The 67,987-nt window shown below is 58.3% G+C and overlaps 3 protein-coding genes across 3 annotated transcripts; all 3 read left to right on the forward strand.

Annotated features, from left to right (window-relative positions):
* The first annotated feature begins 6,628 nt into the window (after positions 1-6,628).
* On the forward strand, positions 6,629-13,105 carry LOC128134388 (coiled-coil domain-containing protein 81-like). Its single transcript, XM_052772063.1, has 9 exons — positions 6,629-6,692; positions 7,360-7,636; positions 7,879-8,165; positions 9,045-9,301; positions 9,716-9,801; positions 10,493-10,605; positions 11,349-11,466; positions 12,289-12,415; positions 12,895-13,105. Exons 1-9 carry the CDS (start codon positions 6,629-6,631, stop codon positions 13,102-13,104), a joined length of 1,539 nt encoding a protein of 512 aa, XP_052628023.1. The 3' UTR covers position 13,105.
* Positions 13,106-13,406: 301 nt separating this feature from the next.
* LOC128134407 (uncharacterized) lies at positions 13,407-16,112 on the forward strand. The gene is made up of 6 exons (XM_052772085.1): positions 13,407-13,580; positions 13,884-14,006; positions 14,217-14,337; positions 14,815-15,012; positions 15,127-15,251; positions 15,932-16,112. The coding sequence occupies exons 1-6, from the start codon at positions 13,507-13,509 to the stop codon at positions 16,089-16,091; spliced, it is 801 nt and encodes a 266-aa protein (XP_052628045.1). The 5' UTR covers positions 13,407-13,506; the 3' UTR covers positions 16,092-16,112.
* A 24,167-nt stretch (positions 16,113-40,279) lies between these two features.
* Positions 40,280-49,751, forward strand: LOC128134477 (axoneme-associated protein mst101(2)-like). Its single transcript, XM_052772190.1, has 15 exons — positions 40,280-40,343; positions 41,011-41,258; positions 41,555-41,804; positions 42,684-42,940; positions 43,355-43,440; positions 44,132-44,244; positions 44,988-45,105; positions 45,928-46,054; positions 46,534-46,734; positions 47,062-47,219; positions 47,523-47,645; positions 47,856-47,976; positions 48,454-48,651; positions 48,766-48,890; positions 49,571-49,751. The coding sequence occupies exons 1-15, from the start codon at positions 40,280-40,282 to the stop codon at positions 49,728-49,730; spliced, it is 2,349 nt and encodes a 782-aa protein (XP_052628150.1). The 3' UTR covers positions 49,731-49,751.
* The last annotated feature ends 18,236 nt before the right edge of the window (positions 49,752-67,987 follow it).

Below are 67,987 nucleotides of genomic sequence, written 5' to 3' on the forward strand. Positions count from 1 at the left end.
GACAAGGGGTGCCCCCTGTGCAGCTGTGCCTCGCCTGCCCTGCTCCAGCCCAGAGCCCGCAGCCTGGAGCTGCATCCTCCTCCCCTGCCCTCAGGCACAGAGCCCCCAGGGGCTCTTCTCCAGGCCCCTCTCCCCTCCCCGCCCTCAGGATGTTGAAGGAGACCCTAAGCCCATCTGGGCCCTGGCAGTGGGACGGACAGAGGGGTCTCAGGACCTCCAGACCCCCCCCCTGCCTGCAGCTGACTCTGAACCTCCACCCCACAGGGCTCCTGGCTGGGAGATGGGAATGGCCTGAGGTGGAAGGGGGACAGGGGATGCTGGGAGGAGGGACCGGTTCGGCCCACTGGGGAGGGTCTGTGTCAGCCCCATGCCCTCGTGCTCTCTCCAGCTGGTGCAGGACAGGAGCAGAGTTGAAGAATATCTGAGTCAGAGCCTGCCATACTTGAAGGATGCTCAGGTCACCTTGCGAGAAGCAGCCGTGAGGTTCATTGGTGAGCCACAGCAGCCCCTGGGGTCCCTGTTTTGGCAGCCTGGTCCCAGTCCCAGCCGCTGCACTGGCAGCAAGGGGCAGCCCTGTGGCTGCCAGAGCCCCGACGGCCCCATGCAGGGCCTGGGCAGCCAGGGTCTCTGCGCGTCCCTCTCCCACCCCTGCCCGCGCAGGTGGGCTTAGTGGCAGCCTTGCTCGGTCCCCACCCCCCCCCCCTCAGGTACTGTCCTTCCCTGGGGTCACCCTGCTGAGGGCGAGGAGGGTGTGCAGCCAAACCAGCAGAGCCACGAGCCGTGCTGCTGGGAGCATGCTGGGGAGCAGGAGGTCTGACAGAGCTCTGTACCTAGGGCTTGCCGCACAGCACCTGAGGGACAAAAGCGAGGAGAAGCTGTCTGAGATCTGCAACGGTGAGTAGGGGCAGTGCTGTGTGCGCCAGGACTGGCGGGGCAGGGGACAGAGCCTGGGCAGTGTGTTGCTATGCCTCGCCCTGCTCCAGGGAAACGCTTCAAGGGCAGAGGAACGCCTCAGGGGCATTTGGGGCATTCCTGAGCAGCAGCTTCCAGCTGATGCATTTGTCCCACCTGCTCCATCTGGCCAGGGAGAGGGATGGGTGGGGCTGGCATGGTCTGGAGGGGATGCCTGGGTGTCTCTGCAGATAGGTGGGTTTCAGCTCTGTTCTCTTTCCTTCTGCTGCAGCCCTCCAGCTTTTGGAGAAAGATGCCGAACTCTCAGTCTCATCCCTGGCAGCTCAGACCATGCTGACCCTGAGATCTCCGAGGGAGCAGCCAACTTCGGGATGGACCCTGTGGGCGCTGTGCTGCTGGCCCTGCAAAGCCGGGCAGAAATGAAGCTCTCTTCAGGAAAATGGCTCTTTTTGATTAAAGCTGGAACCACAAGCCCAAGGCCATGGTGTCCTTCACGCAGGAACCACCCTGAGCATTCTGAGCAGCTGGCGTTATTCGGGCCTCTACCGCTGTGTGCAGGACAGCTCACCCCTCGGCGCACCCTGGCCCCAATATTGTTTTAGAATGTCCTCCCTCTGTTAGGCTTGCCCCCAAAAGAAGTCATGTTTGTTCACCTCCTGTGGAAGTCTTTTCTCTGGGGAGGCAGAGGGCAAAAGGGACGAGGCAGACCCCAAAGGAACCAGGATTGCCCTGAGAGCTGCCTCACGCCCAGGCTTTCCAGCAGCCCGTGGCAGCACAGCACACACTGACCCAGGGTGTCCTTGCAACAGAGGCCCAGCTGCCCCGCTGGACTGCAAAACCTGGAGGTTTCATCCTGGTGTTCAGACGTGGCCACCTCTGGCATGCTCCGGTCTTGCACATCCTTGCCCGTGAGCCAGGGGAGAAGTTTCCCTGCGGAGCGGGAAGAGCTGTGCCCCCAGGGGCACCCTGCCCCTCCTCCTCTGGGCTGCTGGGGCCAGCCTCCCAGCCCTTTGGGCAGCTGGCCTGCTCTGGCCTTCTTCCACCACAGCAGCAGCACCTGTCCCCTGCCCCTGGCACGGCCCTCTCGCCAGTGCAGCAGCACCAGCCAGACCCCAAATCCCGCTGTTATCCCAGCAGCTGCCAGGGCTCAGCAGAGCACTGCGTCCCACAGGACAGGCCCAGGCCATGCCTGGTGCCATCAGCCAGGCAGTGGGGCCAGGGTGCGCCAGGCTCCCCACAGCCACCTCCCCAAGGGCTTGGAGGTGGGGGGACATCAAATGCCCAGCAGTAGAGAGCTCCTCACTCCCCCTGGCCAGCAGCTCTGCTCTATGGGGCCAAGCCCAGGCTGTCCCCGTGAGTCCCCAGGAGGCTGCAGCCGACGTGACACATGGGCTGGCCCGACGCCTCCTCGCTCCCCTGCCACCCAGCATGTCTGGGGCAGGAGCGCCCGGGGCCACGGGGCGAGTTGGTGGCACGCAGCAGCTACAGCTGTGGCAGGCAGAGGAAGAGATGACAGCTGTGAGCCCCAGGGTGGCAGGGACACCCTGGCATCCCGCTTGTCCCAGCGGCAGCAGCGTGGCAAACCTCGTCTCGTTGTCCCAAAGGGGTTCTTCTACCCGGTGTGCAGACGGCCAGTAACGCACTGAGTCGAGATACTTGGTTTTTATTTCTTTTCTGCACAGAAGAGGGTGCCAGGCATCTAACACAGCCAGCACATACTTGAAACATGTCAGGATCAAGGAAAAAGTGGTAAAAAAATACATGATTGGTTACAAACAATTTATATAACAGAAGTGCTTCTACACATGTCTACGTGACTACCTAACTCGGTATATTAAGGTGGTCTCTTACAATTACATACTCGTTATGCACAAGTGGGTGTCATTTTTAACATTAAAAATCAAGCTAGGTTAGCTAAGGACATGCTTTTCTTGACACTACTCCAGAACTGGGCACCTATGGTATAAATCAGCAGGAAGGAAATAGCACTGACAGAACCTCGTTGTTTCACATCCTTGCTTCAATGGATTCAATGTAGGGACTTTCCATTCCTATTCCTATGGTTTCCATAACTGATTGTTGGAGTCGACTGTTGTCCTTCCGACATCAGTCTGTGCTGGAGTCCAGCCCCTCCCGTCACCTCCTCAGAGAGAGATGTCACTTTGAAGGACAGCAGCACCTTTAACCCGGCAGCTTTTTCTCCAGTGCCACTCCTGAGTTCCCATCAGGCACCCGGAGGCTATCGCAGCAGAAGCCCCCGCTGTGCCTCGCAACGGAATATACAGCACCACTGGTGGCTTCAGAAAAATGTGTTCCCACAAGCTGGAAAACCAGGATAGAAGTTTATCAAGTTTTCAATCGTTTTCTTTTAAAGAGAGGAGCTGGAAGTAACTGGAAGATGTTCCGATGTAGCAATCCATCCAAACTCCCTATCAGATGTGGAGGAAGAGGCTGAGATGGCCAGCGCCCAAGAGAAGAGGCTTCCTTCTGCTGAGGCAGACCGAGAGGCGTAACGACTTTTATCTGTTCTCAACTGACATCAAGGCTTTTGCCTTGGACCTTGAAACTGAAGACTGAATATCTGTCCTGGTTTTGGCTGGGACAGAGTTAATTTTCTGTCTAGTAGCTGGTATAGTGTTATGTTTTGGGTTCAGTATGAGAAGGATGTTGGTAACACACTGATGCTTTCAGTTGTTGTTAAGCAGTGTTCATACTAAGTCAAGGATTTTTCAGCTGCTCATGCCCAGCCAGCAAGAAGGCTGGAGGGGCACAAGAAATTGGGAGGGACGCAGCCAGAACACCTGACCCAAACTGGCCAAAGGGGTATTCCATACCATGTGACGTCATGCCTAGTATATAAACTGGGGGGAGTTGGGCTGGGAGGGATCGCTGCTCAGGAACTCTCTGGGCGCTGGTCGACGGGTGGTGAGCAATGGCATTGTGCATCACTTGCTTTGTATGTTCCAATCCTATCAGTATTATTATTGTAATTTGATTATTGTTATTATTTTCATTATTAGATTCTTCCTTTCTGTTCTATTAAAATGTTCGTATCTCAACCCACGAATTACACTTTTTTTCCGATTCTCTCCCCCATCCCACTGGCAGGGGGGGAGTGAGTGAGCGGCCGCGTGGTGCTTAGTCGCTGGCTGGGATTAAAGCGTGACAGAGAACGAGCTGGACATTTTCAATTTTGGAAATAGGCTGTGCAGAGAATAAGAGTAACGAGACGTTTAGGTGCTGAGGCAAGCGCAGGTCCCCCGTGCTCTTTGGCCCAACAACACCCTGGCTCCTTGTTTGCGTCGCACCTAAAAATGTAGTCATTCTCTGTTATTCATTCTCTGTTATTCATTGTAGAGCCTGTTTCCAAATTAAAAAAGGCCAGCTAGTTCTCCCACAAGGAAGGTGCCGGGACTGAAAGCTGTTTGTGGAGACAACCTTCCCTTTGCAGCCCATCCACAGGCCCAATAGCACTGGGGATCAGGTCTCTCCTCATCACTTAAATATTTCGTTACTCTCATTCTCTGCACAGCCTACTTCCAAAATTAAAAGCGTCCAGCTAGTTCTCCCACAGGGAAGGTGCCAGGACTGAAAGTTGTTGCTGGCCATCACCTTCCTTTTCCAGCCCGTTCACAGGCCCGAGGACACTGGGGCTCTGTGCTTGCCTAGCGACCTAAACATCTCGTCACTCTCTCTCTCTCTGCACAGCCTATTTCCAAAATTGAAAAAGTCCAGCTACTTTGCCGGCATGGAAGGTGCCAGGAATGAAAGCTGTTGCTGGCCATCACCTTCCCTTTGCAGCCCATTCACAGGCCCAAGGACGCTGGTTGTCTGCGCTTGCCTCACGCGTAAACATGCCGTTCTGTGCAGTATATTGTTGACTATATCCTTGGCAATGGTGCAGTCTCACCAGGAGATTTGGAATGGATCTAAAAAAAAAGTCTTATCATTCCTTTTTAAGTAAATTGGGCACAGACAGGTTCTCCCTTAGCACCTAGGTTCATCACAGCTCTTGGCCATTCCTGGGTGCTGTAACACGCAGGTAACACCCTTCTGGTAATGCCTCATGAGGTGGTGGGATGCCCAGCCGGTCAAGGAGTGACCTAGGCTTGTTGTATTTGGAGGCAAATATGCTGGGAAACGGAGGTGAGATCAGCATCACGGATGACGCTGGCAGTGCAATAGTAGGGCCAACACTGGAAAAAGCGTCAAGGGAGCTGATGAGCCTTAGGTCTGTGATGACACTGAGCCCTGCAGCCGGGTTTGCAGGGGAGGATTTCAGCCAATATACGTGCCCCACTGTTAGGAGTAACCCCTGTGGTCTGCTCTGAGGGCAGAGGGGTGCAGTTCATTTCCACTGTGAGGATGCTGAAGGCAGCGTCTATGATGGATGCATGTCCCAAGGGTCCTTAAAACACGTGGTTTGCGGTGGCAAGGGTGCTCTGTGCTGGGCGTGGATGGCAAGGGGTGAGCAGTGGGAGCTGCAGCGGGACCCGCGTGGGGACGGTTCCAGCCAGCTCCGAAACAGGTGTGAGCAGCCACCGCCTGCCAAAGCTCCGCCAGTCAGGGGACCCCGCGGCTCCCCTGACGTGCGGAAAACAGGCTCCACAATCAGTGAGACTGTAAAGTAGGTATGTTCATTCAGCGCTGGGCAGCACGGGGGGTAGTCCCACCAAAGTCGTGCGTGCCCGACTCGGCAGTTTGTCTCAAGTTTATACAGTCAAGTGTTACATATTCACAATACGCCTATACATATGCATGACCTATCCCCGCTTCATATTAAAATTAACTCCGAGAGGTCATTTCCATAGTCTCCTCTCAACTGCGCTTGCGCAGTGCCTCTTTATGGTGGTCGTCTGGTGGTCGCAGAGATGAAGATAGACGACTCCTCTTCGTCACCGCTAGTAACCTTTTTTCTTGCGCAGGCTCAGTGATTTCTTGGTATTCACCCAAGCCGCAAGACCGGTCTTAGCTGGCTCTTGGGGCCTGCTCCTGCTTCTTATCAGGAGCTGTCTCTACCTCATTGGCTGGTCCTTGGGACTAGCTCTTGCTTATCAAAGACTGTCTCTGCCTCAGCTAATTTCAACAATGTAAGCGCTAAACATCATCCTTCATCCCCCCTTATTATGTCTACTGAGATTCTCTTGACTCCCCTTGTCTCACCCCGCTGCAGACATGTTGGCTAAGAGAGGCAGGAAGAAGCAGGGAAGGGTAGAAGGAAGCCCATAAGCACTTAGAGCCTGGTTGAGCCCCCGCGTGGGGAAGCCCCTCCTGGTCTGGAGACCGTGAGGTGGGGGCAGCCCCCTGAAGACCCTTCCCACTGCAGAGCCCCCCGGCAGGGCCTGGGCAGGTGGGGAGGGGGGTTGGGTGCGTGCAGCCCCTCTGTGACACAGTCTGGGGTCACAGTGGGACAGCCCCACATCACAGTGGTGACAGCCCCTCTTTCCCCATCGGGACCAGCATCCACCCCACACCCCCCGGCAAGGCCGAGGGGACGCCAGGCGCTGGGGGCTGTTCTTGCCACCGCTCTGCTCTAGAAGAGCTGCTCTGCAGTGAGGAGGAGAAGGCGGAGAGAGGCAGCACAACAGCACTGGGGGTGGTGAAGGGCGGCGGCGGAGGAGAGCAGAGAGGAGGAGTAGGCTTTTTGCAGGAAGCAAGAAAGCCATCGGCCAGCCACCTGCTGCAGTTCTTGACCTGGAGCAAGGGTGGAACTAAGATGGCAAAAGACCTCTTCTTGCGGCCTCACTTGTCTCCAACAACTGAGAAGCTCAAGAGTACTGGTAAGGCCCTCACAGCCAATTTCATGAGTGCTGCCAGGTCAAGGACATCTCTGAAAACAGGCATGGAAACCCTGAGGGCTGTGGGGGTGGCTGCTCAGGACTGGTGACTGCAAGGAGGGACCTGCTTGACCATCCCTGAGGGACGAGGGGCTGATTCGACAGCCAGGGCTCCTGGTTCTCTTCCTGACGTGGTCCCTGCTTTCCTGGGGCACCCCAGGCAGAAGTCCCTGGCCCCAAAGGGCTGCTCCTTGCCTGGTGGTGAGCATTGCCCACCCTGAGCTCATGTCCGAGTGGAGGAGCTGAAGGTGCTCGTGGGCTGTGCAGAGTCGGTGTGTTTGGAGATGCAACGCAGGGAAACTGGCTGGGGAGACACCGGGGCCTGCCCTGACCCTCTGAGACTTCCGCGGAACCCAGCACCGTGCCCTCGCTGGCGTGGCAATCCACTGCCGGTTTCCCATGGGAGCGAGTCACACCCTGGAGAACTGCACCTGAAAGGAAAGGAGCCCTCCTGGAGGCCAGCTGAGGGGTCCTTTGGTTCTTGCCGGGCTCTAGAGAGACCATCTGAAACACTTGTGTTAGAAATACATTGGTCCTTGGACAGGAGTGGGCTGAATGGTTTTGTGGTTGCTGCCTCAGAGCATGACATGTCTTTCCCTTGTTTTTCCAGAGTTCGTCAAGATTTGGGCCAGCACGTCATGCTACCTCAGCCAACGGCTGGCTCTCCACCAGGTGGGACTTACCTCCTTCTCCTCCCCTCACATCCTGACGAAGGTTGATGAAGTCCTGACAGACCTTTGCCATGGAGTGCAACTGGTTTGCCCCTCCTTTGAAAGACGGAACAATGCCCCAGCACGACCCTGCAACGCACAGATGTGCAACGGACCACCTCCTCTGTCCATTCGGATGTACAATAAGGTCCAGGCCTGGTGTCATAAAAAGGGTTGGTGCGTCTGGAGTCCCCATGGTCAGAGTTGCATGACAAAACTTGGGAGCCTGGGACACTTCAGGGTTTATTCCAAGTGTGGGAACCACACACACACACACACACACCACTCCCCCCCCCCCCCCCCATGTTGTATCTTATTGAGCCAAAGGATGTTTGTCAGCTTTTCCTGAACTACCTGGCTCTTTGTGAATGAAGGGGAGTGAGAGGGAAAAGCGTGGGCCCTCTTTGTCTTCTCCCAAGGTTTCCAAAGAGCCCACCTTGCTCCTTTGTACCTCAGGCATGGGCAGGGCACTCAGCGCCGTCACCATTCTCTGACAAGTCATCCATCTGTCCCTCCAAGACTTCTGATCCACCACCTCCTCTGTTTCAGGCTGTCCGCATTCCTGGACTTGGGACTTTTGTGGTTGTCAGAGAGCGAGTAGTCAGCAAGGAGAAGGATCCGGTGGTTGTGGAGAGACCCGTGTTTCATCTTGCGAACGCTATCGCGCGGGACCATGGCCTCCGATATGGTTGCATAGACGTTCCTGGTAAGCAGACAGACTGAAAGCGGCGCTTGCCTTTTTGAGCAGAGTGGGGAGGTGTGCTCTGTTGTCCAGAGGTGACTGAGCGGAGTACCAAACTCCCACCGCAATCCTGAGAACAGCTTCAGCTGGACAAAACCAGCCTGCTGTGAAAAGGACCCTGCCTACCTACTCGTTTTGAATAATCACCAGAGGACAATACAGCATAACAGCACACTCTCTCTGACCTGCCTCAACAACACGTTTCCTTCCAGTTTTATTGGTGCTGTGTCTTCTTGTTACATGGTATTTCAACTCTCGCTCCCTCTTTCTGCTGCGCTGGACCTAATACAGGCAAATGCCAGGCTCTTCCCGGCTCTCACAGCCTCTTTGCAAGGGGGAAACCCGGGGGAGGAAAGACGGTTCGTTCCAAAACCCAGTGACCGCAATGCCTGCGCTTCCTAGTCGCTGCTGCCATTGCAGCAGCTGTCGCGGGACCCTGGGGGGCACCAAGAGCTTGGGACTGTGTTTGGGGTGCATTTGTGTCTAACAACAAAGAGAGCACAGAGTGTGGGCACAGCTCCAGTGGCCTGGCACCCTCCAGCTTGCCGTGGGACCTGGCGCCTTTCTCCCCACCTTGTCCTGCAGTCATGGCTCTTCTTCCTGCCAAGCGCCTAAGCCTCTTTCCTTCCCTTTCTGTATCAGAGAAACCACAGCTGTTGGCTCCACACCTCACTTTCCACCTCTAGCAGGAAGGGATGACCGGAGCTTCTCCTCAGAGGCGCTGTACCAGCTAGACAACTCAGTAGCAACGTATTGCATGAGAGCCTGGCAGCTGCAGACTTTTGATTGTAGCCTGCTTAGCAGCTCTGCAAGTTCACGTGTTTCTCTTCTCTTGTTTTTCAGGTCATCAACATTTTGAGCAACTGCCATACGCTCAGATAGCCTCAGACAACGCTGTCTCTGAGGGCACGGTGCAGCTCTGCGTGGAAAGGACCATGCGTCTTTTCCGTGTCTGCCTCGAGAACAGGGATAACGTTGCCCTCGTTTGGAGGGACGTGGGCATGCTGATCATCCAGGGAAGAGACGTAAAAATGAGATTTTACACAGACTTTCTGAAAAGGCTGAATGGGACTGACCAGATGTTGCAAGCTGTTCTCGAGGTAGGATTTTTATTTTCCCAGTGCCACTCCTGGTTCTTCTGAAATGCATTCTGGGGGCTGGGGGGCTGCTTTCTCCTGGCCTGCCATGCCTTTTGTTCAGCCACTTGGGCTCCTTGCGGTCTACAGTACCGCAGGCGCTCTGTAGAGCGCTTCCCTTGCGTGCGATGGTCCGGCTTTGCAAGAGGTACCGCCAGAGGGGCCTCACTTTGTGACAAAAGGCCAGCGTTGATGGTGGGCAGCGCTCCTGGCCTCACTCTCGGGGTAGGGAGCAGAGGCACAGGCAGAGCAAGGCGGGCTGAGGCCAGAGCCCTTTGGCTGCTCTGGCTTTTTGCTTGCGTTGGTCTAAGGTGGCCTGAGCAGCCAGCCCTTCCCAGTGTCCCCATGTCCCATCATCTGTCTCCATCCTTGTTGCAGATGCCAGAGATGAGGGACTCGGTCATCTCACGCCATGACACTGCTGCTTCCCAGACCTCTTCTGGGCGTGTTGTCGTCCTACCGGGGTATGTTTGCTCCTGCAGCCCTTGGCTGAGCAAGCGAGCAGCTTCTCAGCTCATGCTTGGGAGGGCTGCCTTGCCAGGCACCGGGAACTACACTCGTGATGGCACTGAGGACTGAGTGTTTGAGAGGCCTGTCGGCAGGGAACTCCCTGCTTGCTCTTGTTCAGTTTGACTTCATTTGGAGGAACATGGGACAGCGACAATGCTTCATGTGCCTGTCCTACTGTGGACCTAGAGAGGCATTTAGGCAACATTTTCCATCAGGTTTCTCCCGCTCTTTTTCTTTCCTGTGTGTGAGACTGCCTTCTGCTTGGGGCCAAGTGGTAGAGGGGTGGGTTCTTGTCCAAACAGGACCTTGCAGCTGGTGGGGTTCTGCAGAGCTCTGTCTCGTGCCAACATTGCTGTGCAGTGCCATCGACGACTGAGGGGAGGGAGGTGACTCCTTATAGCTGCAAAGGCATTAATCTGCAAGGCTCTACAAGAAACTTGGAGGACTAGATCAGGATTCAAAATGGTATTGCATAATCAGAGCACTAGAGATTAGTCTGCCCTCCATGTGCACTATGAGTAAAGAGCGGAATCATTTTCCCCAGAAGCAGCAACGGGAGTTCCTGCTGTGGTCCTCCGGGATGGGCTGCCTTGGGAAACAAAGCGGTGTCCTTTTTTCAGCCTGGTGCCTACTTCCTCTTTCCAGGTACAAGCTTGAGACCGTGCCTAAAATGCCAACAGTGAAAGCAGACCTGACAGGACATGTGAAGGCCACCCCAGAGAAGGGCTGGGGAAAAGGTGATGGCAGTGGAAAGAAAGGTAAGGGACCAGCGGGTTGCTGGCAGGGGGCTGGAGGTTTTCCTTCCTCCGCTCCTGGAGGGGATTAGAGCTCAGGTTCCCCCAGCATGCCTGGAAGAGGCAGAGGCACCTCCTGTGACTCTCTGTAGCCATTATGGTGAAGCTCCAGTGACCCATTGTGGAACAAGGTCTCAGGACAGCCCTGCACCACAAATGGCCACTGGGACTGCTGAAGGACACCTTCCCAGCGGCCTCCACTCCCCAGCCTGTGCTGCAAACAGTGCCAGCCTCTAACCCTGCTTCTTTCCATCATATTCTCAGAAGCAATGCCTTTGGTGTGAACCTGCCCCAGCAGCAAATCTGTGTGCATGGGACCAATGCAGAAATCCAAGAGCTGGCTCCTCTTGTGCTAAATGATTCCCTTCCCCAGCATGGCTCTTGGAGACCACCAGCATCTCCCAGGGAGCCCCCCATTACAGCACACGGATGAGAGAAAGCTGTCGAAACAGTTTTCCCCGGGGAATAATGGTGCACTGCAGGCATGAGGAGCTGGGCAAAAAACCCAGTGTCAGAAAAGGCCTAAGACCTCCCAGGAGACATGGCTTTCATCCAAAGGGGTGAAAAGGACCACCTTCATCAGTGTTACCACAGGCCTGAGCAGACCTGCACATCACTCTTCTTGGAACTGGGACATAATAGGCACCCAGTTCCCAGAACAACACCAAGATGCTGTTCTGAAGACGCGTCTCATTTCCTGTTTCTAGAGGACCTTGCCGAGCGGCGCCTCCTTCGTCGAGCAAGGCTTTCTCCAAAGCGGTTACCTGCAGCGACTGTAAAGTCAGAGCAGGGTCAGAAAGCTGAGGGGAGGGAGCCTCGCGCCAGGTGAGACGCTTGCAGAAATGGTGAGGGTGACCCCGTGCTCTCTCGTCTGTGTGGGAGCGGGATGTTTCTCCTGGACACAGGGGCTAGACAAACTCAAAGTGCAGTTATCCCACGTCCCACTAACTAATGGTTCCTTGGTGCACGGCAAGCGTCTTTTAGCTTCTTGGGAGACTCTGCCAGCAGCACCATTTCTGTCTTTGCTCCTGGTGTGCGTATCCGTTGAGTAACTAACTGCAAGTGCTCCTTCCAGGAGCGGAAGGTCTGTTTGGCTTTCCCTTCAGATTGAAATGACCCCGACCTTTCTGTTTGCTGAGAACAGTGTTCTGCACTTAGGTACTGCAGAGGGTTCCTCTGATTAACCGGAAGCCTCTTCTATGTCTTATGGCCTGCAAAAGAGAAGGGCCAAGGAGAGCTCAGTGGCAGGATTGCTTTTCTCATGGGGTCGTGTCCTCCTCCTTTTGACACCGCGTCCCCAGGGCCCAACCTCCTCGTACAGCCCGTGCGCACTCTTTTATTTCGGACCACTGAGCAGACTTCGGTGCACTGACCCGAAGGATGTAGCGGTATCTCCGGGCGCAGGACCCTGTTCCTCTCGTTGCTCCAGCAAGAGAGGGCCTAGACCTGGGCATCCTGAGTTTTAGTGGGGCTGTTGGGCACATCTGAGTCTGACAGCTTGGGGTCTTCTCTGTCTCTGTGGACTTGATCACAAGGAGGCAAGTAGAGCGCATTCTGCTGCAGAAGCAGGCGCACCACTTGGAAGCGCAAGATGCAGAACCAGCTCCTCCTGCGCTCCTGCCAACACACCCTGTTGTGTCTTTGCAGGCAGCTACCGGCCATCCAGGGGAGCTCCTTGAAGGAAAAGGAGGAGAAAGAGAAACAGAAACTAATTCCTCTGGTCGAACCCCGAACAGTAGACTTCATTGCCAGAGCTATTGAGAGGAGAGAAAAGGTACCTGACACGGGCTGCTGCAGCGAGCGTGTCGTACTGGACCGTAGAGAAGCGCCGCTCCACGCATGCCGATTCTCACAAGGTTCTTCACTGTGTGTGCACAGGGCCACTGACTAGTTGCTTTGGTGTTTACTTGAAGAGAGGCGGGTGACTCTGCCATTTGAGAATATATTCTTCACTTCCATTAGCCTCATGAAACACACCCAAAGACCTTACTTGTGAATGTTTCTGTCGGCAACGTGACTGGAAGGCTTGTCTGGGACAGCCAGCTGCCAGGTGGTTTTTAGCCTGGTGGTCGCTTATCTTCCTGGTCATTACAGACGGGCTCTTTGGTGGGAGCAAACTTCCCACTGGGAGCAAACCAGTGTGGGCAGAAAGGCAGAAGAGAAGGGGCAGAAGGGAGGGTAGGAATGAAAACAGCCCAGCCCTCTGCAGGGCAGACTAATGCTGCCTGCTGTTGCATTTTCGTCCCCCTCCAGAATAAACACTTGAAGAGGAAGGAGAAGCTTCCAGAACACATCCAGAAATACTTGGATAAAGAGGAAAAGGAGAAAACAGAGCTGGCGGAGGAGGAAAAAAGTAAACTGCAAACCCGGCCAGTGACCAAAAAGAAGGCTAAGAGCGAAAAGGAGACGGTGAAAGTGAAAGCTAAGAGAGAAAAGGAGACACAGAGGAGCCAGGTACTTTGAATTCCTGCAGAAAAAGAGCACTTTCTCTTCTGGGGGGCTGAGATTGCAAGGTACCTCTAGCACCCCAGCCGTCCCAGCAGCATTGCTGCAGCAGAGCTGGGCGGGTGACTGCTGCCTTTCCTGAGCAAGAGGGGCGACAGGGAGTTGTAGTGAAACCCTGGTGACACTCAGGCATCACCCCAAGGGTATGCTGAGGTCCTTCTCCTGGTTTTCCCCATCCCGCTGGGGTCCCTGCCAGAAGTGGCCTGGGGGTGTGCATGCTGGGAAGCAGCACCCTGCGGGTGCGGGGCTGTTGTATGAGAGTCTCTTCCTGTGCAGGAATCCAGTACCGCTGAGCAAGCACCAGTCAGCCCCTCAACTAGCACGGAGACGGGGGACTCCAGCCCCGACCTCCTGGAGACGATGATGGAGGAGTGGGAAGAGGCCAGAGGAGAGCCACCCACAGTCTGCGAGGACGACACTGTCCCCCCTAAGCGGTAAGAGTGCGCCAGCGCCAGCTGAGCCCTGGAGCACTGGGGTGGTGGTGAGCCACTGGTGGTGGGTCAAGGAAGCCAACCCCTGAGCCATGGGGCCTCACAGAGCGCCCGGGGATTTCTCCAGCCATGGGAATGAGCTGGGTTAGAGCCCGATGGCAGGGGCCAAAGCAGGTGCTTGAAACTCCTGCTGCCTTGAAGGGGTCGTGAGGCCGAATGGGGCCACGTAGGCGTGGGGCTGGGCGCAGGAAGAGGCAGGAGAGTCGCAGCTGAAGGGTCAGAGAGACTTTGTCCTTGCTGTTGCAGGAGCCTTTCCCCACGGACACGCCAGGCCCTGCGGCAGGTGGTGACGTGCATCCTGGGGCAGGTCACCCGCAAGCGCAGGGGGCAGAGGGATGACCAGACGGATCTGCAGGACAAGCTCAAGTGGTAAATCTCTCCAGACACGGGCAGTGTCTCCTCTCCCGCGCTGCCCTTCCTCCCGCTCCCCGCAGCACCGGGGGAGACAGGCGCTTTTCCTGGCACTGGCCTCTCGGCGGAGCCACCTTCTGCGGCTGCGGCGGGCACCCAGGTTGGGAGCCCCGGCTGGAGAGCGGTCTCCTTGTGCTCACGCCACCTCCTCCCACTGTGTGTCTGCAGCGAGCTGGCAGTGCTGCAGTGGCGTCGGTTGGGGCAAGAGGCATGCAGCAGCCCACAGCTGCGGGAAGCTGGACCCCAACCTGCACCCCCTGCTAGGGCAGGGAAGAGGAGGGCAGGACCGGTACGTGGCGTGGGCTCCTGGAGGGACTGTGTCGTGTCCACCTGTAGAAAAGCGCAGTGATACGGATGTCATGTCTTGCAAGACCCCATATCGTGTGCTTAGCTGAAGGCTGAAGCACTTCTCCCGAGGTTTTCTCGAGAGGCAACAGGTTGTTCTGTCCATTTAGAAGACAGCCTTCACTTCTGTCATCTCCAGCAACACCCGAAGAATTGATCTGGTGGTGTTTGCAATGGCGACAGCACTGCCAGGCTTGTCTGGGATAGCAAGCAGCTGGGTTGCTTTCAGCCCCGTGGTCACTTGGCTCAGGGGGTCATTGCAGAAAGGCTCTGCAGTCGGTCCTGTGAGGACTGTGAGCAAACCAGGGCTGACAGAGAGGCTGAGAAGAAGGGGCAGGAGGGAGGGAGAGAGCTAAAATCCCCTCAGCCTTCCGCCGGGGAGACTAACACTGCCCGCTGCTGCATTGCCGTGGTCCTGCAGGCGCAGCCCCGCGTGTGCACGGAGGAGGAAGGACGCAAGCTCTGGGACTCCTTGCGCAAGAAGTGCCAGCAGAAGGCAAGGGCAAAAGTGGCACCCCCGAAGGCTTGGAAAGACAAGCGAGAGCCATGGGAGGCCCAGGTGCTGCAGGCGGTGAAAAACAATGAGGAAAAGAGTATTCCTGTCCTGCGGGGAGCCAAGGTGGGAAGGTCCCTAAGCCCTAGGAGCGTGGGGGCTGACTGTCCTGTGTGGGACTGTACCAGTTCCCTGCTGCCCAGTGACACCTCCTGTGCTCACCCCTCTCTCTCTGTGCAGGGCTCCTGCGTTCGTGGCACTCCAGAGTGGTGGGGAGAGGGCAGAAAAGGGCCATCCGCGGGGGATGAGGAGAGCCCAGAGGACAAGCTGAGTCTCTGCCTTTTGGAGTCCTCACCTCTGAAAAGGTGAGTGTGGGCCAGCTTCAGGCCAGACCTGGGCCAGCTGGGGGCTGGTGACCCAGCTGTGGGTGGGGGAAGCAAATCCCAGAGCCACGGGCCTGGACATGGACAGCATCCTCTCCTTTGTCATACCGTGGGAATGGCATGGGTCAGTCCCTGATGCCAGGTGCCTCTCTGCAGCCCCAAGCACAGCCAGCACTGAGGGGGCTGTGGGGTTGAATGGGACCATGGCGGCGAGGGCGACTGGGAGAGGGGAGAGGTGGGAGGGTCTTGGTTGAGATGGGAGACTTTAGCCCTTGCTGTGGTAGCAGCCTTTCCCCACGACCCCGCGGGCTTTGCGAGGAGCAGCGACCCGCCTCCTCGAGAAGGTAGAGGGACAAGCCCACTGCTGTGGTGGTGAGGAGAACTGCCTCAGGTAAGGATCTCCAAACATGCTCGGTGTTTGCCCCTGCCCGGCAGTGCCCTTCCTTCCTTTGAGTTCCCACAGCCCCCGGGCAAAGAGGGTCTTTTCCCAACAGCCCTCGTGGCGTGGAGAGCAGCAGGCTGGGATTGCATAGCACGGACCATGGGCCTGCTCTCTCCAGACAGAAGCAGATCCCACCACATGTGTCCTGACTAGACTTGCAGTGGTGCTCTGCACCTCCCTGTGCATACAAGACTACAGAGCTCTGTATTCAACTCCTCAGCCCTGCGGAGCAGATCTGGTCCACGTCGGCGAGTGCCAGGAGAGCCTCTCGGGCACAGAGGCTCCCGAGAGAGATGTCCAGCAAGAGCCTCCTCCAGCATGACGAGCGCCAGTGCCGGCCAGCCAGGCTGTTAACACCAATGCTTCCGTCTGTTCAGTAAAGCCCCATCTGCAAACCACTGGGTCTGACGATGTGGGTCTTTCCTTGGTGGCTGTGAAATCTGCACTCGGCAGTGGGTGAGCTTTGGTGGGGCAGGGAAAGGCCACTGCAGGAAGCAGGGCTGGAGCTTCAGTCCTGCTCCAAGGGCAGCCCTCTCCCAAGGCTTTGCTGTACCAGCTTGGCTGTAGCCCTGCTGTTGGTGGCCCTTGCACCTCCTGTTCTCTGGCAGTGTGCCCTGCTGTGGCTGCAACATCTCTGCCGAGGAGGGGATTTTCCACGGGGGGAGAGGAGGGAGGAGGGGGAGGAGGAGGAGCAGTGCCGGGCACCCAGGGGAGCAGAGCTGCAGGGGGGAGCATCCGGGGGCTCGCACAGCCAGGGAGCTGCGGGGTGCCCAGGGCAGCGCTGTCAGGGGTACCCAGAGCTGTGCAGCCACCACCCTGTGCCACGGGGACAACGAAATCCCAGGCAGGAACCGTGCCTGGGGAGAGGGAAGCTACAGGGGGCGGCTTTTCAGCTGGGTGGCTTGACTCTGCCAAAGCTCTGCTTGGGCTCCAGAGCCTTTTGTTTGACACCTCCTGGCTAGAAAGGCAGGGTGGGGCTGAGGTGAGATGGGGACACCTCCGAAAACTTCTCTCCAGACACCTGGGTGGGCATAATGCATGCAACAGGGGGCCCGAGAGCGGGCTGTGCAGGAGGAGGGAAGGAAGCCCGTAACGGCTGGCTGTTGGGCACCCACACCCTGCGCGGGCTCCAAGGGGACTCCATGCAGGCGGTGGCAGTGACGCTTCCAGAGCCCAGGCAGGCTTAACGGCGCTACATGAGGTTGGGTCAGTCTGTTAATCCTCTGCGGGCTACTTTTTTCCTGAAAAGCCCTGAATTTGTGGGGACCTGACTTTGCCGACATAGAAATACACCATTTCCTTTTCACACTGCGGGATTGCTGTGCCTTTCTCGTGGCACCCGGGGACCTCCCTGTGCCTTTCTGTGCGTCCCAGGGCCTCCCAGGGCTGGCAGCAGGCAGCCAATGGCCTCTCCTTGGGCACTGCCGCCCCTGAGGAGCAGCAGGGTCTCCCGATGGGCAGGGGAGGATCAGGCACCTTCGGGCATGCTGATTCCTGCCTGGGGGCTCCCAGCACCGACCTAGAAAGCACCTCTGCACCCACCTCTCCCATTGCCCCCGCCAGGAAAGCTCTTTCCCCTGGTCCCCCCCTACTGATGCGCCAGCAGGGCTGGGGAGAGGGTAGCTGGGCTGCAAGTAGAAAGAAAGGCTGGGTGAGAGGCCAAGCCCCTGCTGTGCCATGCCCCTCGCCACGTCCGATGCCCCAGCGCAGGGCTGAAGGCCTATACCAGCTGCACAGCCTCAGCACCGACCGTGGGGCTCCCCGAGATGAAGGAAGCTGCGGCACGGCCAGGAGCCAGCCCTCCGGTTCGCCAGGAGAGAGCCTGGAGCAGGAGACCAAGTGATGATCTCTGGTGGGCTGAGGTGAGCCTCAGGGCACAGCCCCACTGGTTAGGCCCAGCGGCCCCAGGTCAGGGCCTTTGTGTGTGGATGACACTGGCGAGGCGTAACCCCACAGGCCCAGGGGCCTTGCCACCCCCTCCCACCACCCACAGGGTCCTGTGGCAAGTAAATTAAAGGCATTACTTTAACAAAGCAAGGCTGAGCAGCTCGGCCCGCACTGCCCAGGAGCTGCCCCCAGCAGTGCGTGTACCTCTCCACCAGCTATGGAGCTGCCTTTCGTCTGCATCTGGAGCATCCCACTACCTGCCACATTGACACCACAGGTTCCCTCCTACGGCATGGCTTACTTGAGGACAGTGCCCGCCCAGAGCTCTGTCGCCTTCTGCAAACTGCGGAGAAACAGCATCACACCGCTGCTACAAGGGCTTGGGACAGGCAGGGCTGACTAAATACTTCTGCTCCGGGCGGGGAGTCACGGAGACAAGACAAAGCTTCATGGGGCAGGATTGCGACTGCAGAAGTTACAGCTTCCTCTCTCCTGTGAGAGGGCCGGCTTCTTTGCCTTTTCTTTCTTTTTTCCTCTCTTAAGGGACAGAAAAGTCCTTCCAGTTGCTACGTGTGGAAAAGGGGCATCTGCCCGGGAAGGGCCCTGTGTTGCACCACCCTCATGAAGCAGGCTGTGTGTGTGTAGGCGGGGCTGCAGCATGGGATGTTCACAAGGGGAAACCCTGCTCAAACCGCTCCTCCTATTTCTCCCAAAGAGACCAGCTCGCTCTTTACCAACCGGGTGCACCTGGAAATGTCAGAGCCTTTGCCATGCTCTGCGCCCAGTTGGGCCCAGGCCTAGCCCACCGTACACATGCACCCTCTCACTTCATTGTACCGCAGCAGCTGCCCCGGATGCAGCAGTCACAAGGAGGTGAAGTCGGCAGAAAGCTTGCGCAGCCCTGGAGCTATCTTCTGGTGACATTTTCCTCCCAGTGGCTCGGGACTTAGTGAATGTGCTCTCCCTCAGAGACGGGTCGTGTTAACGCCAAGCTGAGGGCACGGGAGGTGGGCGCAAGAGTTACGCGGGAAGTGCCAGTGAGGGTAAGTCAGGCTGTAGCCCTCATTCCTGCTGACGGTACACTGCTCTGCCTGCAGGGCCCACGCTCCTGCTGGACAGCTGACCTCAGGAAAGCCCAGACCTCTGGGATTATGTTTGCCTCTCAAGTTGCAAAGCATCTTCCTTGCAGAAGCAGAAGACATCAGGCTGATGCTTCTGCTCCCCACCACTCCCAGAGGGCCCCTTTCCCCTGCTGGTGCCTGCCTGCTGCTGTGCTGATGCACCCAGCAACACCTGCAGCAGCTACAGGGAATGGTCACCATCTTGCTTTTGTTGAAGCGTGGCTTTCTGGTGACCAGTGTTTCTGTCTAACAGCTTAGGGTTTAGTTAGCTCCGTGCCCCAGCAAATAAGAACAAACCACCCAGAGAAGTCAGGAGTTTGGGCCTGCCCCTTGAACTAGACTGCCCTGGACATGACCAGGAGCTGTGCTGAGTTCCAGGAAAGCGGGAAGACCCAGGAAGGCCATGGCCAAAGAGGTTCGAGCCCTGGCAGGACGTCCATTGTGAAGGGAACACTGGTCGCACGGTCGGGATGGTCTCTGTGCAGCCCAGGGTACTTTTGGGACGTCACCTCTGAGCTACTGTGGCTGCCCTGTCCTCACTGCAGCTCCCCTCAGCAGAGCCCAGCTCCCCCTAGGCTGCTGCTCAGCAGGCGCGTAAGGCACGGAGGCTTGGCTGTGCGGTTGGCCTCTTTTGGGATCTTTCTTTTGGGGCTGGCAGCAACTTCGCCTGCTGAATCCCAAAGGTGCTTTATCTGTCCCATACTCCTGCCGGGCTCACTTGGCTGATGGGGATGCCATGGGTCTGTGGCCAGTGGGCTGGGTGCCCCGTGGGGGTTGCAGGGGTCTTTGGGAGTGCCAAGACACCTCACTGCCTCTTCCTCAGTGTCCCCCTGCAGCCGACGTGAGCTGTGCTTCAAAATGTCCTGCAGGCTGGGACCGTGCAAGGGAGCAGTGGTGGGGTTGGTGGGGTTTTGCGGACAGTCACGTCCCAAGCAGAAGAGGCGTGCGCTGAAAGTGGGTAAGGGGAAAGGCCCCTGAAAAGCTGAGGCTGGGTGACCGAGAATGGTAAGGATGCAATTTTCCCCAGGGGAGCGTATCAGCTCCCGAGGTTTTCGGCAGGTCCCAGTTCATAAAGGAAGAGTTTCTCTGGGACGCAACTGAGTGCATGCTGCCCAGATGCCTGCGTGCAGCTGATGAGGCAGGGGTGGTACAAAGAAGGACCTCTCCCTCTGCAAAAGGAAGCCATTTATTACAGAAAAGCAGAAAGCTGATACAATTGTACAAGAGTCACAGTGAAATATCTTCTTTTTTCTTTTTCTTTTTCTGGGGAGATACAACGTTATCATGTCACTATTTCTTAAGCTTTTTAAAAGCTAGTATTAGAGTAAGCAGTAATAGGAACTACGTTACTAGACAAACATTGGCAAAGCTCTGGCAACAGTTGGCATCTGCGACAGAAAGAAAAGATGTAATTATGTGGTAGAGTCTCAACAGTTTTTTGCACAACCAGAGCCTGAAGAGCCATACTGCTTATGTCAAATCTGACATGACGGTAAGAATCGGGCTGTCAACATGCACACTATATTGCAGCAGCTTGTTGGCTTCAGTACTTCAATAGTCCCAGTTAGAATGAGGAAGTCTTGGCGACCCACTGCAGTTTCTAAACAGCTTGAGTGGTTACAAATGTGAGCAGCTACCAAAAGAGAGGAGCGCAAGGGAGAAGCCTCAAGCGAGGGACCTCAGCAGGCTGGAGAAATGGGCCGCCAGGACCATCATGAAGTTCAACAAGGAAAATTGCAAAGTCCTGCCCCTGGGGAGGAACAACCCCAGGCACCAGTATATGCTGGGGGCCGACCGACTGGGAAGCAGCTCTGCAGAGAAGGCTGCTGAGGATGCTGGCGGACACCAAGTTGAACTGGAGCTAGCAACGTGCCCTTGCCGCAAAAAGGACTACCGATGTCCCGGGCCGCATTAGGAGGAGTGTTGCCAGCAGGTCGAGGGAGGTGATCCCGCCCCTCTGCTCGGTACTGGTGAGGCCACACCTGGAGCACTGTGCCTAGTTCTGGGCTCCCCAGTACAAGGGAGACATGGACATGCTGGAGAGAGTACAACAGACAGCCATGAAGATGATTAAGGGACTGGAGCATCTCTCCCACGAGGAAAGGCTGAGAGAGCCGGGACTGCTCAGCTTGGAGAAGGGGAGGCTCGGGGGGGACCTCATCAATGTGTATCAATACCCAAAGGGAGGGTGCAAAGAGGATGGAGACAGGCTCTTTCCGGTGGTCCCCAGTGCAGGACCAGAGGGAACGGGCACCAACTGAAACACAGGAGGTTCCCTCTGAACATCAGAAAACACTCTTTTACTGCATGGGTGACTGAGCCCTGGCAGAGCTTGCCCCGGGAGGCTGTGGAGCCTCCACCTTTGGAGATACTCAAAAGCCGTCTGGACGTGGTCCTGGGCAACCAGCTCTGGGAGTCCCTGCTTGAGCAGGGGGTTGGACCAGATGACCTCCAGAGGTCCCTTCCGACCTCAGCCATTCTGTGATTCTGTGATCTGTGACTGCAGACATCATCAAATAGCGTTTGTCCTCTCTGCCGCCTACCTTAGAAATCTCTAAAGGCACAAATAAGGAGCAGCTTAGGTGCTGTTCAAATCAGCCAACTTTTATTTGGATCCCAATGAGTTCTGTACGTTTAAAGAAGACTTTCTGAACCATCCTTCAAGCTCTCTGTCTCTTAGACTGTAGATGAGGGGACTGATTCAACATGTTAAGACAGTTTAGAAAAAAGAGCGTATTTTGTACAGGTTTCCCACTGTGATAGCATCTGGTAAGCAACATAGCATGTTAAAGTTCCATTGACAGTTGTAACACCAAACAACGATCAGACGAGAGGAGCAGGTGTAAACACCTTTTTGCCAAAAGAGATTTTCAGACCGGAGGAAAGGATGTGAATTGTAAGATGCCAGAAATCGTAGCAATGTGAAGAGAGCATCTCGTCACATCTGTGGTGAACTCCGCACTGTGGCCAGCGTAGTATCATCGCAGGAATGATTAAAGATTAGCGTGAGATTACAAAAGAATTGGTAAATTTCATTAGCAACATACAAAGTCAGTTGGGATAGAAACACTCGGTTAGGATACTGACCTTACATTTTCTTATCCTGCTCCGAGCTTAAAGCAGAAAGCGGTATTCCTGCTGTGCTGCAGGGGAGAAGTTTCCGTATTGCTAAAAACCAAGCATAAGACACCCCTGCCCCTGGGGATAACATTCCCCACAGACCAAACCCCACAGACTCAAATGGTAGAACTTCTGTGCAGCCCCCGCAGAAACGGGCTTCCCGCCATTCTGAAAGCTGGGAGGGAGCGCAGGCCATCAGGCAGGAGGAGTGGCCGTGGAGGGTTGGAGGTGGTGGTCAGCCAGCACCAGCGCAATGATGAGGGGTTCTTGGTCACGGTCAAAAAAACAGAACAAGGAAAAACCAGCAAGACAGCAATCTCCATTTCTGCAAGGTTCCCAAATCCTAAAAGGGCAAACTCAGCAGGAGATGCTTCATTTTCTTTTCCCTCTTTTCTGCATGAGCTCTTCCTGTTTGGTAGGAGGAAGAGAAGAGATGAAGCGACAAAAAAACGCAACCTGCGTTAAGCTTGAACAAATCTCAGACATCGAACATAACATTTCCAAAGGAGAGAGGCAGGGCTCTGGAGAGCACTGAAGGGAATGAAAGGTCCCGGGGGCATGCTGGGACGTGTGAACATGGGGCTCTGGGCCAGCTGGAGAGCAACAGGGAGATCCCCAGGGAATATGAGGGCAAATGTGGGACTTGGGGCCCCCCAAGAGGACCCAAGTGCCCAGGGGTGAGTGGGCCTTGTGCCACCCACAGGGGACACCCTGCCCCTCCCGGCCTGGGTGGCGTGTCACAGTGGTGCCTTTGTGACCTGACCTGTCTCTGTGACACCCTGTGGTGCTGCATATGGTCAACGCAGCCGTGGCCCCCACCCCGCAGTGTCTGGCGGGACGGCGACGGGACAGGGCGAGAGCGTGGAGCTGGCGAGGAGCCCCTGAGCGCAGCCCACGTCTTTCATCGCCACCCCCGGCAGCCCCGCGGTGCCGAGGCATTTTGCCGAAGCTTACCCCTTCCCCATCCCTACCCCTTTCCTCTGTCCCGCAGGATGGCGGAGAGACCCCCCAGCCGCCCCAGGGTGGCCTGGGAGGAGAACAGGGCTCCCCAGGAGAGCAGCTCTCCACCGGAGCCCCACGAGGTGTGCATGCCCAAGCCGTTGCAGATCGGTAAGTGAGGGGCCCTGCTGGGCTGGGCAGGGCTGGGGCCAGCGACCGCACCCCGATCGACGCCAGGGTCCTGTTTCCCCGGCACATCGGCAGTGGCAGTCCCACGGGTGGGGAGCACGGCACTGCCGGAATGCTGCTTAGGGCTGGGAGACTGCCCCAGCACAGCCTCCCGCAGGGTGGGAGACAGCAGAGGGGACCCGGCTCCTGCTGCGGGATATGGGCAGCAAGAGGCAGCTGGCCTGGCACTAGGCAGCCGTAGTGGGGGACGGGGACCTTTCCAGCCCATCTGCAAGTGAGTTCCTAAGCTCGGTGCCCTCGTGGCTTTCTGTGCCGTGCTGCACTCCAGCATCACAGCCCACCTGCCGGGCATCCTCCAGCCCAGACACCCGTGGGGAGACCGTGCCAGGGGAGCGGGAACGGGGCTGGACAGAGGGCAGAGCTCCTTCCTCTCCCCGTGTTTGCCTTCGGCCTCTCCCTACAGCCCTCCCTGCTCTCCTCCTTTACTAGGTGCCCTCTCTGCCGCTTCCAGCTGGCTGGCTCTGTACAGAAAGGAAAAAGAATCCATGCAGTTCATCCAGGTTTTTCTAAAGAACTCCAAAAAGGTAACCACGGCCATTTCCATGGTAGCTGTGCCTGCGTCTCCCGATGGAGCCACCGGCTCTGCTGCCTGCTGCCAGGGCTGCTGGGCGACCGCTGGCTGGGCAGAGCCGCTCCCCGCCAGGTCTCCTGCACAGCACTGCAGCCCCAGTGCTCCAGTCCTGCTGGCCGCGTGTCTACGTTCTCACGCTCCCCGTTTGTCTCTCTGTCCCCTGGCTGCCAGGAGAAGGCCCAGAAGATGCGGTTCCTAGAGACCATCTGCACCCTGTGCAAAGCTGCCAGGTGCAAGGGCTTGTCACAGGGCCTGAATGCGTTCTGCCACAAATTTGAGCTGGCAGAGAACATCAAGGTGAGGGGACACCCGGCGGGTCTGGGGAGGGCGGCAAGGTCCCCGGGCACCGGCACAACGTGAGGACAGCGCATGGGCAGGGGAAGGCAGGGACAAGAGTGTGTGGACACCGAGCTGCCCCGAGGGGACTCGGATGCTGCTGAGAAGCCCTGCCAGCAGAGACCCCAGCACCGGGGCGGGGGGGCGGGGGGCACACTGGGGGCCGGTGCTGGGGCAGGGGCAGAGGGTCTCCGCCAGCCCTGCCACCTGGTGCTGGGTCTGCTGGCACTGGGTGCTGGCAGCTGCCAGGTCCCATCCCGGATGTGCTCTGCAGGTGCTGCTGGAAGAGGAGCCCATGGACCACCTGCACACAGCGGTGCGGCAGCAAGCTATGCTTGCCATCGCTGCCTTGAGGTACCTGCCAGGCCCCTGGTTTGGCTGGAACCTTTCCACAACCCGTGGCCCTGGGCCTGGCCGGGGCCACCCCCCATCCAGGCACAGTCCAGTGGTGCCATCAGAGGGCCTCTGCTTTGCCCTGCTGGCAGCTTGTTGGGAGGGCGCAGGGGAGGGCAGAGGGATCCTGCGGCTCCCCGCCACGTCTCAGCTCTTCCCCAGAACGGGAGGCGGGAGGCTTGCCTGCCAGGACTGTCCTTTGGCCCAGGCCATATCGAGGATGGAGGCGGTGCCTCCTGGCAGCACTCCCCACACACCCTCCATCCCTCTTGGGGACCCCCTGCTCCAGAGCTCCGTGTCCACCTGCCCAAGGCATCGAGGCACCGCTCCCAGCACCGGTGTCCGACAGGACCCCCCCCCTCTCTCTCTTTGCAGCAAAGTGGAGATGGTGCTAGAGGGCAAAAAGAAAAGCCTCTTAGAAGCCTGCTTCAGGAGTGTCTTCTTGCTTCCTCCAAAACCAGACATGCAGGGCCTGGACACTACTCTCTACTTTGAGGTAAGTGCTGGCTGAGCTACAGGAGCCCCCAGTCCCTCTGGGCTGCTCCCCGGCCGCCGCGTGCTGAGAGACAACCGGAGATCCAAGGCAGGGCAGGGTATCGACTTTGCTTTGCCACCCTCATCCCTTTGTCCCCTTCCCGTGGGCCTGGCCACGTCCAGTGCTGCAGGCTGCTCTGCCCACAGCAGCTTGCCTGCTCCGAGGCTTCCCCTGGGCACCGCGAGGCAGCGCAGGCGTCCTCTCTTGCCGTGGGGAGTTCAGATCCGTCTCCAGGGTTGAGAGGGACTGCAGAAAGACTGCCACAACCCTTTGTCCTCCTTGCAGACCCTGGACGCCATGGACACCATGCTGCGGACGTTGGTGCTCAGCTCTTCTGCCTCTGGCTTCACAGAGCTGCAGACAATCTTACAGGTCTGGTGTTGGCAAAGAGTAGGGTTCACAGGGGCTGCTCCTCACCCTGGAAGGGAGTGTCCACTCTTGAGTGGACAGTTCGCACCCCAGTGCCATGCACAGAGCACACTGCAGGGAGGGTGCCCAGCTCCCCTGGGGGAGGCAGGGGTGGCCCACCATGTTCTTCCAGAGCCCAGTGCCCCCTGCCTGCAGTCAATGTGACTTGCCCTCTGCAGCCTCCTCCTGTGTCACGGCAAGGCCTTGCCCATGGCAATTCTGGGCCAGCTCTGTCCCCAGAGCTTTGCTTGCACCAAAGCGGTGGGAGGCATTTGACCCCTCTCCTTAGGCACCACAGTGGTGGCAGCTGGTGCTGCTCTTCCCCCGCCTCGCAGTCCCTTGTGCTTTCCTCCCCAGGTCTGACCGGGGCAGAGACCCCCTGGGACCTGCCTGTCCTGCACAGGGAGCCCAGCCCTGAAGCTCTGTACTCCTGGCTTCCCAGGGGGCTGTATCCCCATTCCCACATTGCAGACCCCCCGGGCAGGCTCCTGCCCAAAAGCCCAGCCTTCATGGAGAGGGGACACAGGGCTGTGTTCTGGGGGAGGGCACGGAAAGGAGCAGACGCTGCCCTGGGTGTGGTATCTGCCTACCTGCCTGGCCACAGGGACTGCACGTGTCCAGCCAGGACTTCAGCAGTGCTGCTTCTGCTGGTGCAGGTGCCAGCTCGCAGGGCACATCGGCAGTTTCTCTCCTCCCAGATGCTGCTGACCTTCACCAACTGCCAGAGTGCAGCTGTGTGCGAGAGGGCCGTGGGGAGGATTGGGAAGCTGAGTGATTTGCTGGCCAGCTGTTCCTCCGTGGAGGTAAGGAGCCAGGCACCCTCCAGCCAGGCTCTCTCCCCTTCCCTGCACACGGGAGCAGCCTGCAGCTCAGAGATGCCTGCGCGGCAAGCCTGGGCACCGGCTGAGGCGTTCAGCAAGGCTCTGCCCTGGAGCGAGGGTCTTGGTTTCTTTCTTTTTTCTTCTTCCCACGGTCTTCTCTCCCCAGTTTCCTCTCCGCCAGGAGCCGTCTCGGCCCCCAGTCCTGTGCAGGACGGGACTGCCCAAGGGACATGGTGGGAGCCCAGGCCTGGCAGCTCTCCCTGCCCTGCTGCCCAGCTAGCTGCTTTGGGAGGGCCCTCCAAAGCTCCAGCTCACCGGGGATCCTTCCCCTGGGCAGAGTCTTGGGTTCAGGGCTTTGGTCGCAGCTGCTGCCCGTCAGCCCTTCTACCTGTCCTCCCTCTCCTGCCCAGGTCTGGAGCACCTTTGTAGGAGATGATGCCAGCCCTGCCTGCCACACAGAGATCCATATGCCCATCCTGGGACAGCTGCTGGGGCACCTCATCCTCTGCCGCACTTGCAAGAGCTGGGAGATCAGCTGGGTTGCTTTGGATGCTCTTCATCACCTCTTCAGATTCATCCTGCAGCAAAAATGTAAGAGAAGCTGTGGTGGACCGCATCCCTCCACACACATCTCCTCATATGCCTGCTTGTTTCCCTGGGTATTGCAACAGACCGTTCTTGTGCTTTCTGGAGGCTGTCCATGAAAGTCTGCTTTCCTGACCTCCTTTGCCCCTCACAGCTGCTTCCCATAGCATCCCAGCTATCGTTTTGCTGCAGAAGCTGAATGCTCGCCAGAAGTCCAGGACCTGCTCTTTGCTGCTCTCCTTCCCCACTCTTCTCAGGACCTCTCAGAACCCGGCTGTTTCATGGTCCCCACAGCCAAAGCTATCATTGATTACCACGTCCTGAAAATAGTTCCTCCCTATTGGAGAACAGCAGATCCAGCTGTGCATCACCCCAGCTGGTCCCTCCAGCGCCTGCAGCAAGAAGGTGTCCCTGACGCCCTCCAGAAATCTCCCTGACTGCTTGCGTCCTGCCATCTTGCAGGCAGGTCTCAGGGATGTTAAAGTTCCCCATGAGAAGCAGGGCATGTGACACAGAGACTTCCCCATGTGCTTTCAGGAAGACTTCGTCCACATCCTCTCTCCAAGTGTGGGGGGGGTCTGCAACACGCTGCCACCACCATGTCACCAGCACTGCCTCTCCTCTGCTTCTGACCCACGTACTCTCTCTCAGACTCTTGATTGTCCCCTACATCTGAGCTGCTCCTTCAAATACGAGCCCTCCCCCAGCCTCCTCTTCCCCATCTCTCCTGAAGAGCTTGCATCTGTGCACTGCAGCACTCCAGCCACGCAAGCCGTCCCCTGCATCTCAGTTATTCCAACAATGTTTTAGTTGTGCGACTGCATGCAGAGCTCTAGTTCCTTTGAGTTTCCAAGGCTGTGAGCATTTGCACACATACGCTTGAGGCAGATGTCTCTCATCCTTCTCCATCATCCTTCAGGTCCCTCTTGTTCCCTTTGCCTGTCACCCTGTGCTTTACACCCTTGTCCACCACCTCCTCCCCTGACTGTGGGTCATAACCTCCCTCCTCAGCCATTCCTAGTTCAAAGCTCTTTTCACCATGTGGTAAGCTTGTTGGCAAAGACGCTGTGTCCTACCGACTCTTCTGTGATCCCCTCCTGTTTAGGCACGACACTGCCAGAGGATGATGCAGAGCATCCACAGAGTCAAAGGGAACGGGAAGCTGCGATCACCTCCTGGCTTTCTGCGCCCAGCACCAGCAACGTTACAATGGTAATGAGCTCCTCGCTTGCTGGGCCTCTTGTCCGTGGCATCAGCAGGAGACTTGTGTGAGCAAAGGGATCTGGAATCAGCAGGGTTGGCATGGCCTCACTGTCACTGGTGAGAGGGTTGCTGCTGTCGCTGAGCAGGGACTAAAAAGGGCTGCACTCCAGTGTCCCAGCAGCAGCTCCAGCCCTCCTGTCCACCAGCAAGCCCTGATTCTCTGTAGGGCCAGCACACTGTGCCCACGACCCCAGCCCTCCTCTCTCACCCTGAGCGCCCTCTCTTCTCATCCTCCACCGCGCACTGACTGCAGCCCCTGCTTCCAGCTGTCCTGTGGGCACTGCTGTCAGCACCGCCAGGCCATCTCTTGCCAGAGCTGCTCTCGCCGCTCAGCTAAGCAGCACCACCAGGACACTCGGTGTGACGTGTCTTCCCTGCCTTCCTCCCTCCCATAGGCATTTGGAAAATACCTCCAGCCTTCTGAGAGGACAGACATCGTCCTTGTGGCCATTGAGGCCATGGGAGACTCAAGCATCTATGACAAGGAGGAGGCGAGCAGCATCCTGGATGTGGCTGTGAGAGAACCTGCCTCCTGGCTGACGGCGGTAAGCGGCCTGTGGCTGCCCTGCCCTTGAGCCCTTTCAGGCGTTGTTCCTCCTTCCATCCCTCCCTCCCTAATGCAGGTGCCTCAGGCACCCTGAAGCCGTTTTAAGCCAGGAGAGTAGGATGGGTAGGGCAGCAGCTTCAGAGGCAGCTGAGGAAATGGCTGCACTCCAGTGGCAGCACCATCCTCACCCGTGTGCCATCCAGGTGCCAAACATCGTGAGGTGCGTCTATGAAAACATGGAGCACATCCACACAGCGTCAGCCCGGCACAGCCTGGACCTCCTTCTTCTGCTGATGACTGACCAGTGCCCCATGGAAGTGGTCACGAGCCTGTTGAAGCTCTCTCCATCTTGTGATAGGTACTGACCCCAACAGCTCCTGTGGGCTTGTCCATGTGGGGAGAGGGGCCTGGAGCCTTTCCGGCTGCTAGAGCCACTGAAAACCGCAGGACACCCCTGAGGAGAAGGGCCCTCCACCCCACCACGCTTTCCAGCCCTGCTGGATCGGCCAGGCCTGCAGTAGCCAAACCTGGCCAAGCCAGCCCAGAGCCCCGCCACAAGGTTGCTCCCTGCCCCATGGGGAACACTATCTCAGCCCCCTCCTGCTTGCCCAGGCAGGGACCCAGGCACTCAGGCGAGGGGGTTGAGAATGGCCAGGGCTGCAGGACAAGCCCGGGACCTGCCGCGCTGGCCCGGGCACAGTGTGGTGGCCGAGGCAGCCCTGCTGACAGAGTGCTCTGGGCCTGCAGTGCTGCTCTGGCCATGTGGGATGTGATGCTTTCCCAGCCCCACACGTTGGAGAAGGTCTTGAGGGAGCTACTCGGCAAGCTCCAGGACCAGCAGCTGCGCAGGGTGTTCAGCTCCAACACAGAGGACGCCTGCATCCATCACTTGGCTGTGAGTGATCAGACCGGTCCTTGCTCGCTCTCTGGGCTGTGCCTGCCTCTCCAGGAAAACAGGCACGGCCCTCTCCCCTCCCATCTGCCCCGACACGGTCACCTCCTCCAGGACATACGGACACAGCCCCTTCGGGCCAGCAGGGACCTGCCCAGCACCAGGTTCCCCTGCGCCAGCCGTGCAGGGCCACTCCACGCTGCTTGGGCCCCCGGTGCACAAGCACGAAGCCCAGGCAGCCCCTGCCTGCCCAGGCAGCACTCTGCTTCCCCCCCTGCCCGCATCCATCCCTCTGCACTGCTCTGCAGGCTGGAAACCTGGGGCAGGGCAAGGGCTCGGTCGGGGGCAGAGACATGGCCTCTGCACAGGCTGAGCGGGCTGCAAGGCTGGGGCCAGGAGACACTCGTCACCACTCGCGTGTCGTGCCTCCTTTGTGCCAGCTCTTGCTGCTCAATCGCTCCTCAGAGGCATGAGAGCAAGCGGCTGCCGACGCTCAGCAGACAGGAGGAGCTGGCACAGACAACCGTGTGGTGTGCGGTGGGGTGTAGGGCACTGGGGTGCCAAGCGGCCGTCCACGGGCAGAGCTGCCCCCAGGACAGGCTGTCTGGCTCTGGTGCCCTGGCCCTGAGCTGCCAGTGGGAACCAGGAGCTGCACGGTGTTGGGAGCCCTGCAGGCTCTGCCAGTCTCTCACTGCCATCTTTGTTTCAGCTGCTGGCCTCCAGCGACATTAAATCAGAGGAGTTTGCTGGCCTGTACAAAGTCCATAGGTACCTGAGGCGTCCAAGCCTGGCGCTGCTCTCACTGGTGCTCAGAGGCCTCGTCACGCTGTCGCAAAGACCTGAGACGGTGAGCAGGGCATAGTCAAGTGAAGCCACGTTGGCAGGCTGGGGCTGCGGCAGTGGGTAACGCGGTGCCTTGGCCTGGGCTGGGAGTCAGGAGGTGGGGTGACAGCTCCAAATGCCCTTGCTGTCCCCTTCGCGGGCCTCGGGGTCCTTCAGGCTCAGACCTTGCCACTGCAGCGCAAGGTGAACAGCTCCCTCACCCACGTGCAGGAGCTCTCGCTCCTGGCGCATCCCCGTGGTGCTGGGCAGGAGTTTCTGCTCTGCACCAAGGCAGCCAGTGCCAAACTGCCTCAGTCGAGGGATTACCGTCCGCAGAAGAAGCATCCTGCTGAGAGGGGGAGGATGAGCCAGAGCCTCGAGTACAGCTGATGTTACGGGCTGACGCTGGGGCCTGGGGCAGTGGGTCTCTGTCATGAAGGGGTCACAGCCCACTCATTGCCAGCTTAGAGATCTCTGCCCTTCCCCGCACCCTGCCGTGGGGGCCAACAGAGCGCTGCATGGAGGGGCCTGGTGGCTGTCTGGGGAGCTTTCCAGGCCCGGAGGGTTACCAACCCACCTGCCCGTTTGGGCCCGTCGGAAAAGGGGGTGGCTGAGCAGGGGACACGGAGCCTTTGCTCTCCTGCCCTAACTTCCCTATCCCCTGCTATCCTCATGTCCCCAACGGTGCGCCCATGGCCACCACCTGCCAAGAGGCGGCTGAAGGGATTCCTGTGCCACCTGCCAGGAATCTGGACGGGAGGCTGGTGCTCAGTGGGCAGAGCATTTTTGCCAGGGTGGTCTTTCACCGCTTGACAAAAAGGAAATTCTGTGCTTCATGCAGGCAAGAAAAATGTTGGTCCTGCTGCCAGACATCATGGAGACCCAGCAGAATGCCAACAGTGACAACAAGATGAAGGCCCTGCTTGTCTTCAGAAATGTGATAGGTCATATGAAGAGGAAGGAGGCCAGCCCCACCGCTCTGCAGCTGGTGGACAAGCTCCCGCCACTCTTTGATGATGTAAGGCTGCTTGTGGGAGCCTGAGCCCCACTGATGGGCCCTCTGCAAGGACAACTGCCCGTCAGCCTGGCCCTGCGGCAGCACTTGCACAGGGCCGTTCCCCTCCTCACGCCCCTGGGCTCTCGTGGAGATGGCTTCTGGGCTCTGCAGCCCAGCACGGCTTCTCCCTGACAACTTGATGCCTCCAGGCGACCTAAGCCCCCTGTGCTGAGGCCCAGCCTAGCCCCTGTGCAAAGCACCTGCAAGCCAAGAGCTGCTCTCAGATCTGCGAGGCCTCCCCTGGCTGCACTGCCAGGCAGGACCAGACGATCTCCCCAAGTGCCGTGGCGAGGGGCTGAGGCTTAGGTGGCGATGTGTGCCCCGGAGGCATTGCCGAGGGCCAGCCCGGTCTCCTCCTCAGGCCATCCCTGGGGAGCTCTGCACTGGTGCGGCTGGTGTGGCTGGTGGTGAATGCCGGGGGGGGGGGGGGGGGCTGGCACAGGCACTGCCTGATGGAAACCTCTTGCATGGCCTTTCGTGGGCCTGGGGCCATTCAGCCACGGCTGCAGATCTGGCCCACAGCTCCTGTGTGCAGAACCTGACTCCAAAGCATCTCCGCTCACATCAGCCACGCTAACGCCCTTGCTCAGGGAGCGGCTGTTGCTGAAGTCTTCCTGTCCTCCTCCCTACCAGCAGTCCAGCCAGCTGCGAGAGCTCTCCATCTGCCTCTTCAAAGATGTGATGCAGACAGTGGTGGGGAACGACAAGCAGCAGATGAGGAAGAACGTGCGGAGAAGCCTGCTCCCACTGTTCTTCCACATGTGTGACCAGACCGAGAGCGTGGCCAAGGTACAGGTTTCAAACCTGACCAGTGATGCGGGGAAGGGCGTGCTGACACCACGGGGGTGGCCTGGGCATCAGGGAGGCGCAAGGGCTGCTGGCAGTTGGACGCTTGGAGTCTGTGTCACCTCAGGGTCCAACTGCCTGAGTCACTGAGGGCAGGGCAGAGCTCCCCTCCTTCCCTGCACCGGTCCCACCACTGCCTTCCCGTCCTCCCTCTGTGCCTCCTGCTGCAGAGGAGGACGGGAAGGTGGGGGTCCCCTCCCACCCCTGCTCCCCCCATTCAGGTGGCCTCCAGTGCACCCCAGAGGAAGGGTCCCAGCATACCCAGCGCGAGGAGGGGTGGAGAAGCTGGCACGGACATTTCCCACACCTGCCCTACCTGGTCCAGCAGGGCTCAGCAGCAGCCCATGGCCACCAAGGCCTGACCACAAGAGTCCCTAGAAGCTTCCCAGCTGCCCCTGCAAGCGTTGGAGGCCAGGGCTTTGAGCCCCATTCCCTGTCCACAATCCCCTCAATCCCCGTCTTCCTCTGCAGGCCTCTCAGGAAGCCCTCCTCGTCGCTGCAACGCTGCTAAAGTGGAAACAGCTCAAGCACCTGACCCAGACACAGCAGACAGGCAGAATCGGGGAGTGCTTGGTGAGGACAACCCCCAAGCCCCAGGGCCTGGGCTGGACAAGGGGTGCCCCCTGTGCAGCTGTGCCTCGCCTGCCCTGCTCCAGCCCAGAGCCCGCAGCCTGGAGCTGCATCCTCCTCCCCTGCCCTCAGGCACAGAGCCCCCAGGGGCTCTTCTCCAGGCCCCTCTCCCCTCCCCGCCCTCAGGATGTTGAAGGAGACCCTAAGCCCATCTGGGCCCTGGCAGTGGGACGGACAGAGGGGTCTCAGGACCTCCAGACCCCCCCCCTGCCTGCAGCTGACTCTGAACCTCCACCCCACAGGGCTCCTGGCTGGGAGATGGGAATGGCCTGAGGTGGAAGGGGGACAGGGGATGCTGGGAGGAGGGACCGGTTCGGCCCACTGGGGAGGGTCTGTGTCAGCCCCATGCCCTCGTGCTCTCTCCAGCTGGTGCAGGACAGGAGCAGAGTTGAAGAATATCTGAGTCAGAGCCTGCCATACTTGAAGGATGCTCAGGTCACCTTGCGAGAAGCAGCCGTGAGGTTCATTGGTGAGCCACAGCAGCCCCTGGGGTCCCTGTTTTTGCAGCCTGGTCCCAGTCCCAGCCACTGCACTGGCAGCAAGGGGCAGCCCTGTGGCTGCCAGAGCCCCGACGGCCCCATGCAGGGCCTGGGCAGCCAGGGTCTCTGCGCGTCCCTCTCCCACCCCTGCCCGCGCAGGTGGGCTTAGTGGCAGCCTTGCTCGGTCCCCACCACCCCCCCCCCCCTCAGGTACTGTCCTTCCCTGGGGTCACCCTGCTGAGGGCGAGGAGGGTGTGCAGCCAAACCAGCAGAGCCACGAGCCGTGCTGCTGGGAGCATGCTGGGGAGCAGGAGGTCTGACAGAGCTCTGTACCTAGGGCTTGCCGCACAGCACCTGAGGGACAAAAGCGAGGAGAAGCTGTCTGAGATCTGCAACGGTGAGTAGGGGCAGTGCTGTGTGCGCCAGGACTGGCGGGGCAGGGGACAGAGCCTGGGCAGTGTGTTGCTATGCCTCGCCCTGCTCCAGGGAAACGCTTCAAGGGCAGAGGAACGCCTCAGGGGCATTTGGGGCATTCCTGAGCAGCAGCTTCCAGCTGATGCATTTGTCCCACCTGCTCCATCTGGCCAGGGAGAGGGATGGGTGGGGCTGGCATGGTCTGGAGGGGATGCCTGGGTGTCTCTGCAGATAGGTGGGTTTCAGCTCTGTTCTCTTTCCTTCTGCTGCAGCCCTCCAGCTTTTGGAGAAAGATGCCGAACTCTCAGTCTCATCCCTGGCAGCTCAGACCATGCTGACCCTGAGATCTTCGAGGGAGCAGCCAACTTCGGGATGGACCCTGTGGGCGCTGTGCTGCTGGCCCTGCAAAGCCGGGCAGAAATGAAGCTCTCTTCAAGAAAATGGCTCTTTTTGATTAAAGCTGGAACCACAAGCCCAAGGCCATGGTGTCCTTCACGCAGGAACCACCCTGAGCATTCTGAGCAGCTGGCGTTATTCGGGCCTCTACCGCTGTGTGCAGGACAGCTCACCCCTCGGCGCACCCTGGCCCCAATATTGTTTTAGAATGTCCTCCCTCTGTTAGGCTTGCCCCCAAAAGAAGTCATGTTTGTTCACCTCCTGTGGAAGTCTTTTCTCTGGGGAGGCAGAGGGCAAAAGGGACGAGGCAGACCCCAAAGGAACCAGGATTGCCCTGAGAGCTGCCTCACGCCCAGGCTTTCCAGCAGCCCGTGGCAGCACAGTACACACTGACCCAGGGTGTCCTTGCAACAGAGGCCCAGCTGCCCCGCTGGACTGCAAAACCTGGAGGTTTCATCCTGGTGTTCAGACGTGGCCACCTCTGGCATGCTCCGGTCTTGCACATCCTTGCCCGTGAGCCAGGGGAGAAGTTTCCCTGTGGAGCGGGAAGAGCTGTGCCCCCAGGGGCACCCTGCCCCTCCTCCTCTGGGCCGCTGGGGCCAGCCTCCCAGCCCTTTGGGCAGCTGGCCTGCTCTGGCCTTCTTCCACCACAGCAGCAGCACCTGTCCCCTGCCCCTGGCACGGCCCTCTCGCCAGTGCAGCAGCACCAGCCAGACCCCAAATCCCGCTGTTATCCCAGCAGCTGCCAGGGCTCAGCAGAGCACTGCGTCCCACAGGACAGGCCCAGGCCATGCCTGGTGCCATCAGCCAGGCAGTGGGGCCAGGGTGCGCCAGGCTCCCCACAGCCACCTCCCCAAGGGCTTGGAGGTGGGGGGACATCAAATGCCCAGCAGTAGAGAGCTCCTCACTCCCCCTGGCCAGCAGCTCCGCTCTATGGGGCCAAGCCCAGGCTGTCCCCGCGAGTCCCTGGGAAACCTCTCAGCTCTCCAGGGCTGGGCTGGAGGTCCCCTCCCTGCTGCCAGCCTGCCTGGTACAGGGCTCTGCCCTAACCAGGGCTCTCCCACTGCAGGCAGCAGAGCCCTGCTCTGCACCTAGCGCCCTGGGATACAGGGCCACGGTGCTGAAGGATAGGTGTGGGCCGGCCTGGGGCCACAGCCCGGCTGCATGCCCCTGCAGCCGTCCTGCTCAGGGTTCCACAGCTCAGTCTCCATTTCTGGCCTCATCCTACCCTGAGAGGAGTCAGAGCTGTGCTGCAGAGACTGCGGTCCCCTCCACCACACAGCCAGGATGGGCCACAAGAAGGGCGGCCCCCGTTCCAGCCACCCCATGGGTCACCGGCCTCTCTCGCGGGGCCACAGCAGCTGTTGCTGTCGCATCCCGCCCCCCGGTGCCGCTGCCGCCAGGGCCCTCGGGCCTCCCCATCCGTCCTCGGGGCTCAGGGGGGATGGGGGAGAGAATCGGAATGTTAAAGGGAGAAAACTCATGGGTTGAGGGAAAGACAGTTTAATAGGTAAAGCAAAAGCCGTGCGCGCAAGCAAAGCAAAATAAGGAATCCATTCACTATTTCCCATCGGCAGGCTGGTGTTCAGCCACCTCCAGGAAAGCAGGCCTCCATCACACGTAACGGTTACTTGGGAAGACAAGCACTAGTAACTCCAAACTTCCCGCCTTCCTCCTTCCTCCCCCAGCTTTTATTGCTGAGCACGATGCCATGTGGTAGGGAATATCCCTTTGGTCAGTTGGGGTCAGCTGTGCCGGCTGTGTTTCCTCCCAACTTCTTGGACACCCACAGCCTCCTCGCTGGCGGGGCGGCGTGAGAAGCAGAAAAGGCCTTGACGCTGTGTAAGCACTGCTCAGCGATAACTGGAACATCCCTGTGTTATCCACGCTGTTTTCAGCACAAATCCAAAACATAGCCCCATACCATTTACTATGAAGAAAACGAACTCTATCCCAGCCAAAACCAGCACACCCGCCCAGCTGCTGGGATGGGGACTACGGCTGCCCGCATGCCTTTGGGGGTGAAGGACTACACCCCCCCAGCATGCCCCAGGGGAGGGAGTACAGCTCCCAGCATGCTGTGGAGTACAGTCCCACGAGCTGGAGGGCCACCTGGCCCCGCGGGTGGCCCAGGAGGCTGCAGCCGACGTGACACATGGGCTGGCCCGACGCCTCCTCGCTCCCCTGCCACCCAGCATGTCTGGGGCAGGAGCGCCCGGGGCCACGGGGCGAGTTGGTGGCACGCAGCAGCTACAGCTGTGGCAGGCAGAGGAAGAGATGACAGCTGTGAGCCCCAGGGTGGCAGGGACACCCTGGCATCCCGCTTGTCCCAGCGGCAGCAGCGTGGCAAACCTCGTCTCGTTGTCCCAAAGGGGTTCTTTTACCCGGTGTGCAGACGGCCAGTAACGCACTGAGTCGAGATACTTGGTTTTGATTTCTTTTCTGCGCAGAAGAGGGTGCCAGGCATCTAACACAGCCAGCACACACTTGAAACATGTCAGGATCAAGGAAAAAGTGGTAAAAAAATACATGATTGGTTACAAACAATTTATATAACAAAAGTGCTTCTACACATGTCTACGTGATTACCTAACTCGGTATATTAAGGTGGTCTCTTACAATTACATACTCGTTATGCACAAGTGGGTGTCATTTTTAACATTAAAAATCAAGCTAGGTTAGCTAAGGACATGCTTTTCTTGACACTACTCCAGAACTGGGCACCTATGGTATAAATCAGCAGTAAGGGAATAGCACTGACAGAACCTCGTTGTTTCACATCCTTGCTTCAATGGATTCAATGTAGGGACTTTCCATTCCTATTCCTATGGTTTCCATAACTGATTGTTGGAGTCGACTGTTGTCCTTCCGACATCAGTCTGTGCTGGAGTCCAGCCCCTCCTGTCACCTGCTCAGAGAGAGATGTCACTTTGAAGGACAGCAGCACCTTTAACCCGGCAGCTTTTTCTCCAGTGCCACTCCTGAGTTCCCATCAGGCACCCGGAGGCTATCGCAGCAGAAGCCCCCGCTGTGCCTCGCAACGGAATATACAGCACCACTGGTGGCTTCAGAAAAATGTGTTCCCACAAGCTGGAAAACCAGGATAGAAGTTTATCAAGTTTTCAATCGTTTTCTTTTAAAGAGAGGAGCTGGAAGTAACTGGAAGATGTTCCGATGTAGCAATCCATCCAAACTCCCTATCAGATGTGGAGGAAGAGGCTGAGATGGCCAGCGCCCAAGAGAAGAGGCTTCCTTCTGCTGAGGCAGACCGAGAGGCGTAACGACTTTTATCTGTTCTCAACTGACATCAAGGCTTTTGCCTTGGACCTTGAAACTGAAGACTGAATATCTGTCCTGGTTTTGGCTGGGACAGAGTTAATTTTCTGTCTAGTAGCTGGTATAGTGTTATGTTTTGGGTTCAGTATGAGAAGGATGTTGGTAACACACTGATGCTTTCAGAGCTGGTGGTGAGCAATGGCATTGTGCATCACTTGCTTTGTATGTTCCAATCCTATCAGTATTATTATTGTAATTTGATTATTGTTATTATTTTCATTATTAGATTCTTCCTTTCTGTTCTATTAAAATGTTCGTATCTCAACCCACGAATTACACTTTTTTTCCGATTCTCTCCCCCATCCCACTGGCAGGGGGGGAGTGAGTGAGCGGCCGCGTGGTGCTTAGTCGCTGGCTGGGATTAAAGCGTGACAGAGAACGAGCTGGACATTTTCAATTTTGGAAATAGGCTGTGCAGAGAATAAGAGTAACGAGACGTTTAGGTGCTGAGGCAAGCGCAGGTCCCCCGTGCTCTTTGGCCCAACAACACCCTGGCTCCTTGTTTGCGTCGCACCTAAAAATGTAGTCATTCTCTGTTATTCATTCCTGTTATTCATTGTAGAGCCTGTTTCCAAATTAAAAAAGGCCAGCTAGTTCTCCCACAAGGAAGGTGCCGGGACTGAAAGCTGTTTGTGGAGACAACCTTCCCTTTGCAGCCCATCCACAGGCCCAATAGCACTGGGGATCAGGTCTCTCCTCATCACTTAAATATTTCGTTACTCTCATTCTCTGCACAGCCTACTTCCAAAATTAAAAGCGTCCAGCTAGTTCTCCCACAGGGAAGGTGCCAGGACTGAAAGTTGTTGCTGGCCATCACCTTCCTTTTCCAGCCCGTTCACAGGCCCGAGGACACTGGGGCTCTGTGCTTGCCTAGCGACCTAAACATCTCGTCACTCTCTCTCTCTCTGCACAGCCTATTTCCAAAATTGAAAAAGTCCAGCTACTTTGCCGGCATGGAAGGTGCCAGGAATGAAAGCTGTTGCTGGCCATCACCTTCCCTTTGCAGCCCATTCACAGGCCCAAGGACGCTGGTTGTCTGCGCTTGCCTCACGCGTAAACATGCCGTTCTGTGCAGTATATTGTTGACTATATCCTTGGCAATGGTGCAGTCTCACCAGGAGATTTGGAATGGATCTAAAAAAAAAGTCTTATCATTCCTTTTTAAGTAAATTGGGCACAGACAGGTTCTCCCTTAGCACCTAGGTTCATCACAGCTCTTGGCCATTCCTGGGTGCTGTAACACGCAGGTAACACCCTTCTGGTAATGCCTCATGAGGTGGTGGGATGCCCAGCCGGTCAAGGAGTGACCTAGGCTTGTTGTATTTGGAGGCAAATATGCTGGGAAACGGAGGTGAGATCAGCATCACGGATGACGCTGGCAGTGCAATAGTAGGGCCAACACTGGAAAAAGCGTCAAGGGAGCTGATGAGCCTTAGGTCTGTGATGACACTGAGCCCTGCAGCCGGGTTTGCAGGGGAGGATTTCAGCCAATATACGTGCCCCACTGTTAGGAGTAACCCCTGTGGTCTGCTCTGAGGGCAGAGGGGTGCAGTTCATTTCCACTGTGAGGATGCTGAAGGCAGCGTCTATGATGGATGCATGTCCCAAGGGTCCTTAAAACACGTGGTTTGCGGTGGCAAGGGTGCTCTGTGCTGGGCGTGGATGGCAAGGGGTGAGCAGTGGGAGCTGCAGCGGGACCCGCGTGGGGACGGTTCCAGCCAGCTCCGAAACAGGTGTGAGCAGCCACCGCCTGCCAAAGCTCCGCCAGTCAGGGGACCCCGCGGCTCCCCTGATGTGCGGAAAACAGGCTCCACAATCAGTGAGACTGTAAAGTAGGTATGTTCATTCAGCGCTGGGCAGCACGGGGGGTAGTCCCACCAAAGTCGTGCGCGCCCGACTCGGCAGTTTGTCTCAAGTTTATACAGTCAAGTGTTACATATTCACAATACGCCTATACATATGCATGACCTATCCCCGCTTCATATTAAAATTAACTCCGAGAGGTCATTTCCATAGTCTCCTCTCAACTGCGCTTGCGCAGTGCCTCTTTATGGTGGTCGTCTGGTGGTCGCAGAGATGAAGATAGACGACTCCTCTTCGTCACCGCTAGTAACCTTTTTTCTTGCGCAGGCTCAGTGATTTCTTGGTATTCACCCAAGCCGCAAGACCGGTCTTAGCTGGCTCTTGGGGCCTGCTCCTGCTTCTTATCAGGAGCTGTCTCTACCTCATTGGCTGGTCCTTGGGACTAGCTCTTGCTTATCAAAGACTGTCTCTGCCTCAGCTAATTTCAACAATGTAAGCGCTAAACATCATCCTTCATCCCCCCTTATTATGTCTACTGAGATTCTCTTGACTCCCCTTGTCTCACCCCGCTGCAGACATGTTGGCTAAGAGAGGCAGGAAGAAGCAGGGAAGGGTAGAAGGAAGCCCATAAGCACTTAGAGCCTGGTTGAGCCCCCGCGTGGGGAAGCCCCTCCTGGTCTGGAGACCGTGAGGTGGGGGCAGCCCCCTGAAGACCCTTCCCACTGCAGAGCCCCCCGGCAGGGCCTGGGCAGGTGGGGAGGGGGGTTGGGTGCGTGCAGCCCCTCTGTGACACAGTCTGGGGTCACAGTGGGACAGCCCCACATCACAGTGGTGACAGCCCCTCTTTCCCCATCGGGACCAGCATCCACCCCACACCCCCCGGCAAGGCCGAGGGGACGCCAGGCGCTGGGGGCTGTTCTTGCCACCGCTCTGCTCTAGAAGAGCTGCTCTGCAGTGAGGAGGAGAAGGCGGAGAGAGGCAGCACAACAGCACTGGGGGTGGTGAAGGGCGGCGGCGGAGGAGAGCAGAGAGGAGGAGTAGGCTTTTTGCAGGAAGCAAGAAAGCCATCGGCCAGCCACCTGCTGCAGTTCTTGACCTGGAGCAAGGGTGGAACTAAGATGGCAAAAGACCTCTTCTTGCGGCCTCACTTGTCTCCAACAACTGAGAAGCTCAAGAGTACTGGTAAGGCCCTCACACCCAATTTCATGAGTGCTGCCAGGTCAAGGACATCTCTGAAAACAGGCATGGAAACCCTGAGGGCTGTGGGGGTGGCTGCTCAGGACTGGTGACTGCAAGGAGGGACCTGCTTGACCATCCCTGAGGGACGAGGGGCTGATTCGACAGCCAGGGCTCCTGGTTCTCTTCCTGACGTGGTCCCTGCTTTCCTGGGGCACCCCAGGCAGAAGTCCCTGGCCCCAAAGGGCTGCTCCTTGCCTGGTGGTGAGCATTGCCCACCCTGAGCTCATGTCCGAGTGGAGGAGCTGAAGGTGCTCGTGGGCTGTGCAGAGTCGGTGTGTTTGGAGATGCAACGCAGGGAAACTGGCTGGGGAGACACCGGGGCCTGCCCTGACCCTCTGAGACTTCCGCGGAACCCAGCACCGTGCCCTCGCTGGCGTGGCAATCCACTGCCAGTTTCCCATGGGAGCGAGTCACACCCTGGAGAACTGCACCTGAAAGGAAAGGAGCCCTCCTGGAGGCCAGCTGAGGGGTCCTTTGGTTCTTGCCGGGCTCTAGAGAGACCATCTGAAACACTTGTGTTAGAAATACATTGGTCCTTGGACAGGAGTGGGCTGAATGGTTTTGTGGTTGCTGCCTCAGAGCATGACATGTCTTTCCCTTGTTTTTCCAGAGTTCGTCAAGATTTGGGCCAGCACGTCATGCTACCTCAGCCAACGGCTGGCTCTCCACCAGGTGGGACTTACCTCCTTCTCCTCCCCTCACATCCTGACGAAGGTTGATGAAGTCCTGACAGACCTTTGCCATGGAGTGCAACTGGTTTGCCCCTCCTTTGAAAGACGGAACAATGCCCCAGCACGACCCTGCAACGCACAGATGTGCAACGGACCACCTCCTCTGTCCATTCGGATGTACAATAAGGTCCAGGCCTGGTGTCATAAAAAGGGTTGGCGCGTCTGGAGTCCCCATGGTCAGAGTTGCATGACAAAACTTGGGAGCCTGGGACACTTCAGGGTTTATTCCAAGTGTGGGAACCACACACACACCACTCCCCCCCCCCCCCCATGTTTTATCTTTTTGAGCCAAAGGATGTTTGTCAGCTTTTCCTGAACTACCTGGCTCTTTGTGAATGAAGGGGAGTGAGAGGGAAAAGCGTGGGCCCTCTTTGTCTTCTCCCAAGGTTTCCAAAGAGCCCACCTTGCTCCTTTGTACCTCAGGCATGGGCAGGGCACTCAGCGCCGTCACCATTCTCTGACAAGTCATCCATCTGTCCCTCCAAGACTTCTGATCCACCACCTCCTCTGTTTCAGGCTGTCCGCATTCCTGGACTTGGGACTTTTGTGGTTGTCAGAGAGCGAGTAGTCAGCAAGGAGAAGGATCCGGTGGTTGTGGAGAGACCCGTGTTTCATCTTGCGAACGCTATCGCGCGGGACCATGGCCTCCGATATGGTTGCATAGACGTTCCTGGTAAGCAGACAGACTGAAAGCGGCGCTTGCCTTTTTGAGCAGAGTGGGGAGGTGTGCTCTGTTGTCCAGAGGTGACTGAGCGGAGTACCAAACTCCCACCGCAATCCTGAGAACAGCTTCAGCTGGACAAAACCAGCCTGCTGTGAAAAGGACCCTGCCTACCTACTCGTTTTGAATAATCACCAGAGGACAATACAGCATAACAGCACACTCTCTCTGACCTGCCTCAACAACACGTTTCCTTCCAGTTTTATTGGTGCTGTGTCTTCTTGTTACATGGTATTTCAACTCTCGCTCCCTCTTTCTGCTGCGCTGGACCTAATACAGGCAAATGCCAGGCTCTTCCCGGCTCTCACAGCCTCTTTGCAAGGGGGAAACCCGGGGGAGGAAAGACGGTTCGTTCCAAAACCCAGTGACCGCAATGCCTGCGCTTCCTAGTCGCTGCTGCCATTGCAGCAGCTGTCGCGGGACCCTGGGGGGCACCAAGAGCTTGGGACTGTGTTTGGGGTGCATTTGTGTCTAACAACAAAGAGAGCACAGAGTGTGGGCACAGCTCCAGTGGCCTGGCACCCTCCAGCTTGCCGTGGGACCTGGCGCCTTTCTCCCCACCTTGTCCTGCAGTCATGGCTCTTCTTCCTGCCAAGCGCCTAAGCCTCTTTCCTTCCCTTTCTGTATCAGAGAAACCACAGCTGTTGGCTCCACACCTCACTTTCCACCTCTAGCAGGAAGGGATGACCGGAGCTTCTCCTCAGAGGCGCTGTACCAGCTAGACAACTCAGTAGCAACGTATTGCATGAGAGCCTGGCAGCTGCAGACTTTTGATTGTAGCCTGCTTAGCAGCTCTGCAAGTTCACGTGTTTCTCTTCTCTTGTTTTTCAGGTCATCAACATTTTGAGCAACTGCCATACGCTCAGATAGCCTCAGACAACGCTGTCTCTGAGGGCACGGTGCAGCTCTGCGTGGAAAGGACCATGCGTCTTTTCCGTGTCTGCCTCGAGAACAGGGATAACGTTGCCCTCGTTTGGAGGGACGTGGGCATGCTGATCATCCAGGGAAGAGACGTAAAAATGAGATTTTACACAGACTTTCTGAAAAGGCTGAATGGGACTGACCAGATGTTGCAAGCTGTTCTCGAGGTAGGATTTTTATTTTCCCAGTGCCACTCCTGGTTCTTCTGAAATGCATTCTGGGGGCTGGGGGGCTGCTTTCTCCTGGCCTGCCATGCCTTTTGTTCAGCCACTTGGGCTCCTTGCGGTCTACAGTACCGCAGGCGCTCTGTAGAGCGCTTCCCTTGCGTGCGATGGTCCGGCTTTGCAAGAGGTACCGCCAGAGGGGCCTCACTTTGTGACAAAAGGCCAGCGTTGATGGTGGGCAGCGCTCCTGGCCTCACTCTCGGGGTAGGGAGCAGAGGCACAGGCAGAGCAAGGCGGGCTGAGGCCAGAGCCCTTTGGCTGCTCTGGCTTTTTGCTTGCGTTGGTCTAAGGTGGCCTGAGCAGCCAGCCCTTCCCAGTGTCCCCATGTCCCATCATCTGTCTCCATCCTTGTTGCAGATGCCAGAGATGAGGGACTCGGTCATCTCACGCCATGACACTGCTGCTTCCCAGACCTCTTCTGGGCGTGTTGTCGTCCTACCGGGGTATGTTTGCTCCTGCAGCCCTTGGCTGAGCAAGCGAGCAGCTTCTCAGCTCATGCTTGGGAGGGCTGCCTTGCCAGGCGCCGGGAACTACACTCGTGATGGCACTGAGGACTGAGTGTTTGAGAGGCCTGTCGGCAGGGAACTCCCTGCTTGCTCTTGTTCAGTTTGACTTCATTTGGAGGAACATGGGACAGCGACAATGCTTCATGTGCCTGTCCTACTGTGGACCTAGAGAGGCATTTAGGCAACATTTTCCATCAGGTTTCTCCCGCTCTTTTTCTTTCCTGTGTGTGAGACTGCCTTCTGCTTGGGGCCAAGTGGTAGAGGGGTGGGTTCTTGTCCAAACAGGACCTTGCAGCTGGTGGGGTTCTGCAGAGCTCTGTCTCGTGCCAACATTGCTGTGCAGTGCCATCGACGACTGAGGGGAGGGAGGTGACTCCTTATAGCTGCAAAGGCATTAATCTGCAAGGCTCTACAAGAAACTTGGAGGACTAGATCAGGATTCAAAATGGTATTGCATAATCAGAGCACTAGAGATTAGTCTGCCCTCCATGTGCACTATGAGTAAAGAGCGGAATCATTTTCCCCAGAAGCAGCAACGGGAGTTCCTGCTGTGGTCCTCCGGGATGGGCTGCCTTGGGAAACAAAGCGGTGTCCTTTTTTCAGCCTGGTGCCTACTTCCTCTTTCCAGGTACAAGCTTGAGACCGTGCCTAAAATGCCAACAGTGAAAGCAGACCTGACAGGACATGTGAAGGCCACCCCAGAGAAGGGCTGGGGAAAAGGTGATGGCAGTGGAAAGAAAGGTAAGGGACCAGCGGGTTGCTGGCAGGGGGCTGGAGGTTTTCCTTCCTCCGCTCCTGGAGGGGATTAGAGCTCAGGCTCCCCCAGCATGCCTGGAAGAGGCAGAGGCACCTCCTGTGACTCTCTGTAGCCATTATGGTGAAGCTCCAGTGACCCATTGTGGAACAAGGTCTCAGGGCAGCCCTGCACCACAAATGGCCACTGGGACTGCTGAAGGACACCTTCCCAGCGGCCTCCACTCCCCAGCCTGTGCTGCAAACAGTGCCAGCCTCTAACCCTGCTTCTTTCCATCATATTCTCAGAAGCAATGCCTTTGGTGTGAACCTGCCCCAGCAGCAAATCTGTGTGCATGGGACCAATGCAGAAATCCAAGAGCTGGCTCCTCTTGTGCTAAATGATTCCCTTCCCCAGCATGGCTCTTGGAGACCACCAGCATCTCCCAGGGAGCCCCCCATTACAGCACACGGATGAGAGAAAGCTGTCGAAACAGTTTTCCCCGGGGAATAATGGTGCACTGCAGGCATGAGGAGCTGGGCAAAAAACCCAGTGTCAGAAAAGGCCTAAGACCTCCCAGGAGACATGGCTTTCATCCAAAGGGGTGAAAAGGACCACCTTCATCAGTGTTACCACAGGCCTGAGCAGACCTGCACATCACTCTTCTTGGAACTGGGACATAATAGGCACCCAGTTCCCAGAACAACACCAAGATGCTGTTCTGAAGACGCGTCTCATTTCCTGTTTCTAGAGGACCTTGCCGAGCAGCGCCTCCTTCGTCGAGCAAGGCTTTCTCCAAAGCGGTTACCTGCAGCGACTGTAAAGTCAGAGCAGGGTCAGAAAGCTGAGGGGAGGGAGCCTCGCGCCAGGTGAGACGCTTGCAGAAATGGTGAGGGTGACCCCGTGCTCTCTCGTCTGTGTGGGAGCGGGATGTTTCTCCTGGACACAGGGGCTAGACAAACTCAAAGTGCAGTTATCCCACGTCCCACTAACTAATGGTTCCTTGGTGCACGGCAAGCGTCTTTTAGCTTCTTGGGAGACTCTGCCAGCAGCACCATTTCTGTCTTTGCTCCTGGTGTGCGTATCCGTTGAGTAACTAACTGCAAGTGCTCCTTCCAGGAGCGGAAGGTCTGTTTGGCTTTCCCTTCAGATTGAAATGACCCCGACCTTTCTGTTTGCTGAGAACAGTGTTCTGCACTTAGGTACTGCAGAGGGTTCCTCCGATTAACCGGAAGCCTCTTCTATGTCTTATGGCCTGCAAAAGAGAAGGGCCAAGGAGAGCTCAGTGGCAGGATTGCTTTTCTCATGGGGTCGTGTCCTCCTCCTTTTGACACCGCGTCCCCAGGGCCCAACCTCCTCGTACAGCCCGTGCGCACTCTTTTATTTCGGACCACTGAGCAGACTTCGGTGCACTGACCCGAAGGATGTAGCGGTATCTCCGGGCGCAGGACCCTGTTCCTCTCGTTGCTCCAGCAAGAGAGGGCCTAGACCTGGGCATCCTGAGTTTTAGTGGGGCTGTTGGGCACATCTGAGTCTGACAGCTTGGGGTCTTCTCTGTCTCTGTGGACTTGATCACAAGGAGGCAAGTAGAGCGCATTCTGCTGCAGAAGCAGGCGCACCACTTGGAAGCGCAAGATGCAGAACCAGCTCCTCCTGCGCTCCTGCCAACACACCCTGTTGTGTCTTTGCAGGCAGCTACCGGCCATCCAGGGGAGCTCCTTGAAGGAAAAGGAGGAGAAAGAGAAACAGAAACTAATTCCTCTGGTCGAACCCCGAACAGTAGACTTCATTGCCAGAGCTATTGAGAGGAGAGAAAAGGTACCTGACACGGGCTGCTGCAGCGAGCGTGTCGTACTGGACCGTAGAGAAGCGCCGCTCCACGCATGCCGATTCTCACAAGGTTCTTCACTGTGTGTGCACAGGGCCACTGACTAGTTGCTTTGGTGTTTACTTGAAGAGAGGCGGGTGACTCTGCCATTTGAGAATATATTCTTCACTTCCATTAGCCTCATGAAACACACCCAAAGACCTTACTTGTGAATGTTTCTGTCGGCAACGTGACTGGAAGGCTTGTCTGGGACAGCCAGCTGCCAGGTGGTTTTTAGCCTGGTGGTCGCTTATCTTCCTGGTCATTACAGACGGGCTCTTTGGTGGGAGCAAACTTCCCACTGGGAGCAAACCAGTGTGGGCAGAAAGGCAGAAGAGAAGGGGCAGAAGGGAGGGTAGGAATGAAAACAGCCCAGCCCTCTGCAGGGCAGACTAATGCTGCCTGCTGTTGCATTTTCGTCCCCCTCCAGAATAAACACTTGAAGAGGAAGGAGAAGCTTCCAGAACACATCCAGAAATACTTGGATAAAGAGGAAAAGGAGAAAACAGAGCTGGCGGAGGAGGAAAAAAGTAAACTGCAAACCCGGCCAGTGACCAAAAAGAAGGCTAAGAGCGAAAAGGAGACGGTGAAAGCGAAAGCTAAGAGAGAAAAGGAGACACAGAGGAGCCAGGTACTTTGAATTCCTGCAGAAAAAGAGCACTTTCTCTTCTGGGGGGCTGAGATTGCAAGGTACCTCTAGCACCCCAGCCGTCCCAGCAGCATTGCTGCAGCAGAGCTGGGCGGGTGACTGCTGCCTTTCCTGAGCAAGAGGGGCGACAGGGAGTTGTAGTGAAACCCTGGTGACACTCAGGCATCACCCCAAGGGTATGCTGAGGTCCTTCTCCTGGTTTTCCCCATCCCGCTGGGGTCCCTGCCAGAAGTGGCCTGGGGGTGTGCATGCTGGGAAGCAGCACCCTGCGGGTGCGGGGCTGTTGTATGAGAGTCTCTTCCTGTGCAGGAATCCAGTACCGCTGAGCAAGCACCAGTCAGCCCCTCAACTAGCACGGAGACGGGGGACTCCAGCCCCGACCTCCTGGAGACGATGATGGAGGAGTGGGAAGAGGCCAGAGGAGAGCCACCCACAGTCTGCGAGGACGACACTGTCCCCCCTAAGCGGTAAGAGTGCGCCAGCGCCAGCTGAGCCCTGGAGCACTGGGGTGGTGGTGAGCCACTGGTGGTGGGTCAAGGAAGCCAACCCCTGAGCCATGGGGCCTCACAGAGCGCCCGGGGATTTCTCCAGCCATGGGAATGAGCTGGGTTAGAGCCCGATGGCAGGGGCCAAAGCAGGTGCTTGAAACTCCTGCTGCCTTGAAGGGGTCGTGAGGCCGAATGGGGCCACGTAGGCGTGGGGCTGGGCGCAGGAAGAGGCAGGAGAGTCGCAGCTGAAGGGTCAGAGAGACTTTGTCCTTGCTGTTGCAGGAGCCTTTCCCCACGGACACGCCAGGCCCTGCGGCAGGTGGTGACGTGCATCCTGGGGCAGGTCACCCGCAAGCGCAGGGGGCAGAGGGATGACCAGACGGATCTGCAGGACAAGCTCAAGTGGTAAATCTCTCCAGACACGGGCAGTGTCTCCTCTCCCGCGCTGCCCTTCCTCCCGCTCCCCGCAGCACCGGGGGAGACAGGCGCTTTTCCTGGCACTGGCCTCTCGGCGGAGCCACCTTCTGCGGCTGCGGCGGGCACCCAGGTTGGGAGCCCCGGCTGGAGAGCGGTCTCCTTGTGCTCACGCCGCCTCCTCCCACTGTGTGTCTGCAGCGAGCTGGCAGTGCTGCAGTGGCGTCGGTTGGGGCAAGAGGCATGCAGCAGCCCACAGCTGCGGGAAGCTGGACCCCAACCTGCACCCCCTGCTAGGGCAGGGAAGAGGAGGGCAGGACCGGTACGTGGCGTGGGCTCCTGGAGGGACTGTGTCGTGTCCACCTGTAGAAAAGCGCAGTGATACGGATGTCATGTCTTGCAAGACCCCATATCGTGTGCTTAGCTGAAGGCTGAAGCACTTCTCCCGAGGTTTTCTCGAGAGGCAACAGGTTGTTCTGTCCATTTAGAAGACAGCCTTCACTTCTGTCATCTCCAGCAACACCCGAAGAATTGATCTGGTGGTGTTTGCAATGGCGACAGCACTGCCAGGCTTGTCTGGGATAGCAAGCAGCTGGGTTGCTTTCAGCCCCGTGGTCACTTGGCTCAGGGGGTCATTGCAGAAAGGCTCTGCAGTCGGTCCTGTGAGGACTGTGAGCAAACCAGGGCTGACAGAGAGGCTGAGAAGAAGGGGCAGGAGGGAGGGAGAGAGCTAAAATCCCCTCAGCCTTCCGCCGGGGAGACTAACACTGCCTGCTGCTGCATTGCCGTGGTCCTGCAGGCGCAGCCCCGTGTGTGCACGGAGGAGGAAGGACGCAAGCTCTGGGACTCCTTGCGCAAGAAGTGCCAGCAGAAGGCAAGGGCAAAAGTGGCACCCCCGAAGGCTTGGAAAGACAAGCGAGAGCCATGGGAGGCCCAGGTGCTGCAGGCGGTGAAAAACAATGAGGAAAAGAGTATTCCTGTCCTGCGGGGAGCCAAGGTGGGAAGGTCCCTAAGCCCTAGGAGCGTGGGGGCTGACTGTCCTGTGTGGGACTGTACCAGTTCCCTGCTGCCCAGTGACACCTCCTGTGCTCACCCCTCTCTCTCTGTGCAGGGCTCCTGCGTTCGTGGCACTCCAGAGTGGTGGGGAGAGGGCAGAAAAGGGCCATCCGCGGGGGATGAGGAGAGCCCAGAGGACAAGCTGAGTCTCTGCCTTTTGGAGTCCTCACCTCTGAAAAGGTGAGTGTGGGCCAGCTTCAGGCCAGACCTGGGCCAGCTGGGGGCTGGTGACCCAGCTGTGGGTGGGGGAAGCAAATCCCAGAGCCACGGGCCTGGACATGGACAGCATCCTCTCCTTTGTCATACCGTGGGAATGGCATGGGTCAGTCCCTGATGCCAGGTGCCTCTCTGCAGCCCCAAGCACAGCCAGCACTGAGGGGGCTGTGGGGTTGAATGGGACCATGGCGGCGAGGGCGACTGGGAGAGGGGAGAGGTGGGAGGGTCTTGGTTGAGATGGGAGACTTTAGCCCTTGCTGTGGTAGCAGCCTTTCCCCACGACCCCGCGGGCTTTGCGAGGAGCAGCGACCCGCCTCCTCGAGAAGGTAGAGGGACAAGCCCACTGCTGTGGTGGTGAGGAGAACTGCCTCAGGTAAGGATCTCCAAACATGCTCGGTGTTTGCCCCTGCCCGGCAGTGCCCTTCCTTCCTTTGAGTTCCCACAGCCCCCGGGCAAAGAGGGTCTTTTCCCAACAGCCCTCGTGGCGTGGAGAGCAGCAGGCTGGGATTGCATAGCACGGACCATGGGCCTGCTCTCTCCAGACAGAAGCAGATCCCACCACATGTGTCCTGACTAGACTTGCAGTGGTGCTCTGCACCTCCCTGTGCATACAAGACTACAGAGCTCTGTATTCAACTCCTCAGCCCTGCGGAGCAGATCTGGTCCACGTCGGCGAGTGCCAGGAGAGCCTCTCGGGCACAGAGGCTCCCGAGAGAGATGTCCAGCAAGAGCCTCCTCCAGCATGACGAGCGCCAGTGCCGGCCAGCCAGGCTGTTAACACCAATGCTTCCGTCTGTTCAGTAAAGCCCCATCTGCAAACCACTGGGTCTGACGATGTGGGTCTTTCCTTGGTGGCTGTGAAATCTGCACTCGGCAGTGGGTGAGCTTTGGTGGGGCAGGGAAAGGCCACTGCAGGAAGCAGGGCTGGAGCTTCAGTCCTGCTCCAAGGGCAGCCCTCTCCCAAGGCTTTGCTGTACCAGCTTGGCTGTAGCCCTGCTGTTGGTGGCCCTTGCACCTCCTGTTCTCTGGCAGTGTGCCCTGCTGTGGCTGCAACATCTCTGCCGAGGAGGGGATTTTCCACGGGGGGAGAGGAGGGAGGAGGGGGAGGAGGAGGAGCAGTGCCGGGCACCCAGGGGAGCAGAGCTGCAGGGGGGAGCATCCGGGGGCTCGCACAGCCAGGGAGCTGCGGGGTGCCCAGGGCAGCGCTGTCAGGGGTACCCAGAGCTGTGCAGCCACCACCCTGTGCCACGGGGACAACGAAATCCCAGGCAGGAACCGTGCCTGGGGAGAGGGAAGCTACAGGGGGCGGCTTTTCAGCTGGGTGGCTTGACTCTGCCAAAGCTCTGCTTGGGCTCCAGAGCCTTTTGTTTGACACCTCCTGGCTAGAAAGGCAGGGTGGGGCTGAGGTGAGATGGGGACACCTCCGAAAACTTCTCTCCAGACACCTGGGTGGGCATAATGCATGCAACAGGGGGCCCGAGAGCGGGCTGTGCAGGAGGAGGGAAGGAAGCCCGTAACGGCTGGCTGTTGGGCACCCACACCCTGCGCGGGCTCCAAGGGGACTCCATGCAGGCGGTGGCAGTGACGCTTCCAGAGCCCAGGCAGGCTTAACGGCGCTACATGAGGTTGGGTCAGTCTGTTAATCCTCTGCGGGCTACTTTTTTCCTGAAAAGCCCTGAATTTGTGGGGACCTGACTTTGCCGACATAGAAATACACCATTTCCTTTTCACACTGCGGGATTGCTGTGCCTTTCTCGTGGCACCCGGGGACCTCCCTGTGCCTTTCTGTGCGTCCCAGGGCCTCCCAGGGCTGGCAGCAGGCAGCCAATGGCCTCTCCTTGGGCACTGCCGCCCCTGAGGAGCAGCAGGGTCTCCCGATGGGCAGGGGAGGATCAGGCACCTTCGGGCATGCTGATTCCTGCCTGGGGGCTCCCAGCACCGACCTAGAAAGCACCTCTGCACCCACCTCTCCCATTGCCCCCGCCAGGAAAGCTCTTTCCCCTGGTCCCCCCCTACTGATGCGCCAGCAGGGCTGGGGAGAGGGTAGCTGGGCTGCAAGTAGAAAGAAAGGCTGGGTGAGAGGCCAAGCCCCTGCTGTGCCATGCCCCTCGCCACGTCCAATGCCCCAGCGCAGGGCTGAAGGCCTATACCAGCTGCACAGCCTCAGCACCGACCGTGGGGCTCCCCGAGATGAAGGAAGCTGCGGCACGGCCAGGAGCCAGCCCTCCGGTTCGCCAGGAGAGAGCCTGGAGCAGGAGACCAAGTGATGATCTCTGGTGGGCTGAGGTGAGCCTCAGGGCACAGCCCCACTGGTTAGGCCCAGCGGCCCCAGGTCAGGGCCTTTGTGTGTGGATGACACTGGCGAGGCGTAACCCCACAGGCCCAGGGGCCTTGCCACCCCCCTCCCACCACCCACAGGGTCCTGTGGCAAGTAAATTAAAGGCATTACTTTAACAAAGCAAGGCTGAGCAGCTCGGCCCGCACTGCCCAGGAGCTGCCCCCAGCAGTGCGTGTACCTCTCCACCAGCTATGGAGCTGCCTTTCGTCTGCATCTGGAGCATCCCACTACCTGCCACATTGACACCACAGGTTCCCTCCTACGGCATGGCTTACTTGAGGACAGTGCCCGCCCAGAGCTCTGTCGCCTTCTGCAAACTGCGGAGAAACAGCATCACACCGCTGCTACAAGTCCTTGGGACAGGCAGGGCTGACTAAATACTTCTGCTCCGGGCGGGGAGTCACGGAGACAAGACAAAGCTTCATGGGGCAGGATTGCGACTGCAGAAGTTACAGCTTCCTCTCTCCTGTGAGAGGGCCGGCTTCTTTGCCTTTTCTTTCTTTTTTCCTCTCTTAAGGGACAGAAAAGTCCTTCCAGTTGCTACGTGTGGAAAAGGGGCATCTGCCCGGGAAGGGCCCTGTGTTGCACCACCCTCATGAAGCAGGCTGTGTGTGTGTAGGCGGGGCTGCAGCATGGGATGTTCACAAGGGGAAACCCTGCTCAAACCGCTCCTCCTATTTCTCCCAAAGAGACCAGCTCGCTCTTTACCAACCGGGTGCACCTGGAAATGTCAGAGCCTTTGCCATGCTCTGCGCCCAGTTGGGCCCAGGCCTAGCCCACCGTACACATGCACCCTCTCTCTTCATTGTACCGCAGCAGCTGCCCCGGATGCAGCAGTCACAAGGAGGTGAAGTCGGCAGAAAGCTTGCGCAGCCCTGGAGCTATCTTCTGGTGACATTTTCCTCCCAGTGGCTCGGGACTTAGTGAATGTGCTCTCCCTCAGAGACGGGTCGTGTTAACGCCAAGCTGAGGGCACGGGAGGTGGGCGCAAGAGTTACGCGGGAAGTGCCAGTGAGGGTAAGTCAGGCTGTAGCCCTCATTCCTGCTGACGGTACACTGCTCTGCCTGCAGGGCCCACGCTCCTGCTGGACAGCTGACCTCAGGAAAGCCCAGACCTCTGGGATTATGTTTGCCTCTCAAGTTGCAAAGCATCTTCCTTGCAGAAGCAGAAGACATCAGGCTGATGCTTCTGCTCCCCACCACTCCCAGAGGGCCCCTTTCCCCTGCTGGTGCCTGCCTGCTGCTGTGCTGATGCACCCAGCAACACCTGCAGCAGCTACAGGGAATGGTCACCATCTTGCTTTTGTTGAAGCGTGGCTTTCTGGTGACCAGTGTTTCTGTCTAACAGCTTAGGGTTTAGTTAGCTCCGTGCCCCAGCAAATAAGAACAAACCACCCAGAGAAGTCAGGAGTTTGGGCCTGCCCCTTGAACTAGACTGCCCTGGACATGACCAGGAGCTGTGCTGAGTTCCAGGAAAGCGGGAAGACCCAGGAAGGCCATGGCCAAAGAGGTTCGAGCCCTGGCAGGACGTCCATTGTGAAGGGAACACTGGTCGCACGGTCGGGATGGTCTCTGTGCAGCCCAGGGTACTTTTGGGACGTCACCTCTGAGCTACTGTGGCTGCCCTGTCCTCACTGCAGCTCCCCTCAGCAGAGCCCAGCTCCCCCTAGGCTGCTGCTCAGCAGGCGCGTAAGGCACGGAGGCTTGGCTGTGCGGTTGGCCTCTTTTGGGATCTTTCTTTTGGGGCTGGCAGCAACTTCGCCTGCTGAATCCCAAAGGTGCTTTATCTGTCCCATACTCCTGCCGGGCTCACTTGGCTGATGGGGATGCCATGGGTCTGTGGCCAGTGGGCTGGGTGCCCCGTGGGGGTTGCAGGGGTCTTTGGGAGTGCCAAGACACCTCACTGCCTCTTCCTCAGTGTCCCCCTGCAGCCGACGTGAGCTGTGCTTCAAAATGTCCTGCAGGCTGGGACCGTGCAAGGGAGCAGTGGTGGGGTTGGTGGGGTTTTGCGGACAGTCACGTCCCAAGCAGAAGAGGCGTGCGCTGAAAGTGGGTAAGGGGAAAGGCCCCTGAAAAGCTGAGGCTGGGTGACCGAGAATGGTAAGGATGCAATTTTCCCCAGGGGAGCGTATCAGCTCCCGAGGTTTTCGGCAGGTCCCAGTTCATAAAGGAAGAGTTTCTCTGGGACGCAACTGAGTGCATGCTGCCCAGATGCCTGCGTGCAGCTGATGAGGCAGGGGTGGTACAAAGAAGGACCTCTCCCTCTGCAAAAGGAAGCCATTTATTACAGAAAAGCAGAAAGCTGATACAATTGTACAAGAGTCACAGTGAAATATCTTCTTTTTTCTTTTTCTTTTTCTGGGGAGATACGACGTTATCATGTCACTATTTCTTAAGCTTTTTAAAAGCTAGTATTAGAGTAAGCAGTAATAGGAACTACGTTACTAGACAAACATTGGCAAAGCTCTGGCAACAGTTGGCATCTGTGACAGAAAGAAAAGATGTAATTATGTGGTAGATTCTCAACAGTTTTTTGCACAACCAGAGCCTGAAGAGCCATACTGCTTATGTCAAATCTGACATGACGGTAAGAATCGGGCTGTCAACATGCACACTATATTGCAGCAGCTTGTTGGCTTCAGTACTTCAATAGTCCCAGTTAGAATGAGGAAGTCTTGGCGACCCACTGCAGTTTCTAAACAGCTTGAGTGGTTACAAATGTGAGCAGCTACCAAAAGAGAGGAGCGCAAGGGAGAAGCCTCAAGCGAGGGACCTCAGCAGGCTGGAGAAATGGGCCGCCAGGACCATCATGAAGTTCAACAAGGAAAATTGCAAAGTCCTGCCCCTGGGGAGGAACAACCCCAGGCACCAGTATATGCTGGGGGCCGACCGACTGGGAAGCAGCTCTGCAGAGAAGGCTGCTGAGGATGCTGGCGGACACCAAGTTGAACTGGAGCTAGCAACGTGCCCTTGCCGCAAAAAGGACTACCGATGTCCCGGGCCGCATTAGGAGGAGTGTTGCCAGCAGGTCGAGGGAGGTGATCCCGCCCCTCTGCTCGGTACTGGTGAGGCCACACCTGGAGCACTGTGCCTAGTTCTGGGCTCCCCAGTACAAGGGAGACATGGACATGCTGGAGAGAGTACAACAGACAGCCATGAAGATGATTAAGGGACTGGAGCATCTCTCCCACGAGGAAAGGCTGAGAGAGCCGGGACTGCTCAGCTTGGAGAAGGGGAGGCTCGGGGGGGACCTCATCAATGTGTATCAATACCCAAAGGGAGGGTGCAAAGAGGATGGAGACAGGCTCTTTCCGGTGGTCCCCAGTGCAGGACCAGAGGGAACGGGCACCAACTGAAACACAGGAGGTTCCCTCTGAACATCAGAAAACACTCTTTTACTGCATGGGTGACTGAGCCCTGGCAGAGCTTGCCCCGGGAGGCTGTGGAGCCTCCACCTTTGGAGATACTCAAAAGCCGTCTGGACGTGGTCCTGGGCAACCAGCTCTGGGAGTCCCTGCTTGAGCAGGGGGTTGGACCAGATGACCTCCAGAGGTCCCTTCCGACCTCAGCCATTCTGTGATTCTGTGATCTGTGACTGCAGACATCATCAAATAGCGTTTGTCCTCTCTGCCGCCTACCTTAGAAATCTCTAAAGGCACAAATAAGGAGCAGCTTAGGTGCTGTTCAGATCAGCCAACTTTTATTTGGATCCCAATGAGTTCTGTACGTTTAAAGAAGACTTTCTGAACCATCCTTCAAGCTCTCTGTCTCTTAGACTGTAGATGAGGGGACTGATTCAACATGTTAAGACAGTTTAGAAAAAAGAGCGTATTTTGTACAGGTTTCCCACTGTGATAGCATCTGGTAAGCAACATACCATGTTAAAGTTCCATTGACAGTTGTAACACCAAACAACGATCAGACGAGAGGAGCAGGTGTAAACACCTTTTTGCCAAAAGAGATTTTCAGACCGGAGGAAAGGATGTGAATTGTAAGATGCCAGAAATCGTAGCAATGTGAAGAGAGCATCTCGTCACATCTGTGGTGAACTCCGCACTGTGGCCAGCGTAGTATCATCGCAGGAATGATTAAAGATTAGCGTGAGATTACAAAAGAATTGGTAAATTTCATTAGCAACATACAAAGTCAGTTGGGATAGAAACACTCGGTTAGGATACTGACCTTACATTTTCTTATCCTGCTCCGAGCTTAAAGCAGAAAGCGGTATTCCTGCTGTGCTGCAGGGGAGAAGTTTCCGTATTGCTAAAAACCAAGCATAAGACACCCCTGCCCCTGGGGATAACATTCCCCACAGACCAAACCACTCAAATGGTAGAACTTCTGTGCAGCCCCCGCAGAAACGGGCTTCCCGCCATTCTGAAAGCTGGGAGGGAGCGCAGGCCATCAGGCAGGAGGAGTGGCCGTGGAGGGTTGGAGGTGGTGGTCAGCCAGCACCAGCGCAATGATGAGGGGTTCTTGGTCACGGTCAAAAAAACAGAACAAGGAAAAACCAGCAAGACAGCAATCTCCATTTCTGCAAGGTTCCCAAATCCTAAAAGGGCAAACTCAGCAGGAGATGCTTCATTTTCTTTTCCCTCTTTTCTGCATGAGCTCTTCCTGTTTGGTAGGAGGAAGAGAAGAGATGAAGCGACAAAAAAACGCAACCTGCGTTAAGCTTGAACAAATCTCAGACATCGAACATAACATTTCCAAAGGAGAGAGGCAGGGCTCTGGAGAGCACTGAAGGGAATGAAAGGTCCCGGGGGCATGCTGGGACGTGTGAACATGGGGCTCTGGGCCAGCTGGAGAGCAACAGGGAGATCCCCAGGGAATATGAGGGCAAATGTGGGACTTGGGGCCCCCCAAGAGGACCCAAGTGCCCAGGGGTGAGTGGGCCTTGTGCCACCCACAGGGGACACCCTGCCCCTCCCGGCCTGGGTGGCGTGTCACAGTGGTGCCTTTGTGACCTGACCTGTCTCTGTGACACCCTGTGGTGCTGCATATGGTCAACGCAGCCGTGGCCCCCACCCCGCAGTGTCTGGCGGGACGGCGACGGGACAGGGCGAGAGCGTGGAGCTGGCGAGGAGCCCCTGAGCGCAGCCCACGTCTTTCATCGCCACCCCCGGCAGCCCCGCGGTGCCGAGGCATTTTGCCGAAGCTTACCCCTTCCCCATCCCTACCCCTTTCCTCTGTCCCGCAGGATGGCGGAGAGACCCCCCAGCCGCCCCAGGGTGGCCTGGGAGGAGAACAGGGCTCCCCAGGAGAGCAGCTCTCCACCGGAGCCCCACGAGGTGTGCATGCCCAAGCCGTTGCAGATCGGTAAGTGAGGGGCCCTGCTGGGCTGGGCAGGGCTGGGGCCAGCGACCGCACCCCGATCGACGCCAGGGTCCTGTTTCCCCGGCACATCGGCAGTGGCAGTCCCACGGGTGGGGAGCACGGCACTGCCGGAATGCTGCTTAGGGCTGGGAGACTGCCCCAGCACAGCCTCCCGCAGGGTGGGAGACAGCAGAGGGGACCCGGCTCCTGCTGCGGGATATGGGCAGCAAGAGGCAGCTGGCCTGGCACTAGGCAGCCGTAGTGGGGGACGGGGACCTTTCCAGCCCATCTGCAAGTGAGTTCCTAAGCTCGGTGCCCTCGTGGCTTTCTGTGCCGTGCTGCACTCCAGCATCACAGCCCACCTGCCGGGCATCCTCCAGCCCAGACACCCGTGGGGAGACCGTGCCAGGGGAGCGGGAACGGGGCTGGACAGAGGGCAGAGCTCCTTCCTCTCCCCGTGTTTGCCTTCGGCCTCTCCCTACAGCCCTCCCTGCTCTCCTCCTTTACTAGGTGCCCTCTCTGCCGCTTCCAGCTGGCTGGCTCTGTACAGAAAGGAAAAAGAATCCATGCAGTTCATCCAGGTTTTTCTAAAGAACTCCAAAAAGGTAACCACGGCCATTTCCATGGTAGCTGTGCCTGCGTCTCCCGATGGAGCCACCGGCTCTGCTGCCTGCTGCCAGGGCTGCTGGGCGACCGCTGGCTGGGCAGAGCCGCTCCCGCCAGGTCTCCTGCACAGCACTGCAGCCCCAGTGCTCCAGTCCTGCTGGCCGCGTGTCTACGTTCTCACGCTCCCCGTTTGTCTCTCTGTCCCCTGGCTGCCAGGAGAAGGCCCAGAAGATGCGGTTCCTAGAGACCATCTGCACCCTGTGCAAAGCTGCCAGGTGCAAGGGCTTGTCACAGGGCCTGAATGCGTTCTGCCACAAATTTGAGCTGGCAGAGAACATCAAGGTGAGGGGACACCCGGCGGGTCTGGGGAGGGCGGCAAGGTCCCCGGGCACCGGCACAACGTGAGGACAGCGCATGGGCAGGGGAAGGCAGGGACAAGAGTGTGTGGACACCGAGCTGCCCCGAGGGGACTCGGATGCTGCTGAGAAGCCCTGCCAGCAGAGACCCCAGCACCGGGGCGGGGGGGCGGGGGGCACACTGGGGGCCGGTGCTGGGGCAGGGGCAGAGGGTCTCCGCCAGCCCTGCCACCTGGTGCTGGGTCTGCTGGCACTGGGTGCTGGCAGCTGCCAGGTCCCATCCCGGATGTGCTCTGCAGGTGCTGCTGGAAGAGGAGCCCATGGACCACCTGCACACAGCGGTGCGGCAGCAAGCTATGCTTGCCATCGCTGCCTTGAGGTACCTGCCAGGCCCCTGGTTTGGCTGGAACCTTTCCACAACCCGTGGCCCTGGGCCTGGCCGGGGCCACCCCCCATCCAGGCACAGTCCAGTGGTGCCATCAGAGGGCCTCTGCTTTGCCCTGCTGGCAGCTTGTTGGGAGGGCGCAGGGGAGGGCAGAGGGATCCTGCGGCTCCCCGCCACGTCTCAGCTCTTCCCCAGAACGGGAGGCGGGAGGCTTGCCTGCCAGGACTGTCCTTTGGCCCAGGCCATATCGAGGATGGAGGCGGTGCCTCCTGGCAGCACTCCCCACACACCCTCCATCCCTCTTGGGGACCCCCTGCTCCAGAGCTCCGTGTCCACCTGCCCAAGGCATCGAGGCACCGCTCCCAGCACCGGTGTCCGACAGGACCCCCCCTCTCTCTCTCTTTGCAGCAAAGTGGAGATGGTGCTAGAGGGCAAAAAGAAAAGCCTCTTAGAAGCCTGCTTCAGGAGTGTCTTCTTGCTTCCTCCAAAACCAGACATGCAGGGCCTGGACACTACTCTCTACTTTGAGGTAAGTGCTGGCTGAGCTACAGGAGCCCCCAGTCCCTCTGGGCTGCTCCCCGGCCGCCGCGTGCTGAGAGACAACCGGAGATCCAAGGCAGGGCAGGGTATCGACTTTGCTTTGCCACCCTCATCCCTTTGTCCCCTTCCCGTGGGCCTGGCCACGTCCAGTGCTGCAGGCTGCTCTGCCCACAGCAGCTTGCCTGCTCCGAGGCTTCCCCTGGGCACCGCGAGGCAGCGCAGGCGTCCTCTCTTGCCGTGGGGAGTTCAGATCCGTCTCCAGGGTTGAGAGGGACTGCAGAAAGACTGCCACAACCCTTTGTCCTCCTTGCAGACCCTGGACGCCATGGACACCATGCTGCGGACGTTGGTGCTCAGCTCTTCTGCCTCTGGCTTCACAGAGCTGCAGACAATCTTACAGGTCTGGTGTTGGCAAAGAGTAGGGTTCGCAGGGGCTGCTCCTCACCCTGGAAGGGAGTGTCCACTCTTGAGTGGACAGTTCGCACCCCAGTGCCATGCACAGAGCACACTGCAGGGAGGGTGCCCAGCTCCCCTGGGGGAGGCAGGGGTGGCCCACCATGTTCTTCCAGAGCCCAGTGCCCCCTGCCTGCAGTCAATGTGACTTGCCCTCTGCAGCCTCCTCCTGTGTCACGGCAAGGCCTTGCCCATGGCAATTCTGGGCCAGCTCTGTCCCCAGAGCTTTGCTTGCACCAAAGCGGTGGGAGGCATTTGACCCCTCTCCTTAGGCACCACAGTGGTGGCAGCTGGTGCTGCTCTTCCCCCGCCTCACAGTCCCTTGTGCTTTCCTCCCCAGGTCTGACCGGGGCAGAGACCCCCTGGGACCTGCCTGTCCTGCACAGGGAGCCCAGCCCTGAAGCTCTGTACTCCTGGCTTCCCAGGGGGCTGTATCCCCATTCCCACATTGCAGACCCCCTGGGCAGGCTCCTGCCCAAAAGCCCAGCCTTCATGGAGAGGGGACACAGGGCTGTGTTCTGGGGGAGGGCACGGAAAGGAGCAGACGCTGCCCTGGGTGTGGTATCTGCCTACCTGCCTGGCCACAGGGACTGCACGTGTCCAGCCAGGACTTCAGCAGTGCTGCTTCTGCTGGTGCAGGTGCCAGCTCGCAGGGCACATCGGCAGTTTCTCTCCTCCCAGATGCTGCTGACCTTCACCAACTGCCAGAGTGCAGCTGTGTGCGAGAGGGCCGTGGGGAGGATTGGGAGGCTGAGTGATTTGCTGGCCAGCTGTTCCTCCGTGGAGGTAAGGAGCCAGGCACCCTCCAGCCAGGCTCTCTCCCCTTCCCTGCACACGGGAGCAGCCTGCAGCTCAGAGATGCCTGCGCGGCAAGCCTGGGCACCGGCTGAGGCGTTCAGCAAGGCTCTGCCCTGGAGCGAGGGTCTTGGTTTCTTTCTTTTTTCTTCTTCCCACGGTCTTCTCTCCCCAGTTTCCTCTCCGCCAGGAGCCGTCTCGGCCCCCAGTCCTGTGCAGGATGGGACTGCCCAAGGGACATGGTGGGAGCCCAGGCCTGGCAGCTCTCCCTGCCCTGCTGCCCAGCTAGCTGCTTTGGGAGGGCCCTCCAAAGCTCCAGCTCACCGGGGATCCTTCCCCTGGGCAGAGTCTTGGGTTCAGGGCTTTGGTCGCAGCTGCTGCCCGTCAGCCCTTCTACCTGTCCTCCCTCTCCTGCCCAGGTCTGGAGCACCTTTGTAGGAGATGATGCCAGCCCTGCCTGCCACACAGAGATCCATATGCCCATCCTGGGACAGCTGCTGGGGCACCTCATCCTCTGCCGCACTTGCAAGAGCTGGGAGATCAGCTGGGTTGCTTTGGATGCTCTTCATCACCTCTTCAGATTCATCCTGCAGCAAAAATGTAAGAGAAGCTGTGGTGGACCGCATCCCTCCACACACATCTCCTCATATGCCTGCTTGTTTCCCTGGGTATTGCAACAGACCGCTCTTGTGCTTTCTGGAGGCTGTCCATGAAAGTCTGCTTCCCTGACCTCCTTTGCCCCTCACAGCTGCTTCCCGTAGCATCCCAGCTATCGTTTTGCTGCAGAAGCTGAATGCTCGCCAGAAGTCCAGGACCTGCTCTTTGCTGCTCTCCTTCCCCACTCTTCTCAGGACCTCTCAGAACCCGGCTGTTTCATGGTCCCCACAGCCAAAGCTATCATTGATTACCACGTCCTGAAAATAGTTCCTCCCTATTGGAGAACAGCAGATCCAGCTGTGCATCACCCCAGCTGGTCCCTCCAGCGCCTGCAGCAAGAAGGTGTCCCTGACGCCCTCCAGAAATCTCCCTGACTGCTTGCGTCCTGCCATCTTGCAGGCAGGTCTCAGGGATGTTAAAGTTCCCCATGAGAAGCAGGGCATGTGACACAGAGACTTCCCCATGTGCTTTCAGGAAGACTTCATCCACATCCTCTCTCCAAGTGGGGGGGGTGTCTGCAACACGCTGCCACCACCATGTCACCAGCACTGCCTCTCCTCTGCTTCTGACCCACGTACTCTCTCTCAGACTCTTGATTGTCCCGTACATCTGAGCTGCTCCTTCAAATACGAGCCCTCCCCCAGCCTCCTCTTCCCCATCTCTCCTGAAGAGCTTGCATCTGTGCACTGCAGCGCTCCAGCCACGCAAGCCGTCCCCTGCATCTCAGTTATTCCAACAATGTTTTAGTTGTGCGACTGCATGCAGAGCTCTAGTTCCTTTGAGTTTCCAAGGCTGTGAGCATTTGCACACATACGCTTGAGGCAGATGTCTCTCATCCTTCTCCATCATCCTTCAGGTCCCTCTTGTTCCCTTTGCCTGTCACCCTGTGCTTTACACCCTTGTCCACCACCTCCTCCCCTGACTGTGGGTCATAACCTCCCTCCTCAGCCATTCCTAGTTCAAAGCTCTTTTCACCATGTGGTAAGCTTGTTGGCAAAGACGCTGTGTCCTACCGACTCTTCTGTGATCCCCTCCTGTTTAGGCACGACACTGCCAGAGGATGACGCAGAGCATCCACAGCGTCAAAGGGAACGGGAAGCTGCGATCACCTCCTGGCATTCTGTGCCCAGCACCAGCAACATTACAATGGTAATGAGCTCCTCGCTTGCTGGGCCTCTTGTCCGTGGCATCAGCAGGAGACTTGTGTGAGCAAAGGGATCCAGAATCAGCAGGGTTGGCATGGCCTCACTGTCACTGGTGAGAGGGTTGCTGCTGTCGCTGAGCAGGGACTAAAAAGGGCTGCACTCCAGTGTCCCAGCAGCAGCTCCAGCCCTCCTGTCCACCAGCAAGCCCTGATTCTCTGTAGGGCCAGCACACTGTGCCCACGACCCCAGCCCTCCTCTCTCACCCTGAGCGCCCTCTCTTCTCATCCTCCACCGCGCACTGACTGCAGCCCCTGCTTCCAGCTGTCCTGTGGGCACTGCTGTCAGCACCGCCAGGCCATCTCTTGCCAGAGCTGCTCTCGCCGCTCAGCTAAGCAGCACCACCAGGACACTCGGTGTGACGTGTCTTCCCTGCCTTCCTCCCTCCCATAGGCATTTGGAAAATACCTCCAGCCTTCTGAGAGGACAGACATCGTCCTTGTGGCCATTGAGGCCATGGGAGACTCAAGCATCTATGACAAGGAGGAGGCGAGCAGCATCCTGGATGTGGCTGTGAGAGAACCTGCCTCCTGGCTGACGGCGGTAAGCGGCCTGTGGCTGCCCTGCCCTTGAGCCCTTTCAGGCGTTGTTCCTCCTTCCATCCCTCCCTCCCTAATGCAGGTGCCTCAGGCACCCTGAAGCCGTTTTAAGCCAGGAGAGTAGGATGGGTAGGGCAGCAGCTTCAGAGGCAGCTGAGGAAATGGCTGCACTCCAGTGGCAGCACCATCCTCACCCGTGTGCCATCCAGGTGCCAAACATCGTGAGGTGCGTCTATGAAAACATGGAGCACATCCACACAGCGTCAGCCCGGCACAGCCTGGACCTCCTTCTTCTGCTGATGACTGACCAGTGCCCCATGGAAGTGGTCACGAGCCTGTTGAAGCTCTCTCCATCTTGTGATAGGTACTGACCCCAACAGCTCCTGTGGGCTTGTCCATGTGGGGAGAGGGGCCTGGAGCCTTTCCGGCTGCTAGAGCCACTGAAAACCGCAGGACACCCCTGAGGAGAAGGGCCCTCCACCCCACCACGCTTTCCAGCCCTGCTGGATCGGCCAGGCCTGCAGTAGCCAAACCTGGCCAAGCCAGCCCAGAGCCCCGCCACAAGGTTGCTCCCTGCCCCATGGGGAACACTATCTCAGCCCCCTCCTGCTTGCCCAGGCAGGGACCCAGGCACTCAGGCGAGGGGGTTGAGAATGGCCAGGGCTGCAGGACAAGCCCGGGACCTGCCGCGCTGGCCCGGGCACAGTGTGGTGGCCGAGGCAGCCCTGCTGACAGAGTGCTCTGGGCCTGCAGTGCTGCTCTGGCCATGTGGGATGTGATGCTTTCCCAGCCCCACACGTTGGAGAAGGTCTTGAGGGAGCTACTCGGCAAGCTCCAGGACCAGCAGCTGCGCAGGGTGTTCAGCTCCAACACAGAGGACGCCTGCATCCATCACTTGGCTGTGAGTGATCAGACCGGTCCTTGCTCGCTCTCTGGGCTGTGCCTGCCTCTCCAGGAAAACAGGCACGGCCCTCTCCCCTCCCATCTGCCCCGACACGGTCACCTCCTCCAGGACATACGGACACAGCCCCTTCGGGCCAGCAGGGACCTGCCCAGCACCAGGTTCCCCTGCGCCAGCCGTGCAGGGCCACTCCACGCTGCTTGGGCCCCCGGTGCACAAGCACGAAGCCCAGGCAGCCCCTGCCTGCCCAGGCAGCACTCTGCTTCCCCCCCTGCCCGCATCCATCCCTCTGCACTGCTCTGCAGGCTGGAAACCTGGGGCAGGGCAAGGGCTCGGTCGGGGGCAGAGACATGGCCTCTGCACAGGCTGAGCGGGCTGCAAGGCTGGGGCCAGGAGACACTCGTCACCACTCGCGTGTCGTGCCTCCTTTGTGCCAGCTCTTGCTGCTCAATCGCTCCTCAGAGGCATGAGAGCAAGCGGCTGCCGACGCTCAGCAGACAGGAGGAGCTGGCACAGACAACCGTGTGGTGTGCGGTGGGGTGTAGGGCACTGGGGTGCCAAGCGGCCGTCCACGGGCAGAGCTGCCCTCAGGACAGGCTGTCTGGCTCTGGTGCCCTGGCCCTGAGCTGCCAGTGGGAACCAGGAGCTGCACGGTGTTGGGAGCCCTGCAGGCTCTGCCAGTCTCTCACTGCCATCTTTGTTTCAGCTGCTGGCCTCCAGCGACATTAAATCAGAGGAGTTTGCTGGCCTGTACAAAGTCCATAGGTACCTGAGGCGTCCAAGCCTGGCGCTGCTCTCACTGGTGCTCAGAGGCCTCGTCACGCTGTCGCAAAGACCTGAGACGGTGAGCAGGGCATAGTCAAGTGAAGCCACGTTGGCAGGCTGGGGCTGCGGCAGTGGGTAACGCGGTGCCTTGGCCTGGGCTGGGAGTCAGGAGGTGGGGTGACAGCTCCAAATGCCCTTGCTGTCCCCTTCGCGGGCCTCGGGGTCCTTCAGGCTCAGACCTTGCCACTGCAGCGCAAGGTGAACAGCTCCCTCACCCACGTGCAGGAGCTCTCGCTCCTGGCGCATCCCCGTGGTGCTGGGCAGGAGTTTCTGCTCTGCACCAAGGCAGCCAGTGCCAAACTGCCTCAGTCGAGGGATTACCGTCCGCAGAAGAAGCATCCTGCTGAGAGGGGGAGGATGAGCCAGAGCCTCGAGTACAGCTGATGTTACGGGCTGACGCTGGGGCCTGGGGCAGTGGGTCTCTGTCATGAAGGGGTCACAGCCCACTCATTGCCAGCTTAGAGATCTCTGCCCTTCCCCGCACCCTGCCGTGGGGGCCAACAGAGCGCTGCATGGAGGGGCCTGGTGGCTGTCTGGGGAGCTTTCCAGGCCCGGAGGGTTACCAACCCACCTGCCCGTTTGGGCCCGTCGGAAAAGGGGGTGGCTGAGCAGGGGACACGGAGCCTTTGCTCTCCTGCCCTAACTTCCCTATCCCCTGCTATCCTCATGTCCCCAACGGTGCGCCCATGGCCACCACCTGCCAAGAGGCGGCTGAAGGGATTCCTGTGCCACCTGCCAGGAATCTGGACGGGAGGCTGGTGCTCAGTGGGCAGAGCATTTTTGCCAGGGTGGTCTTTCACCGCTTGACAAAAAGGAAATTCTGTGCTTCATGCAGGCAAGAAAAATGTTGGTCCTGCTGCCAGACATCATGGAGACCCAGCAGAATGCCAACAGTGACAACAAGATGAAGGCCCTGCTTGTCTTCAGAAATGTGATAGGTCATATGAAGAGGAAGGAGGCCAGCCCCACCGCTCTGCAGCTGGTGGACAAGCTCCCGCCACTCTTTGATGATGTAAGGCTGCTTGTGGGAGCCTGAGCTCCACTGATGGGCCCTCTGCAAGGACAACTGCCCGTCAGCCCGGCCCTGCGGCAGCACTTGCACAGGGCCGTTCCCCTCCTCACGCCCCTGGGCTCTCGTGGAGATGGCTTCTGGGCTCTGCAGCCCAGCACGGCTTCTCCCTGACAACTTGATGCCTCCAGGCGACCTAAGCCCCCTGTGCTGAGGCCCAGCCTAGCCCCTGTGCAAAGCACCTGCAAGCCAAGAGCTGCTCTCAGATCTGCGAGGCCTCCCCTGGCTGCACTGCCAGGCAGGACCAGACGATCTCCCCAAGTGCCGTGGCGAGGGGCTGAGGCTTAGGTGGCGATGTGTGCCCCGGAGGCATTGCCGAGGGCCAGCCCGGTCTCCTCCTCAGGCCATCCCTGGGGAGCTCTGCACTGGTGTGGCTGGTGTGGCTGGTGGTGAATGCCGGGGGGGGGGGGGGAGCTGGCACAGGCACCGCCTGATGGAAACCTCTTGCATGGCCTTTCGTGGGCCTGGGGCCATTCAGCCACGGCTGCAGATCTGGCCCACAGCTCCTGTGTGCAGAACCTGACTCCAAAGCATCTCCGCTCACATCAGCCACGCTAACGCCCTTGCTCAGGGAGCGGCTGTTGCTGAAGTCTTCCTGTCCTCCTCCCTACCAGCAGTCCAGCCAGCTGCGAGAGCTCTCCATCTGCCTCTTCAAAGATGTGATGCAGACAGTGGTGGGGAACGACAAGCAGCAGATGAGGAAGAACGTGCGGAGAAGCCTGCTCCCACTGTTCTTCCACATGTGTGACCAGACCGAGAGCGTGGCCAAGGTACAGGTTTCAAACCTGACCAGTGATGCGGGGAAGGGCGTGCTGACACCACGGGGGTGGCCTGGGCATCAGGGAGGCGCAAGGGCTGCTGGCAGTTGGACGCTTGGAGTCTGTGTCACCTCAGGGTCCAACTGCCTGAGTCACTGAGGGCAGGGCAGAGCTCCCCTCCTTCCCTGCACCGGTCCCACCACTGCCTTCCCGTCCTCCCTCTGTGCCTCCTGCTGCAGAGGAGGACGGGAAGGTGGGGGTCCCCTCCCACCCCTGCTCCCCCCATTCAGGTGGCCTCCAGTGCACCCCAGAGGAAGGGTCCCAGCATACCCAGCGCGAGGAGGGGTGGAGAAGCTGGCACGGACATTTCCCACACCTGCCCTACCTGGTCCAGCAGGGCTCAGCAGCAGCCCATGGCCACCAAGGCCTGACCACAAGAGTCCCTAGAAGCTTCCCAGCTGCCCCTGCAAGCGTTGGAGGCCAGGGCTTTGAGCCCCATTCCCTGTCCACAATCCCCTCAATCCCCGTCTTCCTCTGCAGGCCTCTCAGGAAGCCCTCCTCGTCGCTGCAACGCTGCTAAAGTGGAAACAGCTCAAGCACCTGACCCAGACACAGCAGACAGGCAGAATCGGGGAGTGCTTGGTGAGGACAACCCCCAAGCCCCAGGGCCTGGGCTGGACAAGGGGTGCCCCCTGTGCAGCTGTGCCTCGCCTGCCCTGCTCCAGCCCAGAGCCCGCAGCCTGGAGCTGCATCCTCCTTCCCTGCCCTCAGGCACAGAGCCCCCAGGGGCTCTTCTCCAGGCCCCTCTCCCCTCCCCGCCCTCAGGATGTTGAAGGAGACCCTAAGCCCATCTGGGCCCTGGCAGTGGGACGGACAGAGGGGTCTCAGGACCTCCAGACCCCCCCCCTGCCTGCAGCTGACTCTGAACCTCCACCCCACAGGGCTCCTGGCTGGGAGATGGGAATGGCCTGAGGTGGAAGGGGGACAGGGGATGCTGGGAGGAGGGACCGGTTCGGCCCACTGGGGAGGGTCTGTGTCAGCCCCATGCCCTCGTGCTCTCTCCAGCTGGTGCAGGACAGGAGCAGAGTTGAAGAATATCTGAGTCAGAGCCTGCCATACTTGAAGGATGCTCAGGTCACCTTGCGAGAAGCAGCCGTGAGGTTCATTGGTGAGCCACAGCAGCCCCTGGGGTCCCTGTTTTGGCAGCCTGGTCCCAGTCCCAGCCACTGCACTGGCAGCAAGGGGCAGCCCTGTGGCTGCCAGAGCCCCGACGGCCCCATGCAGGGCCTGGGCAGCCAGGGTCTCTGCGCGTCCCTCTCCCACCCCTGCCCGCGCAGGTGGGCTTAGTGGCAGCCTTGCTCGGTCCCCACCACCCCCCCCCCCCTCAGGTACTGTCCTTCCCTGGGGTCACCCTGCTGAGGGCGAGGAGGGTGTGCAGCCAAACCAGCAGAGCCACGAGCCGTGCTGCTGGGAGCATGCTGGGGAGCAGGAGGTCTGACAGAGCTCTGTACCTAGGGCTTGCCGCACAGCACCTGAGGGACAAAAGCGAGGAGAAGCTGTCTGAGATCTGCAACGGTGAGTAGGGGCAGTGCTGTGTGCGCCAGGACTGGCGGGGCAGGGGACAGAGCCTGGGCAGTGTGTTGCTATGCCTCGCCCTGCTCCAGGGAAACGCTTCAAGGGCAGAGGAACGCCTCAGGGGCATTTGGGGCATTCCTGAGCAGCAGCTTCCAGCTGATGCATTTGTCCCACCTGCTCCATCTGGCCAGGGAGAGGGATGGGTGGGGCTGGCATGGTCTGGAGGGGATGCCTGGGTGTCTCTGCAGATAGGTGGGTTTCAGCTCTGTTCTCTTTCCTTCTGCTGCAGCCCTCCAGCTTTTGGAGAAAGATGCCGAACTCTCAGTCTCATCCCTGGCAGCTCAGACCATGCTGACCCTGAGATCTTCGAGGGAGCAGCCAACTTCGGGATGGACCCTGTGGGCGCTGTGCTGCTGGCCCTGCAAAGCCGGGCAGAAATGAAGCTCTCTTCAAGAAAATGGCTCTTTTTGATTAAAGCTGGAACCACAAGCCCAAGGCCATGGTGTCCTTCACGCAGGAACCACCCTGAGCATTCTGAGCAGCTGGCGTTATTCGGGCCTCTACCGCTGTGTGCAGGACAGCTCACCCCTCGGCGCACCCTGGCCCCAATATTGTTTTAGAATGTCCTCCCTCTGTTAGGCTTGCCCCCAAAAGAAGTCATGTTTGTTCACCTCCTGTGGAAGTCTTTTCTCTGGGGAGGCAGAGGGCAAAAGGGACGAGGCAGACCCCAAAGGAACCAGGATTGC

The sequence above is a fragment of the Harpia harpyja genome, chromosome 2, assembly GCF_026419915.1.
Source record: "Harpia harpyja isolate bHarHar1 chromosome 2, bHarHar1 primary haplotype, whole genome shotgun sequence".
In the NCBI taxonomy this organism is placed as follows: Eukaryota; Metazoa; Chordata; class Aves; order Accipitriformes; family Accipitridae; genus Harpia; species Harpia harpyja.

Coding starts and splice junctions, on each gene's coding strand:
- LOC128134388 (XM_052772063.1), top strand. CDS start 6,629: ATGGCAAAAGACCTCTTCTTGCGGCCTCACTTGTCTCCAACAACTGAG. Junction 11,467..12,288: donor GGGAGGGAGCCTCGCGCCAG/GTGAGACGCTTG, acceptor GTGTCTTTGCAG/GCAGCTACCGGCCATCCAGG. Junction 12,416..12,894: donor CTATTGAGAGGAGAGAAAAG/GTACCTGACACG, acceptor GTCCCCCTCCAG/AATAAACACTTGAAGAGGAA.
- LOC128134477 (XM_052772190.1), top strand. CDS start 40,280: ATGGCAAAAGACCTCTTCTTGCGGCCTCACTTGTCTCCAACAACTGAG. Junction 41,805..42,683: donor TGGTTGCATAGACGTTCCTG/GTAAGCAGACAG, acceptor CTTGTTTTTCAG/GTCATCAACATTTTGAGCAA. Junction 47,646..47,855: donor CTGCAGGACAAGCTCAAGTG/GTAAATCTCTCC, acceptor GTGTGTCTGCAG/CGAGCTGGCAGTGCTGCAGT.
- LOC128134407 (XM_052772085.1), top strand. CDS start 13,507: ATGATGGAGGAGTGGGAAGAGGCCAGAGGAGAGCCACCCACAGTCTGC. Junction 14,007..14,216: donor CTGCAGGACAAGCTCAAGTG/GTAAATCTCTCC, acceptor GTGTGTCTGCAG/CGAGCTGGCAGTGCTGCAGT. Junction 15,252..15,931: donor GAGTCCTCACCTCTGAAAAG/GTGAGTGTGGGC, acceptor TCAACTCCTCAG/CCCTGCGGAGCAGATCTGGT.